The sequence below is a fragment of the Lampetra planeri genome, chromosome 81, assembly GCF_965212315.1.
Source record: "Lampetra planeri chromosome 81, kcLamPlan1.2.h2, whole genome shotgun sequence".
NCBI classification, from domain to species: Eukaryota; Metazoa; Chordata; class Hyperoartia; order Petromyzontiformes; family Petromyzontidae; genus Lampetra; species Lampetra planeri.
Window position 1 is genome coordinate 1,942,845 of NC_136185.1, and position 53,615 is coordinate 1,996,459.

Consider the following 53,615-nt stretch of genomic DNA (forward strand, 5'->3'; position numbering starts at 1 on the left):
GATCCCTGTCAGCCCGCACCAAAGTGTGAGCCACCGATAAATCAAGACCCCCGACAGCCTTGTTAGAAGGACCCAAAAGCATACTCTGTTCCGAAGCCTCCCTCACCCATGGTTTCCGCAACCGGAGGGGAATCAACATCTGTGAACCCGGGGGCACTTGCACGGTCTGTGTCGCCACCGCTTGTATCGTAGCGCACGCCGTCCGAATGTCAGTAGGGCTCGTCAAAAATGAAATCCGGCGACCCGAAGGCAGTTCAATGCATCGTTGATCGATAAGAATTTTAATAGGCATTTTAGCCAAAAAATCAGTGCCCAAAAGACACGGAACTGCCAAAGAAGACGAAACGAAAACGGGTCCCGACAATTTGATATCTCCAATGCAAATGGACGCCCTAACCTGACCGATAATGCCCAACGATCCCCCATTAGCGGCGTAAAATGGCACATCCACTGGAAGCAGCGGACGACATTGGACTGGAAGAATATTATAAATGAGGTCCGATATAATAGTTGCCGATGCCCCCGTGTCCACTAACACCCTAATCTCGACCCCATCAATAGATCCCGTAACAACGGACGAACCCGCCGAAGCAGCCACAATTCTATGCCCCAATTCCGCCCATTCAATGTCTCCCTGGTCCCGGCCGAACCCCCCTCGCCGAACCGAATCCCCGAACCTTAACCGGCCCTCCTCCGCCGCAACGCGGCGTCCCATGTGTGCCGAATAAACAGGCCGAGCGTGTGAGGTGCCGCGACTTGCCGGGGAATGTAGAGATGACTTGGGCTCTCGGTCGTCGTCCAGCCGAGCTCCCATGGCGCGCTGGCGCGGAGCGCGGCACCCGGACGCCACGTGGCCCCGGAGGCCGCAGTTATAGCACGTGACGAGGGTCGGAGTAGATCTTGGTTGCTCCGACTTTCGGCCCGATCGCAGAGGCGACCGGGCCCCCGGCCTCCAGTCCCCTGGTCGTCCCGTGGCGAACGCCTCCTCTCGTGGGCTGACGACTTGGGGTTCGGTGACCACCGAACCCGGGGCTGCGACGACAGCAACGTTGCAACCAACGCCTTGTTTCCGTTGTAGGGCCTCGTGCGCTTGAATACTCGTGGCGACTCTCAAAGAAGAAATATCAATCTCGTCAGCTGTGTTGATAGGGACCCCCAGGTCCTGCGCCAACTTAAGCAGCTGCTCCAAAACCATCGCGTCTTGACCCTCCTCGTCCATCCGAGGGAACGCAGCATCAGCAAGAGCCAGCAACGCCGTGCGATAGGCCAGCGCGGTCTCCGTGGCCGCTTTCCGTCTTGCGTAGAAATGATGGCGGCACCCCGAGGGAGGTCCGTAGACCCTGGCCAACAAACCCAGCGCATCCTTCAGCGTGGAGCGGTCCGACTTCCGTGCCGACCTGAAGGCCGCGAGCGCGTCGTCGTCCAGCATGGCGGGCAACGCCCGCAGCGCCGTAGCATCGGACCACGCTGACATCTCTTGATGCGCCAAAAACCTTCGCTGAAATTGGCCCCAGTCTCCGCCTTCCGCCTTGAAGGCTGACAACGTGGGCAGACGCTGCTGAAAAATGAAGTCATCCGCCTCGTGGTTCCTCTACGCCTCTCCGTCGGTGTGTAAGATGGCGGCTCCAGCGGCAGACGTAAAATGGCGGACCCCCTCGCGCGCTGATGACGTCGATGCGCGCGCTTGGGAACCCACCACCACGTGGCGCTCGCCGTTCCCGCCAAAAGTAGGCCCAGGCGCCATGGCGGGAATCCCCCATTCGTTTTGGCGGGAATCTGCGGGGCGACTTTGTAAAATGTCCCCCACCGTCCCCGCTCCTCCCGACGAGCTGATCTCCGCCAAGATGGACGCGGCGGCGAGCAGCAGCTCCGCCAGTCGGGAGTGCGCCTCACGAAGCACGGCCACGGTCTCCGGTCGCTCGCCCGGCGCCGTCGACGGATCCTGTAGCGTGGGCAAGTCGTCCTCCCCGAGTCGTCCAGGTTTTCCTCGCGGTCAATCCCGTGGGTCCTACGGGTCTTCCTTGTCTCCATGCTTGGAAGCCCGTTTCACTTCTGACGCCAGATGAAGTATTGGAAAATGACGGCAGGAAACTCCTTGACGGGAACACACTTCTTTTATTAAATCTTGACTTGTAACGATACAACGCGTGGCCTCTCTTCTTCACAATGCGGTCACCATACAACGGTACAACTCGTGACCTCTTCTCTCCGCCCTACGCTTCTCTTGACTCTCGTAGATTCTGTGCTGCTGACTCTCTGTGCCTCGTGTAGACTCCGCGCCTCGGCTACACTCTTCTCTCGTCTCGTGTAGACTCTGCGCCTCTGCTACACTCTTCACTCGTCGCGTGTAGACCTTACGCCTCTGCTACACTCTTTACTCGTCTCGTGTAGACTTTACATCTCTCTCTGGCTACACCGTATGCATACTCGGCTCGTGTAGACCTTTCTCTCTCTCTGGCTACACCGTATGCATACTCGGCTCGTGTAGACCTTTCTCTCTCTCTGGCCACACACTATACATCGCTCAGCTCGTGTAGACCTTTCTCTCTCTCTCTGGCTACACACTATACATTACTCAGCTCGTGTAGACCTTTCTCTCTCTCTGGCTACACACTTATACCTTACTCTCCTCTACTCTCCATTACTCTCCTCTCCGGGCTCTATCTCTGCACCTTCGTCTTCATTCTTAGATGGTTCCACTTCTGCCCTCTACTCCTCTGTGCATCACCTTATATATCTCTTCCTCCCGGGAGACGGAGCGGATGCGGACCTCAACGTCGGCACCGCTCCTCAGTTACCCAATCACCACGCGCTATCTCTATGATCCGTTTTCCCCCCAGCGCGTGTTTCCACTCCCCGACCAATCACACCGCGCTGCCCCCCGATCACTCCCTCTCAGCGCATCACCGGCACACAGCCACTCAGCAGCACTACCCCCACCCGCGCACTGACGCCTGCTCCTCCCCGTCAGCGCGCGTCACCACACACACACCCGTACATACGCGCTGGCACACAACGTATACACCCAGCGCGTATCACCACTACACAGGGATCAAAAGCAGGGACAAATGGTCAGACTGGCCCAGGTGTGGTAGTGGTCTAGCCCTGTAGCCTCGTTTGATGTTGGTGTAGACCTTGTCCAGAATCTTAGTTCCCCTAGTAGCACACTTAACATGCTGGTGGAATTTAGGGAGTGCTGCCTTTAAGTCTGCATGGTTGAAATCCCCTGCTATAATCAGCACAGCGTCAGGATACTTGCTCTGCTGAATGCTAATGCTGCCATGTAAAAGTCCAATAGCTGAGTTAGCATTAGCATCCGGTGGGATGTAAACAGCAGTTATCATGACCACAGTAAACTCTCTTGGGAGGTAAATCGGCCTGCATTTAACAGTCACATACTCCAGATCTGGGGAGCAGTGGCTGTCTACAGTCACAGTGTTAGTACACCAGCTCTTATTCACGTACACACAGAGCCCCCCTCCTCTGCTCTTACCGGAGTCTACTGTTCTGTCCTGGCGCTGTGCTGTGTAGCCTGCGAGCTCAATAGCAGAGTCCGGGATGGATGAATGAAGCCAGGTTTCTGTGAAAAGCAGAATGCAGCTGTCCTTCACTACGTTGTTCGCTGTAGTCTGTAGCCTCAATTCATCCATTTTGTTCACGATGGATCTGGCGTTCGTGAGAAATAGGCTGGGTAGCGGTGGTTTGAGTGGCTGCCTCCGTAGCCTGGCTAGCGCACCGGCCCTGCAGCCTCGCCTCTGTCTTCTCTCTCTACGCCGCCTTTGCCTCCTCCCCGCTGGGATGATAATCCACGGAGAGCCGGGCCTCCTCACTAACTCCACTGGAATCTTGTGAAGACGGAGAAACTCGCTTGTAACACTCCGATCGTAACATAGTCCGATCTTAAGGAGATCGTGCCGGCTAAAGGTGTTACTCGCCCGACAAAATGAACACAAAACAAGACATAACGCGAACATAAACAACCATACAAGGCCCCGACCGGGTAGACACTGAGCTGCTGCAACTGTGTGCGCCGCCATGATGATGATGTATAGACATCACAAATGGGGGCAGTTTGGGAATTTTGGGTCGAGTACTCGCAACGATACAAGTCGGGGAGGTGTGCGTAACTGGATACATTTTGGTTTCATCTGTTCTGGCTGTACCTTGTCTGTTAGGCACGGATTTTTTGCAAAAGATGCCAATTCAGATTTCCATTGAGAGGGGACGATTGGAATTGCCATCAGGGAAGTGCCTAAAATTTTTGGGAACTCCGTCTAAATTTGCCCGTGTCAATGCTGTGGTTCAGGCAGTGGTTAGCGTTCCACCTGCGACGCAGATGCTTGTGCCGTTAAGATTGAAAAAAGGGCTGTCGGTAGGTGACTTGGGGGATGGCATTCTGTTGTCGCCCTCAAATTCCGTGATTCGAATGCCCTCTTTGGTGGGTGCTCTTACGATGGTACCGGCGACGGTCGAACCGTTCATTCAGATTGTAAACACGGGGCACGAGCCGGTCGTTATTCAAGAGGGGACTACGTTGGCGCACGCATCGGCCGCGCGGGGTTCGGAAGGAGATGCGTGTTTGGCAGCTGGGGGTGGTGACACGCTGCCACGGGCGGAGGATGAACCGAGCTGGTTTCGCGATTTGTATGAAGGCAACGACGATTTGACAACCGAGCAGCGGACGCGGTTAAGGGAGTTGCTTTGGGAATTCAAGGACGTTTTTAGTTCAGGGAAGTTTGATGTCAGTAGCACGACCTTATTGCGACATCACATTGATACTAGGGATGCGCCACCTATTTGATTGAATCCTCACCGTGTGAGCCCGCTGGAGAAGGATTGTATTCGGAAAACGGTTGACGAGATGTTGCAACAGGATATCGTCTCCCCTTCGTCCAGCCCATGGGGAGCTCCGATTCTATTGGTTAAAAAACGAGATGGTTCTCTGCGATTTTGTGTGGATTACCGAAAATTGAACAAGGTTTCAGTGGCGGATGCATACCCGCTCCCGCGCATTGACCACTCATTGGACGCATTGTCCGGTGCAAAGTTTTTTTCCACTTTGGATCTCTTGTCTGGCTTTTGGCAATTGCCTTTGGACGAGGAATCTAAACCAAAGACGGCCTTCCGCACGCCGCAAGGGTTGTTCCAATTTAATGTACTACCGATGGGGCTGCACTCCGCGCCAGCCACCTTTCAAAGATTGATGGAACTTGTTTTGTCTGGATTGCAGTGGGAGTCATGTTTGATATACCTTGACGATGTCATTGTGTTCAGTAAGGATTTTGATGGACATTTGCAGCGGTTACGGGCTGTGTTTGGCAGGGTACGGGACGACAATTTGAAATTTAAACCCCAAAAATGCCATTTGTTGAGAACGTCTGTTAAATATTTGGGGCATGTGGTCAGTGAAACGGGGGTCGCCACAGACCCGGAGAAAACCAGTTGTGTACGTGCGTGGCCAGTGCCTAAGACAGTGTCGGAAGTACGTAGCTTCGTGGGATTTGCGTCATACTACCGTCGATTTGTTAAAAATTTTGCCACAATTGCGAGGCCGCTGCACACACTGACTGCTGAGGGTAAGAAGTTTCTGTGGGGTGACGAGGAACAGCATTCGTTTGAAACGCTCCGGGATGCTTTGGTGGACGCACCGCCGCTCGGTTACCCAAATTTTGCGGAAATGTTTATTTTGGACACCGATGCCCGTGATACGGACATCGGCGCTGTATTGTCGCAAACGATTGACGGAGTTGAAAGGGTCGTCGCGTATGGCAGCCGTGTACTGTCCCCAGCAGAGCAAAGGTATTGTGTAACATGCAGGGAATTGTTGGCGATTGTACACTTTGTGCAGCTATATTGACCATACTTATACGGGCGACAATTTTTGGTCCGCACCGACCACGCGGCACTACAGTACTCCTTGCGGATCGACCAACCCTCGGGCCAAATGGCCCGCTGGCTTGAGGTCCTGCAGGGATACTCATTCATGGTCCAGCACAGGAAAGGTACGCGTCACGTTAGCGCGGATGCTCTGGCCCGATTGCCTCAGTCATCGGCCTTGTGTAGATGTACCGAGGGATCGCTGCGCTGCGGGCCGCCGCTGCAGGTCATTCTGGCCATGGCCGCTGCAGCCGAATCAGACCGGGTTGACAAAGCACCGGCTAAAGAGCCTGGGTTGCTGGGATTGTCTCGGGATCGTTGGGCGCGCTTGCAAGTTGACGATCCTTCGCTTACCAAAATGAGGCTTCGGGCCTCTCGTTCTAAACAGTCGGATGATCGGGCCTTTCTTCGACTCGTTGACGACCTCCTGGTCAGATGGGATGTCGTCTTGCAGAAGTTTTGTATTGTGGTACCACTATGTTTGAGGGGAGAACTTATTCGCGACACGCACGAGCGATTGATGCACTTGGGGGAGAAGAAAACGGCTTTGACTCTGAGTAACGATTTCTATTGGCCGGGATTGCAGAATGATGTTCATTTGTACGTTAAGTCTTGTCACGAGTGCGCACGGCGGAAGGCGCCGGCACAGCCATATCGGGTACCATTGCAGTCGATACGTGTTTCACGGGTGAACGAGATTGTAGCCCTCGATATTCTGGGACCGTTCCCCATTACCCCGCGGGGTCACAAATACTTGCTTGTGGGGGTCGAGTACCTCACTCGGTGGCCTATGGCATGGCCGCTAGCGGACCAATCGGCAGGATCGATCGTGGAGGCCTTCCTGCAGGGTTATGTTTTTGACAAAGGTGCCCCGGAGCACCTGCTTACGGACCAGGGAAAAAAATTTTGTCCCGCCTATTGAAGGAAGTGTGTGACGCATTGGGTACAAGGAAAATTCGGACATCCCCATACCACCTGCAAACCGACGGGATGGTCGAACGTCTTCATCGAACATTGACGTCTATGTTGTGCCAACAGGTTAATTCGACTCAGACAGATTGGGATTTACATGTCCCGGCAGCTTTGGCCGCTTATAGATTAGCCCCACACGCTTCAACAGGGTATTCACCCTTCTATTTGATGTATGGTCGTGAACCAGAAGCCCCGGCCCTGGTCAGGCTGGGGGTGAAATCTAAGGGAAAGTCGCCAACGGTGCCTGTCCCCATGCGTGAGGCATTGGATCGGTTGAAAGAGGCCAGGGAGGCCTCGCTGGGAATTACGGCACGAAGGCAGGCTGCTAATGAGCGCCTGCACGGTACACAGCCTCCACGGGAACCATGGCAGGTGGGCGACAAGGCCTGGTTACATTGTCCAATGGTGCCGGTAGACACATCACCGAAATTTCATCGGCCCTGACAGGGGCCCGTTGAGATTGTGGAAGTCCGTCGGGATCAGAGTGTAAGAATTCGATACGGTCGCCGATTGTGACACATTCACCCGTCACGCTTGAAGAGATATGTGGTACCTTATGATGCGTCATCTCCCATCCCGGAACGGCCTGTATTGGATGTGTCCGACGAGCGTGATGTGCGACGATGGAAGGACGCACCTCAGCAGTCTTCCCCCCGTGTGTCTGCAGGATCGCTATTTTTGAATCAGGGGACACCCCGGGACACACGAGACCACGTTGGGGTCTCATCGAGGAATGGCCAGGGTAATGGAGATGGACGCACGTTTCGGGCAGGACGCTGCCCCGCACCCATGGACAGAGATACCCGGGCCCCTGTTCAGTCGAGTCGGGGTGACGGACCGGCCGCGGGAACCCGCTTGAGAAGATTTTCTTAAAACTGTGGGAGTCGAGGATTGTGTAGATTTTGTTGTGTGTTGTGGTTTCCGCGTGACGCATCGTGTTTAGCCGGGACGGCTAACTTTTTCAACAGGGGGGGGGGGGGTGATATACGACTTGAAATATGACGCGCCACGCGTTCTGTTGTTCTGTTGCTATGCAAGCGAGCGGTGTACAGTGGGGTGTATCTGAGGACGGGGTTGTTGTTGTCGGGCGTGAGGGAGACGTCGTTAAGATGGGCGACAGGTGTTATGGGTAACCGAGGATGCAGGCCGGTGATTAGTTAGGAGGGTGAGTAGTTAATGACCGGCGCCGCTCTGGCGGGAATAACAAGGCCACGTGAGGCTGGGGGCCTGGGGGCGAGTGACGAAGCGGGGGGGTGAGATAATTGATTGGGACTGATTGGTGTGGGGATAAGAGGATAGCGTAACGGAGAGACGGGAGTCTTGATTGGGATTGGAGCTGGAGCGGTTGGTGCCAGGGAGAGAGACGAAGCAGCAGTGAGTAGAGAAGATACGATAACGGTAGCGGTGGATAGAGATAGGATGGAGTACGGTAACAGTGGATAGAGATAGGATAGAGTACGGTAACAGTGGATAGAGATAGGATAGAGTACGGTAACAGTGGATAGAGATAGGATAGAGTACGGTAACAGTGGATAGAGATAGGACAGAGTACGGTAGCAGTGGAGAGAGAGAACGCAGAGTGCGGTAGCAGTGGTAGCACTGCATCGGAGGAATACAGAACAGGGTAGCAGCGGAGTAACGGACCTTGGGAGAGCAGGAGAGCGAACGGAGAGACATAGAGTGTCGTTGATGGCAGATAGTATAGCAGAGCGAACAAGGAGACACGGAGCGGTGATGAGGAGAAGGTGTGAACTCTAAAGTGTGAATAAACGGAACGAGAAAGACAACCGGAGTACGATTCCTACACATAAAATCCGTGATCTGGTCCCTTCTGTAAAAGATGTGGTTCCAGACATACAGTACCCTGGCATCTACAAACTAAGTTGCCTCTGTGGTAGCAGTTACATTGGAGAAACGAAACGACATGTCTCGGACCGCATCCGTGAACATAAAGCAGACTTGAAACACGGTAGAATGAACACCTCAGCCGTGGCAGACCATTGTTATAATTCAGTGGGCTCACATGACATTGACTTCTCCAAGACGGAGGCTCTCTGAAGGCCATCCGGCTACCATGAGAGATTCGTTCACGAGGCCATCCACATATATAAACACAGAGACCATTTCAACCAAGAAGATGGACTCTGGCTCAGCAATCATTGGAAGAACGTGATAAACCATTTCGGGTCTTAACTGATTGTGTTCACGTTTTCTCCTCACGAAATGGAGTCTTTGCTCTGCTGCAAGTCTCCTGCTATCACTCTCCCATTGACATATTTCGTTGCTTCCTCTTGGTACCTTTCACGTGACGATCAATGAGATCGTGTATAGCAGATTGTATAATAATAATAAATAGTATAACAGTGTAATGTCTAATATAATGTATAAGGTAATATCGTAATTGTATAGTCAATATACAGCAGTGTGGTATACAGTAGGGTGTGTAGAATAATACATAGTGTAATATTACAATGTATAGTCTAAGGTGGTGTATAGTAACGCAGTGTATAATTCAATGTTGGGTTTGTCTATGGCAGTGTATAGTACGGGGTATATCCGTGTGATGTAAGAAAAAAGTTTAGCTGGAGGCATATTATTGTGTTTTTTGCGACGTAGAAGTGTAATGTATGACTTACTGTTATTAGCTCAGCTTATTGGAGAGTATATTGACTATATTGATTACATTGATGTATTTTATAATTTAGTTTTTATCGGTTCACTATATGGTAGTCATTATATAGTGTAGCGTATACCCAGTTACTTAATGTTAATAGCCCAGCTTATTGGAAAGTATATTAAGCACATTGACTATATTGAGGTATATTTCGATTTAAAGCTTTCGTGACTGCAGGGATTCATTTTCTTGGTTCTTTCGGTAAAGTCATGTAGAATGGAAACAATAAAATAAAATTAAACATAATAAAATAATATGAAGCTACCCATACGAATAATAAAGAATATAATATAAAATAATATAATATAAAATAATATAATATAAAAATCTATTTTATTATATTATTATGTTTTTTATTATTATTTTATTATTTCCATTCTACGTGACTTTACCGAAAGAACCAAGAAGATATATTGATGTAGTTTATATTTTAGTTTTTTCACACAGGTGTATTATATGGTAGTAGGGTATTTGCAGTTGTTTAGAAACTCCTCCTTCTTTGTTGCCCACACAATGCACGCGCTTGATACCCCCCGCCCCTCTACCCTCCGCCCCTCCCCATCTTCCCCCCCGCCCATCTTCCCCCCGCCCCTCTACACCCCCGCCCCTCTGCCCCCCCGCCCCACTCATCCCCCGCCCCTCACTCTGAGCCCGTCTCGCGCTCGATGACGTCACGAGACGACCCCTGAACCAGGAAGTGACGCTGGTGAGTCGTCTTCGTGGGTCTCTGAGCAGAGGTGTTGACATCGTATTTGTTGTGGTGGTTGTGTTGTGGTGGTTGTGTTGTGGTGGTTGTGGTGGTCGTGGTTGTGGTGATTGTGTTGTTGTGGTCGTAGTTGTGGTGGTCGTGGTTGTGGTGATTGTGTTGTTGTGGTCGTAGTTGTGGTGGTCGTAGTTGTGGTGGTTGTAGTTGTTGTGGTCGTAGTTGTGGTGGTCGTAGTTGTGGTGGTCCTAGTTGTTGTGGTCGTAGTTATGGTGGTTATGTTGTGGTGGTCGTAGTTGTGGTGGTCGTGGTTGTTGTGGTGGTGGTTGTGGTGGTCGTAGTTGTGGTGGTCGTAGTTTTGGTGGTGGTTGTGGTGTTCGTAGTTGTGGTGGTCATAGTTGTGGTTGTTGTGGTGGTTGTCGTGGTCGTAGTTTTTGTGGTAGTTGTGGTGGTGGTGGTTGTAGTTGTGGTGGTCCTAGTTGTTGTGGTCGTAGTTGTGGTGGTCGTAGTTGTGGTGGTCATAGTTGTGGTGGTCGTAGTTGTGGTGGTCGTAGTTGTGGTGGTGGTCGTAGTTGTTGTGGTTGTGGTGGTTGTGGTGGTTGTTGTGGTGGTGGTTGTGGTGGTGCTGGTTGTGGTGGTGGTGGTTGTAGTGGTTGTGGTGGTTGTGGTGGTCGTAGTTGTGGTGGTCGTAATTTTGGTGGTCGTAATTTTGGTGGTCGTAGTTTTGGTGGTGGTTGTGGTGGTTGTAGTTGTGGTTGTCGTGGTGGTCGTAGTTGTCGTGGTCGAAGTTGTGGTTGTTGTTTTGGTTGTGGTTTTAGTGCTCGTAGTAGTGGTGGTTGCTGCAAGGACGGATCAAGGTTTTTATAGGCCATAAGTGATAACTTTCAACAGCTGCTACTGCTGCCCACGTTACTACCGTCGCTGCGTTCGATCTCGCATAGATTGAAGCAGGCTGCTTTATGTGAGGAGCTCGCAAATCCTTGAAAGATCTGGACAGTCCCATCGGTGAACTCCTCCAACAGGCGAGGCTGCGTCGGCTGGGTCATGTGCCCCGTATGCCCAGCCACTGCATGCCCAAGCAGCTTTTGTTAAGTTATATACAGGAGCCTAAACGGGTGTGTCATGGGCTAAAGATGAGATGATATTATACAGGACGATGTATGAGTGATGTGATACAGGATGATGTGGAGCTGAGTGAATTTGCTCACGACTGGTACCAGCGGTGTCAAGATCAGCCTCTGGAGGAGGAGGAGACTCGTGAAGGACGCTACTGGACAGTTGAAGGCAGTCGCCCTCCAGCAACAACGGAGGGCAGAGGAGCGACGCTCTCTACAAATGAGAGGATCGCCGGGTGGCTAAAACACATCGAACTGGCACAGTAGAGGACACAGGTGATGCATCTGCCAATTATCTCAGTCAACCCATTGTTCTGGGTCTGTCTTGTGACCAGCCAGTAGGCGTTCAACAATTCACATGGCCTTAAAGTGCACAGTGCCTGGCACAAGCACGTGGTGATGTCACAACAGTGTCAAATAGGTTATTGTTGTGTGTATGTGTATATATGTTTTGTGTGTAATATGTATGTATAGCTACTGGGTGTACTGCATGTGAACGATGCCCGGGTGCAGTCGAGGGATGGCTCCTTATTGGTCAACCATATTAGGGGCCGTCCATAAATGACGTCACGCGATTTTGGCCGAATTTTTGACCCCCCTCGTCACATAGCGTCACAAAAAGTCAGACCCCCCTCAAATATGACGTCCCCCAAAACAATATTTCCATTTAAAAAAAAACATGCTTCAAATCACTTTTAACTATTGTCACTGTAGTGCGTATTTAATGTGGCGCTGCACTCTGATGTTGTAGGAGAAAACATTTATTAAAAAGGAGCCGTTGGAAAGCTGAAATTTCGCGTAAATTTTCTCATAAAATGTACTTGAAAATATTAAACTTTAAATAAAACTGCCAATATTCAGAATATATTGAAATTATATTATAATAGAACGAAGCAAAATGGAGAGTACAATTATAACAATCACATATTCATTCCGCAGAATGAAAGCCCTGGTAGAATCATTAAAATATATATTTTTAATAACAATCTGTTGGGTTGGGTGTTTCATTTAGTTTAGTTTCATTTATTAGGTATAACCCTGTGAGCTATGGGTGCAACCGCAACAAAACAAAAACATGAACAAGAAACATCTTAAAGTGACTATATGCAACAGAAAAATCCTGGAAAAAAATGCAAAGTCTTCAAGAAAAAACACCGTATTTCAACGCCGTGTGCAAAAATCCCAGTGGGATGCAAGTCAAACAATAACCATAAGACAATTTAGATTAAAGTTATCAGCCTAACTCTGTGCTACAACAAACAAACATGGCTTAACCAAAACGTTTTCAAAATCACCAAAATAAAGCTATAAAAACAATGTAACAGTAATCATAGGAACTCAATCAAATTTAACAATAAACGATATACATAACATGTACGACCAAACTTTGCAGCCATAGTTTGCTGCATGAGTCACTCCATAACAGCAGGAGTATCAGTAGCAGAATCAAAAAATTCAATACACCTTTACAGATCAACACACTATAATCAAAACTCAAGATCATACTTTGTAGCGGTTATCCGGAATGATACATTTGATTTCAGGCTATTCTGAATAGCAGTGGCAGCTAGGGATGTACATCTCCTCCAGAGCAGTTTTGAGTGAAGATCTCACAGGTAGTGATCCAAGTTGCAATTTATTGGCGATAGCATTCCAGACCCTGGGGGCATCAATGGAAAAGGCCCTTCCTCCAGTATTTGTACGGCAATAAGGAATGTGAAGCTGGTAAATGAGCAAAGACCTTAGGTCACATTTGTTCTTCGAAACAGTGAGGAGATCCAGCAGGTAGTCCGCTTATTTTTTTGTAAGTACATCGTGAATAATACTACGTGTGCGTGTATAATCTGTATATATTGTGTGTAATGTGTGCATCTCATGTCCCCTGGGTGTACTGTGTGTCAGTATGTAACGCGTGTGTATATTGTGTAAGGTGTAGATGTGTATAATGTGGAGGTGTTCTATAATGTGTATCATGTATATTGGTTATGTATATTTTGTGTGTAATGTGTAGGTTGAATGACATGAAGCAGAGACTCAAGACAGCCCAGTGGTAGAAGGAATCAATGCGAGCAGTGTCCATACGACATGAGCCACACTGGACACATTAATTTCAACCACAAATTACACATGGCAAAGAAGACCTTCAAGTGTACTATATGCGAGAAGGTATTTCGACGTTTACCACTACTTAGAACTCACCAGAGACAACACACAGGAGAGAAGCCCTTTAAGTGCACTGTCTGTGGTAAAGCGTTTCCACGGTCAGGATCTCTTAACGCTCACCAGAAAACACACACAGGGGAAAAACCTTTCAAATGCACTGTTTGTGGAAAGGCATTTGCAACTTCAGGAAATTTGTTTCAACATCAAAAAACACACTCAAGTGATAAGCCCTTCAAGTGCACTTTGTGTGAGAAGACATTTAGACAGTCATCACAGCTCCAAATTCACCAGATAACACACACTGGCGAGAAGCCCTTCAAGTGCACTGTTTGTGGTAAAGCGTTTACACAGTCAGGATATCTTAACATTCACCAGAAAACACACACAGGTGAGAAGCCCTTCAAGTGCACTGTGTGTGGTAAAGCGTTTACATGTTCAGGATCTCTTAACATTCACCAGAGACAACACACAGGCGAGAAGCCCTTCAAGTGCACTGTGTGTGGTAAAGCATTTACACGCTCAAGATGTCTTACCATTCACCAGAGACAACACACAGGCGAGAAGCCCTTCAAGTGCACTTTGTGTGAGAAGACATTTAGACAGTTATCACATCTCCAAATTCACCAGATGACACACACTGGCGAGAGGCCCTTCAAGTGCACTGTTTGTGGTAAATCGTTTACACGGTCTGGATATCTTAACATTCACCAGAGAAAACACACAGGTGAGAAGCCCTTCAAGTGCACTGTGTGTGGGAAGTTATTCACACGGTTAGACGGCCGAAATAGGCATGAGAAGATCCATGTGGAGAAGGAGGTGGAATCGAGCCCATCTCGCATGAAACAAGACCCAAAAGACAACCCGAGTTTAGCAACGTGGCCAGCAGTGAAGGTTGAATGGGAAGAAGTGAAGGGGGAATGTGAAGAGGTGAAGGTGGAATGTGAAAATGTGAAGATGGAATGTGAAGAAGTGAAGGTGGAATGTGAAGATGAAGACTCAACTCCAGGCCCTGACCTCCAGTTGAATGGAGGCAGCGTTAAGCAGGAGGAGCATTCGGACTCTGAGGGAGGGCGAGGCGACCCCCAGGAGGTTGTGGATGTGGAGGTGTGGGTGGAGTTTTTGGCGGAGGGATCGTGCATTCGTTAGTGTGCTGTCTTACGAGCGCAGGAACCCGAGTTTGATTCCCGTTCACGGTCGACATCGGTGACAATTATCTGAATTGGTCCTGGGCCTCCCCTAGGTCAACTCAGCCTCAAATGAGTACCTGGTGTGGTGCCTAAACACCACTGGGAAGATAAAGGCGGACGGGCATGGTTCTGACCACCCACCCCCTCGTGTACCGTGCCGGCCTTCATCGGTGCTCGCTGCCACACTTGTCTTTAAAGTCTGTTCAGGCTCTCAAGGGGCAAATTTATCTTCAAAGTTTTTGGACAAAGCAGAGTAAGAGGGCCCAGCACGTTTGAAGTGGGGTCTGGAAAGGTCTGAAAGAATTCCCAATGAGGTCACCTTATTTACAGGCATCTCATTACAACAATACGTGCAGCTTTTAGCGTCATCCACTCAGAGGTTACCTTTCATTTAACGTAGCTACCCCAAAGCCTTGGGAACCACCTAAGAAGTTTCGTCTCTTGGAATCTCCATCCGGCCATCTCTCATTCAAACTGACTCTCTTTTAAAATCACCAACGTTTAAGTGTGAATGCTATTTTACAACGTAATTACTATTATTACATTTCTTTGTTTTATCTGAAATTGGGTGGAATGCTTTGATGTTACTTACTGGCCCGAGTCGCCCTTAAAACAAATCTCTGCTCAATGGGGTTTGCTCGGAAAATATACTTCTGGTTCTTCGGATTCTGTAAATCTGATGGCATTGAAAACATTATTTAGCATTATGAACGAATGATTACCCATCAACCGATTGTGAGTCTCGATGTAACAAGTTGCGTGTATCGGGGTCACGTATAGAATATGGGATGTCTGGACAGATCAATTGTGTGGTATGAATATGAGCAATGCCCTTGTATTCATGTGACTGCAGATGTTTGTGCGACACGAACTGTCAGCTTAGAAGTGTAGGTACCATCTTCCTCTCGATAACAATTCGTAGTTTTCTTTAAAATAAGGAACCTAATGGGACCTGTCTCGACCTCGCTGTGCATTTCTCTGCACCACTTCGTCTAATAACACAAAACAAGGATAAACGTCAAAACTCCGATGCGTTTAATTAACTTTTTTGTTAACACGCTTTCATGAAATGTACTAAAAAGTAATAAATACATATTTTCTGTTCAAGTACTTTGCATTATATATGTTTCATGTACTCTTGTTGTAACTGACTAAATGAAAGCGTGGGGCGCGCGTACTATTTTTTGAGCAAATATGTCTGTATTCACAATGGAAAGTAAGTGTTCATATCTTGTTAATATGTTGTAATTTAAATATTTCGATTTAAAGCTTTCGTGACTGCAGGGTTTCATATTCTTGGTTCTTCCGGTAAAGTCACGTAGAAGGGAAATAATAAAATAATACAAATTAAACATTAAATTCTCACGACGTTAAGACCACAACGCAAGCAGCCGTCCTCAGATGAAGAACAGATCTGTCGGAAAGACAGCGTCCTAATGAACACTGCTTAGCTTGGCAGTGTATTTTAAGCTGGGTGGGAGGAGCAGAGCACCTTGACAAAGGAGTTTACATATCAACAGGAATTTAGCGTGTTGATGACATGCAGATTTGGGGTTAGTCACTCCTTGTGGATTGTGTAGGCGGTGGGGGGGTCTCAGTCATATTATGCGAGTGTATTATGTAGGACTAGCGGTAAGTACCCGGCTTTGCTCGGGCGAAACAGACAGACACACATCTACTTACATACATCGACCCACACCCATAGAAACACATCGACTTAGACGCACACACACACATATGGTTAAACCCAGGATGGATCGTAGGCAGGCCAGCCTAAATTTTTCTTACCGGCGAAGATGTTCCATTAGGGGGGTCCAAGTTTCACAAGAGAAGGAAGGGAATGACCGTGGGCGAAAAGACCTGGAGCTTCGTGCGGAGTGAGAGAGCAGGTAGCTTCCACACAGTGTTACACAGCCCGTGAAAATATAATGCCGCACGACTGATTCGGAGTGAGACCTCTGCTGTGAAACCGGAGCCAGTCATGAGCACACTGGGCAGGTATGGGAAACTCTCCACTCTCTGCACAACTGCCCAATCACCAATTGTGAGTTGTGGGGGTGGATTGTACGATGGTACAAAATACCCAGGCAGGTGCTTAGGTTTGGTGGGGCTGATGGTAAGGCCCCACCTCTTAGTGGCAAGCTCCAGGTTCAGCAGCAGCGCGTCCAACTCGTCCTTTGAGTGAGCATCAATTAGCAGATCATGGGCATACATAACGTGGTTGACCAATAGGGAGCCATCCCTTGACCACAGCCGGGCATAAATCAGCCTCCCATTGTATCTGTACCAAATGGGAATTTTTCTGGTACAGCCATTGAAGGCTTGACGAACTACGTGGTCCAAATATATGTAAAATAATGTGGGAGGCAGAGGACATCCCGGTCGCACCCCAAGGTATAGAGGGAATGGCTCTGACTCACGGCCACGTAGTTTGAAGCAGGGCCGCTCACCATCATGAAGGTCCTCAAAGAGCGTGGGCAGTGGGTCAGGGACTCTGAAAGCACGAACAACAACCCAGAGCCCAGGCCTACTGATGGTATCATAGGCCTTGACCAGGTGAATAAAGTACACACATGGACTAACACGCACACATGGACCTACAGACACGCAAATAAATGTACTTACACTGACTAACATGGAGGCACGCACACACAGCGACTTTAGACACACACACATGGAGTTACACAGACACATCGACTTATACACACACATACATGGACTCGCACACACATAGACATTCACTTTAGATACACACACATGGAGTTACACACATATCAATGTACACACAGACATACGTGACCTCACACACACATTGACACAATCAACAACAACCGCCATTCGCCACTAAGTGGCGGTGATATCACCACGACGCTTGTGCCAGGCCATGTGCACCTTGAGGCCACGTGAAGTGTCGAACGCCCGCTGGCAGGAGGTCACGGGGCAGACCCAGGTGCCACGGGTCGACTGACTAAGATGACCGAGATGATTGGCTGATGCACCACCTGTGCCCCCTACTGTTCCAACTTGCTGTGCTTTAGCCATCCGGCGCTCCGCTCGTTGTGAGCGTCTCTCCTCCGCCCTCCGTTGTTGCTGGAGGGCAACTGCCTCCAACTGCCCATTAGCGTCCTTCACGAGCCTCCTCCACAGAGGCCGATTTTGACACCGCTGGTACCAGTCATCGGCAAGTCCACTCAGCTCCACGTCCTCCTGTACCACATCACTCCATCTCTTCTCTAGCCCATGCCGTGCCCGTTTAGCCCCCTCGATCCGGCCGAACAAAAGCTGTTTCGGCATGCGGTGACTGGGCATGCAGGCTACATGACCCAGCCAATGCAGCCTTGCCTGCCAGAGGAGCTCACCGATGGGACTTTGCCCAGATCTTTCAAGGATGTGTGAGCTCCTCACACAATCTAGCCTGGTTAAACCCAGGATGGATCGTAGGCCGGCCAGCCTAAATGTTTCCAACCGGCGAAGATGCTCAATTATGGGGGTCCACGTTTCACAAGCGTAGAGAAGGGAGGGAATGACTGTGGCCGAGAAGACTTGAAACTTCGTGCAGAGCGCAGACTATGTAGCTTCCACACCGCGTTACACAACCGATGAAAAGATATTGCTGCTCAACTGATTCGGAGTGAGACCTCTGCTGTTAAACTGGAGCCGATCATAAGCAAACTACCCAGGTATGGGAAACTCTCCATTCTCTCCACAACTTCCCCATCACCGATTTGGAGTTGTGGGGGTGGAGTGTCCAATGGTACAAAATATCCAGGCAGGTGCTTAGGTTTGGTGGGGCTGATGGTAAGGCCCCACCTCTTAGTGGCTCGCTCCAGTCTCAGCAGCAGCGTCTCCAACTCCTTCTCTGAATGAGCAGCTATTACCAAATCATCGGCATACATAACGTGGTTGACCAATAGGGAGCCATCCCTTTGTAATAAAGGACTCTCTCTCAGATGTCAATCTCTGTTGTCCTTTATTGGGTTCGTAGAAGCTCGTTACCACGGCGTCCTCGCTCAGGCCCGCGTCTCTCCCGACGATCTCTCCACAGCCACTCGGTTGCTCCGATATGCAGTCTCCCTGCTGCTCCACCTTGCAGCCACACCGCTGCTCCGCTCTCTAGCTTCACTGCTGCCCCGTATACAGCTAGCCTCCCACAGCCGCTAGCTCTCTGCGTCTGACACCGATGGCTGACGGTGTCGACGTCTCCCACCGCGTGGTGACCGCGCCACTCTCTCCGTCCTGCCCAGCGTGGCCTCCTCCTGTTTCACTCCTTCTCAACTCCCCCTTCCCCTTCCGGTTCTCCCCCTAAATCCTCTCTCCCACGTGACCCTAACTCCTCCCTCTCCCCACGTGACCCAGACTCCGCCCCCCCTCAATCCTTGCTCGCATTACACGACCCCCCCTCTGATGAAAACCCAGCCGTCCCCGGCTGCAATAAATATAATAAAATAATGCGAGCAACATTTTAACCATCTGGCATCACTGGACAATGGAAAATATAACAACGATAACAAGAACAACAAGAACAATAACAATCAACGAAAGGGATTTGGAACGCGTGCGGGTCGCCGGCCCGTCACAAACGGGCGGCGGTCCCCCCACAGACCGAGAACGCGACGGGGTTTTAAGATCGACGGGAGTAGAACCGCCCGCCGCTGTTGGAGGCCCGTCAACACCAAGGTCCCGTTCCCCAGAGAGACCCAAGTCCGGGGTCTCTGGCAACCGTGTCTGTGGTGGGGTTGGAGGGGCAGCGGGGTCAAGTGACCCCGTCGCTGTGGTAGGCCCACCCAGAGCAGGATTCGCCACATCCGCCTGCGTCACGGCTGGTTCGTCTGTAGAAGGCACGACAGGCGCGCTTGCAGAGTCAACAGGCAAGGGCAGAGGTGCGTCGGGTGCAACAGACACCGGCAAGGCAACATCAGGGGATGACGCATCCGTCCGTGGGGCCACGTAGGGCTTCAACCTAGACGTATGGACGTACCAGCGCCGCGATCCGAACCGAACCCGCGCGGACTGTGGGTTAGGGACTTCAATAAGCTTAACCGGCCCCTGCCATGGTTTCTGAAGCTTAGGGGAGGTCCCCGGCCGCACCTGCGGGCAGTGCAGCCAGGCCATGTCCCCCACTCGCCAGGGGCATGTACCGGACGAGCGCCGGGCGCAACGCTCGTTTCGCGCCTGAGTCTTGACAGTAGCCAATCGGGCCCCCTCCCGTGCCTCGGCGACGCGTCGAACAGTGTCCTGAATGTACTCGAGGAGAGGTTTAACAGGACCCTTCGCCCCCGTACCCAGCTGTACTTCCACCGGCGGCACATTCTCGCGGCCGTACATTAGAAAAAATGGAGAATACCCTGTGGACGCATGAGGCGTCATTTGATACACGGAGAGTACCCCAGGTATATGCAAGTCCCAATCAGCTTGTTTCTCGTCAACCGTGTGACATAGCATGGCCGACAGCATCCGATTAAGCCGTTCCACCATGCCATCTGTCTGCAGGTGGTAAGGAGATGTACGAACCTTCTTGGTTCCCAGAGCAGCGCACACTTCCGCCAACAATTTAGAATAAAAATTTCGCCCCTGATCCGTGAGTAGCCTCTCCGGCGCCCCTTTGTCCAGCACATATGCAAACAGGAAGGCGTCCGTGATAGACGCCGCCGACTGGTCGGGTAAGGGCCAAGCCATCGGCCAACGAGAAAGATATTCCACCCCGACCAGCAAAAATGTATTACCCCTAGCGGATGGCGGGAAAGGTCCCAAAATGTCCAGCGCCACCAACTCGGTGATTCGAGACACCTGTATAGACTGCACCGGCGGCACATAAGGGTTTTTAGGTGGCTTCCGCTGGGCACACTCGGGACACACCCGAATGTGTCCGACGACATCCGGCGTCATGCCGTGCCAGAAGTAGTCTCGCTGCAATGTTAACAAAGTCTTCTGCACCCCGAGATGTAATAAAGTGTTGCCGTGCAGAGTCCGAATCAATTCGTACCGTAACGACGACGGTACTACCAGACACCAGCGGTCATGCAATCCCTCCCTCCACATGAGCAACCCATCCCGGAGAGCGGCCCCCGGCGTCCCACCGGACAGCAATCTCCCCGCTCCCTTCGCAGCCCGACTCCGTAAAGCCCCCAACGAGTCGTCAAGCAATTGTTCGCGAATCCATACCGAGTGCGGCAGGTTCAGAACCCCATCGGCCGGTCCTGGGCACACCGGAGCTCCAGGCACCTCGACAGCTGACACGACAGGCCGAGGGGGTAGCTAAACCGGCGTACACCTATTCGTACCCGACGCGCAAGCGCAAGGGGACCCCTGCGGTAATCTGGAGAGCGCGTCCACATTCACGTGACGCGACCCCTTCCGATATTGTATGTCGAAGGAAAATTCCTGCAGGGTCTCCAACCATCGTGCCAGTTGGCCAGATGGTTGGTCAACTCTCAGGGCATATTGCAGAGCCGCATGGTCCGTGCGCACAATAAACGAACGGCCGTAAAAATACGGCCGATATTGGCGGAGAAAATAAACAATAGCCAATAGTTCGCGGCGAGTAACGCGGTAGCGGGTTTCTGCCGGGGACAGTACACGGCTACCGTAGGCTACCACGCGTTCCACGCCGCCCTTGGACTGTGACAGAACGGCCCCGATCCCAGTGTCACTAGCGTCTGTATCCAGAATAAAAGGTCGATCAAAATCCGGATAGTCCAATGTGGGCGCCGTCGCCAACCGATCGCGTAGGCCCTGAAACGCCGCTTCCTCCGGCGGACCCCAACTGAACCTCCGACCCTTTCCCGTAAGGAGGTGCAAGGGCCTAGCGATCACAGCAAAGTTCGGAACGAACCTGCGATAATATGAGGCGAACCCAAGGAAGCGACGTACGTCCCCAACCGAGGCCGGGGTCGGCCAGTTGTGGACGCACGCCATCTTCTCCGGGTCCGTGGCCACCCCGTCCGCACTGACTATATGTCCCAAATAACGCACGGATCGTTGCAGTAGGTGACACTTTTTCGGTTTGAATTTTAAATTGGCGGAGCGCATCCTAGCAAAAACCGTCTCCAATCTCTGCAAATGTTCGTCAAATGTGCGGCTAAATACGATGACATCGTCTAAATAAATCAAACATGTCTCCCACTGCAGACCTGTTAACACCAGCTCCATCAACCGCTGAAAAGTGGCGGGGGCCGCATTCAAGCCCATCGGAAGGCAATTAAACTGAAACAGTCCCTGCGGCGTACGGAAAGCCGTCTTTTCCCTCGAGGACTCGTCGAGGGGAAGCTGCCAGAATCCCGAGGAGAGATCCAGTGTTGAAAAAAACTTCGCCCCAGACAAGGCATCGAGGGAATCGTCCATACGCGGCAAGGGGTACGCGTCTGCGACGGACACCTTGTTCAATTTCCGAAAATCGACGCAAAATCGCAGTTTCCCATCCTTCTTCTTCACAAGGACTACCGGCGCGCCCCATGGACTGTTAGACGGGGATATTATGTCAGCGGCCAGCATATCCTCCACTGCACCGCGAACCTGATCCCGCTCCGTCGGGCTCAACCGATGCGAGTTCAACCGAATCGGAGCGGCATCCCCCGTATCAATGTGGTGGGAAAGCAAGGAGGTGCGTCCCAAGTCAAAATCATCCGAGCTGAACACGTCGGAATAACTTAGCAACAGCGCGCGAAGCACGGACCATTGTTCTCCGGTCAGGGATGAATTCTCCCCGCATAACTCGGCAACCCAACGATCATCCTGCCCCGTAGGCCCCGAAACCCCCCCTACCATGTCCCGGCGGGCCCGGTTGTCATGGGCCGTGAACGCGGTCGTGGCGTGAGCCAAAACCGTTCCGGCCGGGACACTGCCATTCTCTGCACTCCCATTTAGCACCTGTAAGAACGGGGGCTGGCCCGGCCGGACAATCGTTTGTGCCCCAACCAGCGCTGAGCCGCCCGTTATAGCCGTGGACGGTGATAACAAAACCCCCGCCGCTCCCTCAATGCCAGGTACTGGCTTCCGATATCTCAACGGGATAAGCATCTGCGAACCAGGTGGAATGTCAACAGATACCTCGGACAGCGCCTGTACCTGGCAAACAGGGGCAGGCCGGCCCCATGGCGACGGTAAGAACAAAATTTTCCGCCCCCCTGGTAATTCAATGCAATTTTGATCAACCCTTATTTGAATGGGCATTTTTGCCAGGAAATCAGTCCCCAACAAACAGGGTACCGCGAGGGACCTAGAGATCAAAACGGTCCCTGAAGCCGACACCCCCCCAATCGATATGTTGGCGTCCACCTGGCCCACAATGCCCATATTTCCCCCGTTTGCCGCTATGCATGAATCATAAACCGCTCGCACTCTCCCTGGCGGAATGCCCAAAAGATGGAAAATTACATCCGAAATAATGGTCGCCGATGCACCGGAGTCCACCAAAATACGCACCTCAACCCCCTGAATAGAACCCGGTACCGTGGACGACCCCGTAGCGGCCGCAACTACCCTCCGCGCCAATCGGCGCCATTGCGTCAGCGAGCGACACGGGTCAATCGGAGGCACCTCGTTGTTAACGATACACGGAGCGCGCGGCGATGGTGATGCATGAGGTGACAGGCCTTGCCGGGTGTCTGATGCGCACCGACTTGCCTGTCCTGGCTGGTCTTTTCACGCGACGTCCGTGGTCGAGGCCTCCTGCTGGGGCGGCCCCGGGATGCGAGCCCAACAGTCCCTGGCGAAGTGGCCCTTACGGCCGCAGCGGAAACACTCCACGTCGTTTCGGCGCGCGGCACCCCCTCTGTCCCGACGCTCCCGCGCCGGCGGGAAGGACCTCGGCCCCGTTCCCCCCCGAGCAGGCCACTGGGCGGAGGCAGCCGTCAACTCCTGCGGACCCTTGTCGTCAGGAACGTAGACCGCCTTCTTAGGATCCCACCGCGTAGCACCGCCTTCAATGATGGGGCCCCCCGTCCAAGCTGATACCTGTTTCCAGCGTCGGAGATTAAATTGAGCGTCCAAGCACTTAGCCGCAGCACGGGACGTCAACTTATCATGGCTGCACACCGGCATGGGGATCCCCAGGTCTCTAGACAATTCCAGCATCTTGCCCAACACAAGGGGCTCCAACAAATCCGGCTCCGTTTCGGGGTATGCTGCCATCGCCAGTTCCAGAACTGCGCCTCTGAAAGCCACTGGCGAATCATCAGTCACCCGTTGCCGCTGAACAAATCTACGATGGGCATCGTCCGGAGGCTCATACGCATCCGCCATTTCCTCGAAGACACCCTGCAGCGTCCTCTTCATGTCGGCCTTGATGGAGCGGAAAAACCGGACGGACTCGTCGTCGAGAAGTGTTGGTAGGACTTCCAGGGCCTCCGCGTTCGTCCATTTGGCGGAGCGTATGGCCGCTTGAAAACGGCAGGCGAATGCGCTCCAATCGCCGCCGATGGAGAATTCTTTGACCGTTGTTAAATGACGGCTGCGGGTCCTTGCTCTGCCGTTCTCCGCCGATGGTGACTAACGCGGCAGCGACAAGATGGCGTCACTCCGCAACGTGTGTAAGATGGCGGCTTCCCGCGGCGGACGGCGCAAGATGGCGGCTTCCCGCGGCGGAGGGCGCAAGATGGCGGCTTCCCGCCGTTCCTCCTCGGCCACGCCCAAGATGGCATCTTCGTGCCGCGTGGTCGAGAGGGCTGATGGCCCGCTGTTCCCCGCCGGGCCTCCCCAAAGTCGTCGCCGGCATCACAAGGTCGCACAACTGCGCCAACACCGTCTTCAGCGCCTCCAGTTGGGCCGCCACCTGTCGCCATCCGTCTTCAGCGTTCAGTCGCGCGGATGGGCCCACCGAGGCGGCCACGTCCTGCACACACGGACCCCCGCTCGTCCCAGCGTCGCTTTCCTCCTCCATCGTCGGTAGCGCCACCGCTGGAGGGAGGTCGTCGTCAGAAGATGCTGCAGAAGATGGTGCAGGGACGTTCTTCCTCCTGAGCTGTTTTGACATGCCGTTTCACTTCTGACACCAATGTAATGAAGGACTCTCTCTCAGATGTCGATCTCCGTTGTCCTTTATTGGGTTCGTAGAATCTCGTTACCACGGCATCCTCGCTCAGGTCCGCGTCTCTCCCGACGATCTCTCCACAGCCACTCGGTTGCTCCGATATGCAGTCTCCCTGCTGCTCCACCTTGCAGCCACACCGCTGCTCCGCTCTCTAGCTTCACTGCTGCCCCGTATACAGCTAGCCTCCCACAGCCGCTAGCTCTCTGCGTCTGACACCGATGGCTGACGGTGTCGACGTCTCCCACTGCGTGGCGACCGCCCCACTCTCTCCGTCCTGCCCAGCGTGGCCTCCTCCTGTTTCATTCCGTCTCAATTCCCCCTTCCCCTTCCGGTTCTCCCCCTAAATCCTCTCTCCCACGTGACCCTAACTCCTCCCTCTCCCCACGTGACCCAGACTCCGCCCCCCCAAATCCTTGCTCGCATTACACCTTGATCGCACCCGGGCATCGATCAGCCTCCCATTATATCTGTACCAAATGGAGATTCCCCCGGTACAGCTATTGAAGGCTTCACGAACTACGTGGTCAAAATAGATGTTAAATAATGTGAGAGCCAGAGGACATCCCTGTCGCACCCCAAGGTGTACAGGGAAATGCTCTGACTCCCGGCCACGTAGTTTAACCCAGGCCCGCTCACCATCATGAGGGTCCTTAATGATCGTGAGCAGAGGGTTAGACACTCCGAAAGCATGAAGAACAACCGAGAGCCCAGGCCTACTGATGGTATCATAGGCCTTGACCAGGTCAATAAAACAGAGATGTAGGTCTTGTTGAAATTCTCTACACTTCTGCTGTAGCAGACGGACATAAAATATGGCATCTGTGCAGGACTGCCCTTTCCTGTAACCGCATTGGGGCTCCGCAAGCCTCTCCTCAGCGTGCCTAGCAAGGCGATGTTGAATAATCCTTGCCAGGACCTTACCCGGCACACTGAGGAGTGAGGTGCCCCTGTAGCCACTGAGGCAGACTCCATCTCCTCAGCAACCCGCGACCACCACCTATACTTGCAGCGCCTTACGACTCTCTGAACCTCCGAGCGAAGGCTGTGGTAAGCCTCCTCATTCTCTGACGTCGAGTGCTGTAGCCGATGAGAGTGGGCCTGTCGCTTTTTCTCAACTATCCTGAATACCTCTGTCAGCCAGGATCTCTGGGGAGGTCTGGACCACGTACCCAAAGCAGCCATTGTAGCTGCATGAGTCACAGTCCTAAACCTCGCCCATTTACCCTCGACATCAGGAAGAGTGGGGGACGATGCCAACCCCAGCTGCAAGCGATTATGAAATTCTCGCTTGCAACTTTCATCAGCTAACTGAGACCAGGCCATTTTAGGTTGGAATGGGGTCCTGGGTGTACACCCACCACCAGAGTGGAAGAATGGCAGGCGCATCTTACAGATGGGCAGATCAGCTCCACGATAGGTCCTGGTGTCAAGGACATGGGCTCGCATCCACTGGTCCATCACTATGTAGTCCAGCAGATGTTCTTGCTGGGACCCAGCATGCATCACTGATGTTGTCTGGATAAGCTGATGCCGGAACAGCATGTTGGTAATTACCAGCCCATGGGCTGCACAAAAATCTAGCAGCCTCCTACCGTTGTTATTGAGCTGATCTGGCCAATGCCTTCCAATCACTCCAGACCAGGTGCCAGCATCATGACCAACTCGGGCATTGAAGTCACCCAACAAGATGACTCTGTCCCGAGTGACCACTTTAGCCAAGCACCTGTGACAGGAGATCTTAGAAGGCATCCGACTAATCGGCTTTGCCTGCATCCCTCCATGGATGTTCGTTTTCGGTGGGGGCATAAGTAACCACGACCACCACTCCTCGCCTCCGGTTGATGGGAAGGCGAGCGCAAAGTAGCCTGGGGCTTAAAGCTTCTCACACCTCACCGCCACGCTCCCACGCCCCCTTAATTATTTTGTTCAGAAGAAGAGCCACACCCTGTTGTTTGGCAGTCTCCTGCCCCGAGTAGAGGACTGCTCACCCCTCATGGTGGCAGGAGCCAGACCCGGTCCACCGGACCTCCTGAATGCCACAGAGATCCAGGCGGTAACGGTCCAGCTCCCGACAAAGGAGTGGCAGCCTCTCCTCCTTAGTGAGCGTTCGAACATTCCACGTGGCCATCCGTAGTGGCTTTTCGTTTCTGGAGGAGCCTCAAGGGTGAAGATTCAATCTCCTGGCTCCGCCAATTGGGGTTTGGCCGGGAGACGTCATAGACGTCTGTCCCACCGGGGCTTCCGGCACAAGCTTATTAGTTACATATTTATGTTTAATTCGTAGTTTCGTGGTAATGAATTGAAGGTGGAGGGGTTACCAGCCCCTCGCACCCGTCCAGAGCCCCCGTTTAGCCACTGTGGTGGTCACAGACGCCATGAGGGGAGAGGCCAATGGGCATTGGCCCTCCACCCACAGCACTGTCCACGACAGGGTTGCCCCACGAGGAGGTAGGGGGTTGTTTTGCCGGACCCAAACACATATGTACTTACACACACACACATTTCGACTAAGACACACATGGACTTGTGTGTGTAAGACACACATGGACTTACACACACACACACATGGACCCACACACACACATCGACGTGCACAGCAATCCCCAATGATGGCACAGCTATCAGCCTCGAAGCAGTACGTATCAGTAAATAGCATGACGTGACCAATGGAAACAATGGAAATGCATAGAAGAAATAAGCTGAAATAAGTGTAAATTAAAGAGCAGCAGTACGCACAGGTAAGTTGAGAAGCAGGCTACAGTCTTGATTATAGACTGGCAGGTCGCCGACTCAATGACATAAGCATTGCTACAGTTGACATTAAAAGCTGAAAATACGGGCAGCAGCTGAAAAAGCAAGATACAGTCGACATGAAAGGCAGGCAGTACACTGAGTGTGGTAAAGAAGCAGGCACCAGATTAGAGACTGGCATATACTCATAATGGCCAAAAGGCAAACTAGCAGTAATAGAGTGCCAGTGCACTGGCGTTAATTAATGAGCAGGCAGCGGTCCACAGCACAGACTGGCAGTACACCATCGCAGCGTAAAAAATAGACAGCAAAAAAAGGGAATATTTAGCAATCTACTAATGAAAAATAAGTTTTCTGCACACAAACATTATTATTGTAATCTTTGCCAACGTATTTATTTGATAATAGTGTAGGGGATCTGCGAGCCACCCTCACGCACACGCACCACGCAAACATGGCGTCACCCGGACCAAGGCGTGCCAGACGGGAGTGTCTATTGGAGATGCGTTAAAGGGCACTGTGGGACGGGTGTTCGAGGTGGGTTGTGGAACGAGTGTAGCTGTGCATTGGTGAATTAAAGAAGTGCTTCAAACCATTATCGACTCCTCTTCAATAGTAAACAATGAACCTGAGTTATCTGCACACAAACATTATGAATGTAATATTTGCCAACGTAGTTGTTTAGTAATAGTGTAGGGGTCTTACGGAAGAAATATGTGTCGAGCTGATATGTATGGGATCCAACGGGAAACTAGCACAGTGGGCGGGGCTACGTCAGTGCACGGGCAGGTGCCCTCTACGACGTCCGCGCTTCGGACGTTACGATCCCCCGGGGCCCCACCCCTCAGGGAGGGGGATGTATAAAAGGGGAATGTATCGGGGGGCTAGGGAGAGTTGGGTTAGCTAAGAAGAGAAGACGGAAGACGTCCGAGACAGAGCCCTGGTCTCCCCCTGCTACGCCGTCCTTGTCAGGACCGCGCAGGCTCGAGCCAGTGGCGTGGTGCCAGAGCCAGTGTTGGTCTGGACTCTGAGTACCGGGCCCGACTGACCAGTGTCGGGCCAAGATAGCCTCCCCTAGTCCACGAGAGGAGGACTCTGAGGCAGGCTAGGGTTAGCTAGGAGGTGTGTCCTCAGAAAGACGGGTGAGGGGGCCGATACCCCCTCAAGTGTGTATGTCACGACGGTTGTTGTAATAAACCTCAGTGTGCCTCAACCCCGGGTGTCGACCTGTATTCGACGGTACTACATCTGGCGTCAGAAGTAAACAACAACGAACATGGACACGCGCCGAACAGCTCGGGCCGGGGTGCAGGAGGCGGAGGACACCGCGGGAAGTGCGGTACCAGAGACGGCTGATGGGGCCAACGAGCAGCCGGGACCGAATGCGTCCTTACCGGGGCATCGGGAGGAAGGGGAGTTGCTGTCCGACGGGCTGCGGCTGGCGCACGCGAGGTTGGCGGAGCTGCTATACGCTGCTGCCGCCACACTCGAGACCATCACTCGGCTGGGGGCTGCTGGACCACCGCGAGGCGAGGACAGCCGACGGCCGTTGCACCTTCCCGCCATTTCTACCGACGGCACTTTTGAAAGTCCCGCCATCGCCGCAGCAGCTGCCGAGGGCGTGGCCAACCTCAACTTGGGGTCCGACATCGACTCCGCTGGAGCTGCCGCGTCACCGCCTTCGGACGAAGCGTCACTATCTGCGCGACAGGCGATTACAGCTGCCGTTCGTGCTGACGCTCGGCCGAATCGCGGGGACATCAAAGTGCGGCCCTCCACGGCGGTCGCGGCACTACACCAAAGGCTACCCCCGCTGAAGGAGTTCGTGGCTGAGGAGGGCGACTGGGGGGGATTTCAGCGGCGCTTCCTCGCGCATCAAGAGATGGCGGGGTGGTCAGACGACGAAGCCCTCTGCGCACTACCGGCGCTCCTTGACGGCGACGCCCTCGCCGCTCTTACGTCCGCATCGAGGGACAAGCGCTCTACTCTTCAGATGGCGCTGCAATTGCTGGCTGGGGTTTACGGACCCTCGGCGGAGTGTAGGCAGCGATTCTACGACCGCCAGCGGGGTGCGTAGGAGTCGCCCCTCGCCTACCGTACCAGCCTTCTGGCGCTCGCAAAGACGGCCTTCCCTCGTATGGATGACCAAGGCGTCGACGCCATGGTCACCGAGAAGATCCTTCTGCTGGCGGACGACCTGGACGTCGCCATCGTCGCGCAGGAGGACGTGGAGATGGGTTCCCTCCAAGCGGCGCGGCTCCTCCACGCCAACCTCCTGTCGCAGCGAAGGAAGGCCAGCAGGGCAGCTGCCGGCCGTACGGTGGCTGCCGTCACCTCACCGACGGAGGAGGTCTACGCCGCCGACTTCCGACAGCAGCAACGGATGGGAGCGCGGGCGGACCGGGATGGCCCGACCCGCCCCGACCGCCCGTCTTCACCACCTGCGCTCCCGCGCTGCTATAACTGCGGCGTCCGGGGCCACGTCGCCTTGGGGTGCCGTTCCCCTCGACAGCGGGGGACGATGCCTCGCCGGGACGCCGGCCCTCCTCCTCCTCCTCCCAAGCTCCACCGACATGACCCGGCGAGTCGCGGCACCCCACATGTTTGGCCAAAGCACACACCCGTTACACATGTACACACCGCAACGAACGGGGGGCCAACATTGCACACCATGGGGCCAACACGAACCACTATGGGGACCAAATTCGAACCAGCCCAGTGGTCCGTGTTGGCCCATCGCGTTCTAGCTGCGCCGTCGGGCTCGTCGGCCGTAGTAGGGTATATTGACGGGGTCGAAGTGCGTATCCTCGTCGATACAGGTGCGTCGGCAACCATCATTTCGGAACTAATATACAACATTCTCCTTGTCCAAAGTCGTCCCTTGCTACCGGTAAATGTGCCATTCTACACTGCTAACGGGGGCTCACTGGGTATCATGGGGCAGATTCGCGCGCAAATTTCGATCGGTGATATTAAATTGTCCGGCCCTATTTTTGTGTCCTCCTCGCTGGCGGTTCCGTGCCTGCTGGGGACGGATTTCTTGGGCAAAATGCCGATTCGGATCATGATTAATCAGGGTTGCATTGAACTCCCGTCGGGACGGCGGATGGCGTTTTTGCCTTCCCCTACTACGGATCGTTCGGCGCTCGCGACGGTACCCGCGTTTGTAGTTCAGACGGTTCGCGTGCCGCCAGGGGCACAAATGTTGGTACCCCTGAAGCTTCGTAGGCCCTTCGCTAAGGGTGTTGGGGACCAGGGTGTCCTGCTCGGCCCATCTAGGGCTGGGGTTAGCGGGCCGCATTTGATTCCCGCTCAGACCATTGTAAGGGGGGACGGGGACCCCTTCATCGCGGTCCTCAATGTGGGGTCGCAGGCCGTGGTAATTCCCCAGGGGACCGTGCTTGCTCACGCAACGCCGGTGCCCTGTGAGGAGTCTGTCGCAAATCACGTGCATGCTGCCACTCTGCCGACTCCACATTCGGACACCGATGAAGGGTGGCTTGAGGCGCTTTGTGCGGGATCGACGGACCTGTCGGATGTAGAGCGTCAAAAACTTAGGACACTATTGCGCGAATTCGCCGATGTGTTTAGTCAAAACAAATTCGATCTGGGCTGCACCCATTTGCTGCGTCACCATATTGATACTGGTGACAGCGCGCCCATACGCCAAAATCCCTTCCGGCTGAGTCCCGCCGAGAAGGACCATGTCAAATCGGCTGTTGATGACATGTTAGCCGCCGATATCATTTCTCCCTCTACCAGCCCGTGGGGAGCACCGATCGTTCTGGTAAAGAAACAGGATGGATCGTTGCGGTTTTGCGTCCATTTTCGCCGCCTCAACAAAATTTCCGTTGCTGACGCATACCCGCTTCCCCGTATTGATGAATCACTCGACGCCTTGGCGGGGGCGCGATTCTTCTCCACATTGGATTTGCTTTCGGGATTCTGGCAGCTTCCTCTGGATGATGAATCTAAGCCTAAAACCGCATTCCGTACGCCACATGGTCTCTTCCAATTTAACCGGTTGCCGATGGGATTACACTCGGCGCCGGCGACTTTCCAGCGATTGATGGAATTGGTTTTGGCTGGATTGCAGTGGGATTCGTGTTTAATCTATTTGGACGACGTTATCGTCTTTAGCAGAACATTCGACGAGCATCTCCAGAGGTTGCGGGCCGTTTTCCTCAAAATGCGGGCTGCTAATTTGAAATTTAAACCCCAAAAGTGTCATTTGTTGCGCGAATCGGTACGTTATTTGGGGCACATCGTAGGGCGCTCGGGTATTGCTACCGATCCCGCCAAAACGCAGTGCGTCAGCTCCTGGCCGACTCCCACCTCGGTGGGAGAGGTCAGGAGCTTTGTGGGTTTCGCGTCATACTACCGACGCTTTGTCGTGGACTTTGCCACCATTGCTAAACCCCTGCACGCTTTGACGTCAAAGGGGGTCCGTTTCCATTGGGGACAGGAGGAGGAGGCTGCGTTTCGCTCACTTCGGGACGCTCTGGTTAATGCCCCTCCCCTGGTTTATCCAGATTTTTCAAAACCCTTTGTGCTCGATACTGACGCGAGCAACACAGGTATTGGGGGCGTGCTGTCCCAGGTGGTCGAGGGCGTCGAACGGGTGGTCGCGTACGGTAGCCGAGTGTTGTCTCCAGCGGAGCAACGATATTGTGTCACGCGTCGGGAACTGCTGGCAATTGTCTACTTCATCCAGCAGTACCGGCCGTATCTGTACGGACAGTGTTTCACCGTCCGTACAGACCATGCAGCGCTACAGTACGCCCTGCGAGTCCAACAACCATCGGGACAATTGTCTCGATGGCTGGAGGTTCTCCAGGATTTTGATTTTCAGACCACGTACCGTAAGGGCGTTCGCCACACCAACGCGGACGCCCTGTCACGCATGCCGACCACCCCCGAATGCGCATGTCTCCTGGGGTCGGGTCGGTGCAGGCATCCTGCTGAATTGCCTGTCCCGGTCTTGGCGGCTGCTGATGACGCAGCATCAATGACTAATTCTATCGCACAACAGGGTTCTGATTCCCTGTTGGGGTTGCCTGCTACGGAATGGGGCCGGTTGCAAATGGAAGATACTTCCCTCCTTGCGTTGCGCCGCCGCGTCAGGGACCGGGGGCGGGGGAGGGGTGATGCCGACGCATGGGAAATGCTCGGTGGGTTGTTAATGCATTGGGACGGGAAATCCCATCGCCACCGGCTGGTGGTCCCTTCGGGGTTACGGGGTAGGGTGGTGTGGGCCGCTCACGAGCGCCTCCTCCACCTGGGTACCCAAAAGACCCTGGCCTTGCTCCAACTTGATTTCTTTTGGCCGGGCATGACAAGGGATGTCGGGGATCTATTAGCATCGTGCCCTAGATGTGCGCAGCGCAAACCACCAGCGAAGGAGTCGAACCCGCCCCTGCAATCTATCAGGGTTTCCCGGGTGAACGAACTCGTCGCGCTGGACATTCTAGGACCGTTCCCCGCCACCCCTAGGGGAAATAGGTATTTGCTAACGGGGGTTGAATATTTCACGCGCTGGCCTATGGCCTGGCCCCTGGCCAACCAGTCGGCGGCAGCCATCGTGGAGGCCTTTGTCCAGGGATACGTCCTTGACAAAGGTGCTCCCGAGAGGCTGCTGACCGACCAGGGTAAAAAATTTTCAAGCAAATTGCTCAAACAGGTCTGTGACATCCTTGGCACTAAAAAGATTCGCACCTCTCCATATCACCCACAAACCGACGGGATGGTCGAGCGGTTGCATCGTACCATCACGTCGATGCTGTCGCAGCACGTTTCTGACTCACAGACGGATTGGGATTTGAAAATTCAGGGGGTCCTGTCAGCATACCGGTTGGCCCCCCATACTGCGACGGGATTTTCCCCCTTTTTCCTTATGTATGGCCGCGAACCGGAGCCACCTGTTCAGGCCCAACTGCAGATCCCGGCGCCGCAAGGAAAAACTCAATTGGCCGAACACGTTAAATTCAACCTGGAAAAATTAACGGAGGCTCGGGATGCTGCCATGCAAAATTCTGCCAGGCGGCAGAGGGCTAATGAGCGCCTCAGAATGGGTCGCGCGCATGTAATACAGTGGAAGCCGGGGGACAGGGCATGGTTGCACTGTCCCCAGGTACCGCTCGCGTCCTCCTCTAAACTGCTGCGACCGTGGCGGGGTCCCGTCGAGGTGGTTGAGGTCCTGAGACCTCAGTGCGTGCGCATTCAATGGGGGAGGCGCCGGTGGTTTGTACATCCTGCCAGGCTAAAACCCTTCGTTGCGGTGCGAGATCCCACTACACACGCGCGTGGCCAAGCATGTGGGGGGGCGTCCGACTCAGAGGGGTCTTCTCCGTTGCTCCCGCCTAACGTGCTGCCGGCTGTCCCACCCCCAGGCGCACCGGGAGTGACGGGCTCACGCCCGACGACCCCCGCAGGTGATGCTGAGGGTCTTGCGACGTCGGCAACAGACTCGCTCTGTGATGAACACCTGCCGGCCAACGACCTGCCGGCCGACGACCTGCCGGCCGCGCCTGTCCCGTGTGACGGGCCTGCGGCGAGGACGCGCGCAAAAATGCGCAAACTCTTGTGAAAAAAAGAGAGAAGAAAAAAAAAAAATAATTTTTGCGTCTTTTGTGGCTTCTCTTTCCGGTGTACATTCGCATGTTGTGCTCACGGTGTGGGGCGTCCGTGCTGTGTTCCCGGCACGTGCCGCGCTGCGTTGTACGATTATTGGGTGTGTGTTGTGTGTGTTGTGTGTGTTGTGTGTGTTGTGTGTGTTGTGTGTGTTGTGCGTCTTCTGTGGGGGGCTGGAGGGGGACTCCAGGTAAAGAAACACGTGTATATACGCTCGTCCTACGGTTTTCGTATTTATTCGCGGGGGGGGTTCGTCGGGTTATTTTTTTTTCTTTCTTCCTGTTGTTCTTCTCGTTGCGTTATTGTTGGAAAAAATGAGGCACACGCTGGGGTATCGAGGGCTGAATAAACTTTTATTGTCGATGTTGCAGCCGGGACGGCTGCGAGCTGTACAGGGGGGGGTGATGTAGGGGTCTTACGGAAGAAATATGTGTCGAGCTGATATGTATGGGATCCAACGGGAAACTAGCACAGTGGGCGGGGCTACGTCAGTGCACGGGCAGGTGCCCTCTACGACGTCCGCGCTTCGGACGTTACGATCCCCCGGGGCCCCACCCCTCAGGGAGGGGGATGTATAAAAGGGGAATGTATCGGGGGGCTAGGGAGAGTTGGGTTAGCTAAGAAGAGAAGACGGAAGACGTCCGAGACAGAGCCCTGGTCTCCCCCTGCTACGCCGTCCTTGTCAGGACCGCGCAGGCTCGAGCCAGTGGCGTGGTGCCAGAGCCAGAGCCAGTGTTGGTCTGGACTCTGAGTACCGGGCCCGACTGACCAGTGTCGGGCCAAGATAGCCTCCCCTAGTCCACGAGAGGAGGACTCTGAGGCAGGCTAGGGTTAGCTAGGAGGTGTGTCCTCAGAAAGACGGGTGAGGGGGCCGATACCCCCTCAAGTGTGTATGTCACGACGGTTGTTGTAATAAACCTCAGTGTGCCTCAACCCCGGGTGTCGACCTGTATTCGACGGTACTACAATAGTAAACAATGAAGCGGAGTTGTTATCTGTGTAGAGGTGTTACAGAGGGCTTAACAAACACACTGGGCGTGGTTATGCCCGTACGCTGTGAGGCGCTTACATCGACGTCCGCGCCGTTCAGCCTGGGGGGCTGACACGGAGCTGGGATCCCCCACGGGCCCCACCCCTCAGTGGGGGAGTGGATATATAAGGCGGTGAGCCGGAGGGCTCGGGGTTCAGTGTTCAGCCTTAACCAGTGAAGCAAGAAGACCTGCTAGATAGGCCCTGGGACTCCCATGGCTCGCTGTCCTTCTCAGGACCGACCAGGCCGAGCCAGTGGCGTGGCCCCGAGAGCTCAGAGCCGATGCTCTTGTAAGAGCCGGTCTGGGGACTCTCGGTGCCGTAATCCCAGCTTAACCAGGGCTGGGTTAGCTAGCCTCCCCTAGCCCGGTAGTGGAGGACCTAGGAGTAGGCTAGCTGTGTGATAGAGTGTTGATCTCCCAGTTGTTGTATCCTAACCCTTCTTCCAAACTTGATTTTTATATATTATCATCATTGATATATAATGAATGAAAACACTAAAGCGCAGCAAACTGCAAAACACCAGGTGTTGTAGTAATGAACGGGAGGAGGGCTAAGATGGCAGAATTGCAACCTTGCTTCAGGGATAGATAAGGCCTGAGAAACGGGCATGTCACCCGTGCAAGGGCAGAGACAGTGGGAGAGTCAGCCAGACAGTTAAAGCAAAAAGCCCAACCATCTATGACCTCAGCACATGGGCAAATAATTGGGCAATGAAAGGAGCAGAGGCGCCTTTGTCTGGATCACGGCCACAGAAGGCCGGGGGGGGGTCATCACTGATTGTGTGTTAGGGATTTCGAGCTAATTGGAACACGTGCACACAGGGAGGAGGAACACGCCTTGTTCTCTGCAGCTGAAAGATAAACTCAGCTCAAGGTTGTGAACACAGGAGAGGGGGCTGATTAACAACCACTGCACGTCTGAACGTGAGGGGGCCTTGTCCTGAAATTAATCACACTCCCAGAGCAGAAGGTTGGATGACCACAGTGAGACGAAAATAAGGGTGTTGCTCTCTCTCTCTCAAGGCTGCAGGCTCAGCTGAACAGCGAGGCTGCGGGGGGGGGTTACCAAAAGTTCGTGTTCGCCTAGTTAAGTCGAAAAGCTCAATTATTCTGTATTGCTATTAAAATAACGTTAAAGTCGGAGTTTAACAACAGGGTAGGCTAAAGTTATTGATACAACTCGACCCGAAGCATAACGGGATAAATCACCACCAGGTCGAAATAAAATACCTAATAAAAGAGCGATGTTAAACCCAGGGTCGGAGAGAAAGGGAGATCCCGGCCGTCTTTGTATCCCCGCAGCGCGGGATATGAGTGTGTACACGCTCGGGGAAACCTCCACTTGAGTCAAGCACCACGATGGGAAATGACAGACCTTAGGTTAAATACAGAATCATAACTGGGAAATGGTAAGGGACAAATGTTAAAACTTTTAATCATTTCTTCATGCGTCAGCGAGGGTCGGGGGGAGTGTGCCCCTCCCTCCAGGTGGTGCAACACGGACAAAGACGCCTATGAGACGATTTGTAACGTCTGTGTTTTGGTTCATGAAGAAGGCCAAACAAGGGATGAATCGCACCCAGACAGAGAGACGACCTCGAGGCAATTTGTAACACCTGATTGTTTGCTCGTGGATTTTATGGAGGGAATATGACCACGGGATATATCGTGGGTGATGCACACAAGGACACACGGACGTACGGACACACACATGAACACACCTACACACGGACAGATCCTGACACAGTAAATCAAAAGAAAACCCCGCCTTGTGGGCAGGACCCGAAGGGATTTTTCGGCATAAAAGAAAGGACTCTGAGCATTGGAAACCAGTTGGACCAGAGGAGTCAACTCATCACGAGGGCGACCAACGGGTCGACTCATGAGCGAGCTCGACCGGAAGGGTTGGCTCGACTCATCAGCCGAGTTCGACCAAGAGGGTCGAACTCACCAGCCGAGCTGCGACTAACGGGTCGGCTCGACTCTTCAGCTTCTGGGACTCAGCCGAGTTCAGCTGGCTCTCGGGGCTCGACTCAAGCAGCTCCCCGTCGCCTCTGCAGGCGGGCAAGACCCGCTTGACAGTTCAACCTGCCGCGTCAGAAGCCCCTGCTGGTAGCCAGGGTCGCGGTCTGGTGACGAGAGGACGACGGTGCGCTGCGAGCGAGCTGCGGGCGCCACCTACCGACCGGGTTCCGAACTACGACAGCGTATCAACAGGCATCCAACCAATTCCCCACGGCGACAGAGGAGCGACTAATACGTATGACGCGCACCGCCCCCTCACTACACGACCACCAGGCGTTGTTTGACATAAAGAACCGACTCCGAACACTGACTATTGAAGACAACTCTTACCACTCAAACCCACTCGAACCCATAAGCCATCCGTGGCTGTGAAGAAAAACTCGAGACCGAGTGATGGCCATCCGTCATTTGTAAGAGTATTATCTTTAATATTTAGTGGACTGTACTCTTAATCGCATAAATTCCCAACAGATCCATCAATACGAATTGATTCTTGGCACCTCCTTCCGCCGAGCCACTCTGTTGTCAGATAACCTGCGATGTATCTGTTGAGATTGGTGCCTTTAAGAATCATAACTGTTTTGATTGTGTTTTATCGCCGTATAATCTTTCAAGTATAATCATTCAGTAACGTTAAGGTTTTCTTAGCATAGTATTTGCATGTTTTAACGACTCTCTCTCACTAACAACCATCGCGTTACGCGGGATCCATGTGCCGTTGTCAAGTGAAATCAGACAATCGTTGATGATACTGTATTGATGCCGTGTTGACGTTCCGGGATTGAGAGTTCGCATACTATATCATAGTCGAAGTTGAATTAGTAATAAATTGATTAATACAGAAGTGGTTGTGTGATTCTTTCCTGAAGTCTATGCATAAGATCTGCTTCTGCGTTGAGATCTGAACTTGGTGACCTTAATAAACACACTAACACATACTCAGTAAATGTTAAAGCGATAACGGGGCGAACCGGGGACCTAAATAAGCGAGAATGAGACGAACCTAGACAACGAGGCCGAGTTAATCTAAGTTAATCTTGTATACTTACACCACACCTGCATAACTGCATACGATTAATTGCCTTATTCCGATCGATAACCCACCCTCGTCACCGAGGCGGGGTCTGGTTATCATAACGACTTGCATTATCATAATTACACCCACTCGCATAATTACTACAATTACCTCTCGAATTGGCATAATTAAATGTGCGTAATTACATGGATTAAAGTATTTCCGGATAATTACACCTTTGGCCAAATTTCGATTGATTATTATTATTTTCACTGAATACTCATAACCCACATATACAACATAATAATTTCACCCACGCACGCATACAACACATCAAAATTTTCACACCCCACATATACAACATAATGGGGGCTCTTGTCCGGGATTTCCCGCAGACAGTTTATGCATGAATTCAGGAACGAATCACTGTTGTGTTAATCAAAGTGGTGTGAACTAACGTTGCCTTGTGATTGTAAACGGGCGTAAAACAAAACAAAACGCGCTCTGAAGGGAAATACCAGAGTAGCAGAGTATAACAAAGACAGCTGGGCTGAAATTATTTGCTCGAGTTGAACTGACGCATCCTGTGATACAATTGTGTATAAGTGCTCTGAAAAGGAATGTCTAGAGTAACTTCCGCCACTTGAGATGATAGGATTAAGAATAATTTTTGAATGGGTGACGGGGTACGGGGAGCTCGTATTAAAACGTACCGACCAATCTGTTACAAAGCAGTACAGTCAGAGAGACATATGGGGAGGGAGCTGTATCGATAACACGAACACACCTCGGGGGAAACTAATTGACTGGATAAAATGTAACAAAGGCGAACACGATGCAAAAACTACAGGAAAGGCAGGACAGGACTCATTCCTCCTCACACAGGCATACAGACAGGGATGGTGGAATAAAGGGAAATTTGGAAAGGAAACGGGAGATAAATCGTCTCTAATAAACGAGGAAAAATGTCCTCACACCATTGTAAGGGAGGAGAAATCAGGGCTCGCGACACCAGCGGAGCTCACAGACGTGGATCCACAGAATAAATGTGGAAGTAACATTAAATCACACTCATTCGAGAGAAGGGAGGGAGAGATACATATGCAAACAAAAACATGTGAGATTGACAACTTCACAGATAGAGGGAAGCAAAATGTTAAAGTAAAGTTGATAGGACGTGCTCCGCTAAGGGCAGAGGCAAAAACTGAAAGGAAATGGCAACACGAGCGACACGGCACTGGGCACGCACACAGAAAGTGCACACCGCTTAATCACGCCCCACACAGAACAGATAAAAGTGACAGATTGCCTGATGATAACTTGTTTGATGATGACGCTGACGGCAATCAACTTTCGGAATACCTATACACCAGTAAAACCCTTAAATTGATGGACAAGGCTCTAGTCAGAATTCCCGATTTTGACCCCCACAATAAGACTATGGATATTCACACACATATCGCGACAGTGGAAGAGGAGGCAATGATTAGAGGGTTGATGAGACGGGATGAAAAAGCGAGTTTGTTGAAACGAAGCTTAAATAAAGATTCTATTCCATCGGTAAAGTCACTACCACACAAGGTTAGAAATGATTTTAAACAACTGAGCCTGGCAGTGATTCGGAAGTTTGGGGAATATTCGACACTCACTGAGGGGTTTTATGCTGTAAAATCGATGACCCAGGGCATGGACCAAGATCCACGTGACTACCTCGTGCAATTTAAAAGAGCGTATTACGCAGGCAATGTGAATCAATACCACGAAGGAGATAAAATGTTCAAAACTATGTTTTTTGAATCCTTGAGCCCAGAGATTACAGAAAGGGTGAGAATGGTTGTGAATCCAGAAACCGCATCATTACGCCGCATAGAGAGCAAGGCGTACATGGCATGGTTATACAGAGCTAAGAATCATAATTCGGATCCAGAACACAGGGAGAGGGATAAAGAACCCAGCCTCTCAGAGAGGAATAAAAATCACCGAGCAGTCCCACAATGCAGGACGGAGCAAGGGCGCACGCACACATGGCAAAATAACCCAGAGAGAGGTTGGCACGAGAATGAGAGCGGCATAAAGCCGAACATTCAGAGGAATCGCAGGGGGGGGAGGTTCGGAACAGAACCATATCAACACCCCATCCCACGACACACGCAAGGTTCAAATTACGCACAGAGATGGCGAGATAACCACCTAGCGGGGAGGTGTTACACAGACCGCGGAGGTATGGATGCGAACATTCAGAGTAATCGCAGGATGGGAGGTCAAACACAATCGATCCAATTCCGACCAATTCCTCCACCGGCTATACCAGGAGGGAATAGAGGAATAACACAGAATGCGGTCCAAAGACTTGATGAACTACCCATAGTGAGCGCGAGCGAGCGGCCAACACGCGCCCCACCCGCCGAGGTATTAAACCCGAAACTCAATGAGAAATACAGGCAGGCTGCAGGTGACAGGGCGGGCAGAAACGTGGACAGTACTACCGTAAATGACGCGCGGATCGAATACAAGGACAGGGTTGCATTGAAGCGTGATCGGACAGTACAAAAACCGACAGCAGGGACACGCCCTGAGGAGCGCAGGCATGAGCCTTTGAATGGAAAATATCCAAGGGAAACCAAAATTTATGTGGATCGGAGTGCTAAAATGGAGACGAATGTCCATGACGTATCGGGAATGGTGTTGGAATCCAACACACTCGTAAAAACAAAGAGGGCAACATTACGAGGGACAGAATTAAATCGACACACTGACTCGGCAAATGTGCATGTAATCGCAGAGAGAGCGAATGCCAGTGAGGACGGAGTACAGAAGTTGGTTGTGTGCGCGAATTCTGATTATGTGCAGCACAATTTTACACCCCACACTCCCACGACGCGAGAGAGTGAGAGGGGAAATTACAAAAACGAACCGGAAAACCGTGATCGAAGGATCAAAGTGATAAGTGGTAAACCAGACACTCGGAACTTGGTAAAAAGATTGCCAGGATGTAACAGGAGGGAATTAACGCAAAAATGCGTTCGAAACCGCTACATAGCGTTTCCCAGGATTTAACAAAAACAAAAAAAAATTAATATCCGTCGGAGTTATGAGGGATGAGAACCATGTAACTGGTGATACCGATGTTAACGTGGTGTTTTATTTTTTTTTGCTTATTTCAAAAGTAACCATGTTACGATTGTGATACATAGGCGCGCGTCGTAAGAAATAACCGCCGAGAGTGAGGGCGGCTTATAGATTCATAACACAAGAAAAGGGGCATTTACGTGGTTTGAAAATTCGCCAGTGGCCAAATCGACCCCTGATAATTTTCAAACGGGCGGATTGTTGTGTCTATTTTTTTTAATTAAGAACAATTCAAAAAAATATATAATAATTTTTTTAAATTTATATATATACCTTTTTTTAATTAATTAATGAAAACAACTCACTTCTCCTCACAAGAACACCAGGAATCCATGAAACATGGAGGGCGGTTAAAGTGTTGAGAGTTCGGTCACAAAGAGGTCATGGACATCCAAATGGACAAAAGATGTATGGACTAGCCTCCCAAGACATCTAGAGATACAGACAAGGGCAGAATAATAACGGTTGAAACTTCGCGTTTTTTTAACGGTTTCCTTACCGAAAAGTAGAAACTTAACAAAGATAATTAACCAACAAACAATAATTTTTTATTATTATATGTTTCCTACCTACACGACCTTCCAAAAAAAATAAAAATAAAAACTAAAGAGTACGAATTCCAGAAAGCTTAAGTGGAAACATAATAACGCTTAACCTTAGGACATAAAAAAAATTAACTCAGAATAAACACCAATCTCTGGGGAACTAAACTAATGGGCATATCACACTACGATAATATGTAACATGTTTTCCAGGAAATGGCAGCCCTCCTGCTCACGCTCCTGCTAACGTACCTTGCCAAGCTAGAAGGGAGCCAAGGCCTGATGATGCCACCCAAGAATAACCGTAGAAACTATATTTTTAACGATATCTCCTATAACACGTAGTCAATAGAATAATTTCTCCCTTCCTTATCGTGTTACCTTCCTTTAAAAAAATTTTCTTCCTCCTCTTGTCACATATAACCATGTTAAGTTGTGACACGTACGCGCGCGTTGTAAGGAAATAGCAGCAAAACTTGAGGACAATTGATGGTTCATGATGGAAGAAGGGTATACATTTTTTTAAAAATAACCCGCGGCCATTTGACCACTGGCCATTTTTAAAAGGGCGGAATGTTGTATCCTAACCCTTCTTCCAAACTTGATTTTTATATATTATCATCATTGATATATAATGAATGAAAACACTAAAGCGCAGCAAACTGCAAAACACCAGGTGTTGTAGTAATGAACGGGAGGAGGGCTAAGATGGCAGAATTGCAACCTTGCTTCAGGGATAGATAAGGCCTGAGAAACGGGCATGTCACCCGTGCAAGGGCAGAGACAGTGGGAGAGTCAGCCAGACAGTTAAAGCAAAAAGCCCAACCATCTATGACCTCAGCACATGGGCAAATAATTGGGCAATGAAAGGAGCAGAGGCGCCTTTGTCTGGATCACGGCCACAGAAGGCCGGGGGGGGGTCATCACTGATTGTGTGTTAGGGATTTCGAGCTAATTGGAACACGTGCACACAGGGAGGAGGAACACGCCTTGTTCTCTGCAGCTGAAAGATAAACTCAGCTCAAGGTTGTGAACACAGGAGAGGGGGCTGATTAACAACCACTGCACGTCTGAACGTGAGGGGGCCTTGTCCTGAAATTAATCACACTCCCAGAGCAGAAGGTTGGATGACCACAGTGAGACGAAAATAAGGGTGTTGCTCTCTCTCTCTCAAGGCTGCAGGCTCAGCTGAACAGCGAGGCTGCGGGGGGGGGGTTACCAAAAGTTCGTGTTCGCCTAGTTAAGTCGAAAAGCTCAATTATTCTGTATTGCTATTAAAATAACGTTAAAGTCGGAGTTTAACAACAGGGTAGGCTAAAGTTATTGATACAACTCGACCCGAAGCATAACGGGATAAATCACCACCAGGTCGAAATAAAATACCTAATAAAAGAGCGATGTTAAACCCAGGGTCGGAGAGAAAGGGAGATCCCGGCCGTCTTTGTATCCCCGCAGCGCGGGATATGAGTGTGTACACGCTCGGGGAAACCTCCACTTGAGTCAAGCACCACGATGGGAAATGACAGACCTTAGGTTAAATACAGAATCATAACTGGGAAATGGTAAGGGACAAATGTTAAAACTTTTAATCATTTCTTCATGCGTCAGCGAGGGTCGGGGGGAGTGTGCCCCTCCCTCCAGGTGGTGCAACACGGACAAAGACGCCTATGAGACGATTTGTAACGTCTGTGTTTTGGTTCATGAAGAAGGCCAAACAAGGGATGAATCGCACCCAGACAGAGAGACGACCTCGAGGCAATTTGTAACACCTGATTGTTTGCTCGTGGATTTTATGGAGGGAATATGACCACGGGATATATCGTGGGTGATGCACACAAGGACACACGGACGTACGGACACACACATGAACACACCTACACACGGACAGATCCTGACACAGTAAATCAAAAGAAAACCCCGCCTTGTGGGCAGGACCCGAAGGGATTTTTCGGCATAAAAGAAAGGACTCTGAGCATTGGAAACCAGTTGGACCAGAGGAGTCAACTCATCACGAGGGCGACCAACGGGTCGACTCATGAGCGAGCTCGACCGGAAGGGTTGGCTCGACTCATCAGCCGAGTTCGACCAAGAGGGTCGAACTCACCAGCCGAGCTGCGACTAACGGGTCGGCTCGACTCTTCAGCTTCTGGGACTCAGCCGAGTTCAGCTGGCTCTCGGGGCTCGACTCAAGCAGCTCCCCGTCGCCTCTGCAGGCGGGCAAGACCCGCTTGACAGTTCAACCTGCCGCGTCAGAAGCCCCTGCTGGTAGCCAGGGTCGCGGTCTGGTGACGAGAGGACGACGGTGCGCTGCGAGCGAGCTGCGGGCGCCACCTACCGACCGGGTTCCGAACTACGACAGCGTATCAACAGGCATCCAACCAATTCCCCACGGCGACAGAGGAGCGACTAATACGTATGACGCGCACCGCCCCCTCACTACACGACCACCAGGCGTTGTTTGACATAAAGAACCGACTCCGAACACTGACTATTGAAGACAACTCTTACCACTCAAACCCACTCGAACCCATAAGCCATCCGTGGCTGTGAAGAAAAACTCGAGACCGAGTGATGGCCATCCGTCATTTGTAAGAGTATTACCTTTAATATTTAGTGGACTGTACTCTTAATCGCATAAATTCCCAACAGATCCATCAATACGAATTGATTCTTGGCACCTCCTTCCGCCGAGCCACTCTGTTGTCAGATAACCTGCGATGTATCTGTTGAGATTGGTGCCTTTAAGAATCATAACTGTTTTGATTGTGTTTTATCGCCGTATAATCTTTCAAGTATAATCATTCAGTAACGTTAAGGTTTTCTTAGCATAGTATTTGCATGTTTTAACGACTCTCTCTCACTAACAACCATCGCGTTACGCGGGATCCATGTGCCGTTGTCAAGTGAAATCAGACAATCGTTGATGATACTGTATTGATGCCGTGTTGACGTTCCGGGATTGAGAGTTCGCATACTATATCATAGTCGAAGTTGAATTAGTAATAAATTGATTAATACAGAAGTGGTTGTGTGATTCTTTCCTGAAGTCTATGCATAAGATCTGCTTCTGCGTTGAGATCTGAACTTGGTGACCTTAATAAACACACTAACACATACTCAGTAAATGTTAAAGCGATAACGGGGCGAACCGGGGACCTAAATAAGCGAGAATGAGACGAACCTAGACAACGAGGCCGAGTTAATCTAAGTTAATCTTGTATACTTACACCACACCTGCATAACTGCATACGATTAATTGCCTTATTCCGATCGATAACCCACCCTCGTCACCGAGGCGGGGTCTGGTTATCATAACGACTTGCATTATCATAATTACACCCACTCGCATAATTACTACAATTACCTCTCGAATTGGCATAATTAAATGTGCGTAATTACATGGATTAAAGTATTTCCGGATAATTACACCTTTGGCCAAATTTCGATTGATTATTATTATTTTCACTGAATACTCATAACCCACATATACAACATAATAATTTCACCCACGCACGCATACAACACATCAAAATTTTCACACCCCACATATACAACACAGTTATACGGGTGAAGGGGTCGATACCCCTTCAAGTGTTGTACATCTCGGCCTGTTATGTACTTTGTGCTTAAGTGTGCCTCCAACTACGTCGTCCAAGTCTCCTGGAACCTACTACAACTGGCGTCAGAAGTGGTCTTCTAAGGATGGATACAAGACGGACGGCTCGTACCAAGGAACCTGGGGAAAGAGGAAACCTCGGCTGACTCAGAGCCCGAGATTGCGGAGGGCGAATCCGAGCAACTGGGGCCGAGTCCACCCACACCGCAATGGCAGGACGGGTGGGGACCGTCGGCTGATGGGCTACGACTGGCTCACTCCCGCCTGGCAGAGCTACTCTACGCGGCAGCCGCCACGTTGGAGGAAATCACTCGCCTGGGGGCTGGAGGAGCGGCGCGGGGCGACGACGGACGACACGTGGCACCGGTTCCCGCCATTTCTACGGGCCTGGAAGTCGGATTTGCCACCATCAGTACAGTGGGTGCTGAAGGCGGGGCCGGGCTACGTCAGGCGACCGACTCTCGCCAACCAGGAACCGCCACGTCATCAATGGCGGCCGGCGTGTCACCCGAAGAGCGACCGCCGATGGCACCCGCCATTCCCGCCAAAACTGTGCGGAGTGGCGGGAACGACGGGGCGCGATCTCCGACTGTGGACGCCGCATTACAGCAGCGATTACCACCTCTCAAAGAGTTCGTGGGGGAAGACGGTGACTGGGGAGGCTTCCGAAGACGCTTCCTCGCTCACCAACAAATGGCACAATGGACTGATGACGAAGCGCTACGCGTGCTACCAGCGATGCTCGACAGTGACGCCCTCGCTACCCTCACCTTGGCGCCAAGAGCGAAGCGCACCACTCTGCAAATGGCGCTTCAACTCCTGTCTGCAGTCTATGGACCACCTTCGGACTGCAGGCAACTGTTCTACGATCGCCAGCGGGGCGCCAAGGAATCGCCTTTGGCATACCGCACAGCTCTCCTGGCCCTAGCGAAGGCGGCTTTCCCTCGGATGGACGAGGAAGGGGTGCATGCCATGGTGGCGGAGAAGATACTGCTGTTGGCGGACGATTTGGACATTGTCGTCTTGGCGCAAGACGACACGGAGATGTGTTCCCTTCGGGCCGCGCGGCACATCCACGCTAACTTGCTGTCCCAGCGTCGCAAGGCCAGCAAGGCGGTGGCCGGGCATGCCGTGGCTGCGGCCACCCTCCCATCGGAAGAGGTCTGCGCTGTGGATCGCCCGATGGAGTGGAGAGCCGGGGGACGACCGGCTCGGGACGGACCGAGCCGCCAGGATCAGCCCAAGCCGTCTGGGGCGCTCACGCGCTGCTACAACTGTGGCCTCCGGGGCCATGTGGCTTCGGGATGCCGGGCTCCCCGACAGCGAGGAGCGACGCCTCGGCCGGACGTCGCGCCTCTACCCAAGCCTCACCAGCAAACTCCGGCGAGTCGTGGCACCCCACATGTTTGGCCTACGCACACACCTGTGACACACTCACGCACTGCAACGAACGGAGGTCGGAAATTGCATGTCGTCGCGCCGAACCATACCGCAGTGGGGAGTGCGTTTCAACCGGGCCAGTGGTCCGAGTTGGCCCATCGTGTTGTTGCCACGTCGTCGGGGTCGTCGGTCGTTGTGGGGCATATTGATGGGGTTGAGGTGCGGGTCTTAATTGATACGGGGGCATCGGCAACTATTGTGTCCGATTTGATTTATAACATTCTCCCCGTTCAAAGCCGCCCTTTGCTCCCCGTTGATGTTCTGTGCTACGCTGCTAACGGGGGCTCGTTGGGCATTATCGGACAGATCCGCGCGCAAATTTGTATTGGGGACATCAAACTATCCGGCCCCATATTGGTCTCCTCCTCGCTGGCGGTTTCGTGCCTGTTGGGGACGGATTTCTTGGCCAAAATGCCGATCCGCATCTTGGTCGACCAGGGTTGCATCAAACTCCCGTTGGGCCGGCGTATGATGTTTTTGTCCTCCACCGCTACTGTCCGTACGGCATTTGCGACGGTACAGGCGCTGGTGACGAGGACGGTACGCGTACCGCCGGGAGCTCAGATGCTCGTGCCTCTTAGGCTGCGGCGACCATTTGCCCAGGGTGTTGGGGATCGGGGGGTTCTGTTGGGGCCATCTAGGGCCGGGGTCAACGGACCCGATTTGATAGCGGCCCAGACCATTGTGAAAGGGGACGGGGACCCCTTCATTGTGGTCCTCAATGTGGGATCGCGAACGGCTGTGGTTCCTCAAGGGACCATGCTCGCGCATGCGACGCCGGTGCCCTGTGAGGAACCGGTCATTGGTCAGGTGAGCGCCGCTCCGCCGGCGCGACCGCATTCGGACCGTGATGAGGGATGGCTGGATGCGCTTTGCGCGGGATCATCGGACCTGTCCGACTCACAGCGTGAGAGGCTTCGAATCCTCCTGCGCGAGTTTTCGGACGTTTTTAGTCAAAACAAATACGATATTGGGTGTACTAAACTGCTGCGACACCATATTGACACGGGTGACAGCGCGCCAATCCGCCAAAATCCTTTTCGGTTGAGTCCCGCCGAAAGGATCATGTCAAATCGGCCGTGGACGACATGCTAGCTGCGGATATTATATCTCCTTCCACCAGCCCTTGGGGAGCGCCGATCGTCTTGGTTAAGAAACACGATGGCTCATTGCGTTTTTGTGTCGATTTTCGTCGGCTGAACAAGATTTCTGTGGCCGACGCATACCCGCTCCCTCGGATGGATGAATCGCTTGATGCCCTGGCAGGGGCGCGGTTCTTCTCCACATTAGATTTGTTGTCCGGGTTCTGGCAGCTCCCTCTCGATGATGATTCTAAACCAAAGACTGCTTTCCATACGCCGCACGGCCTTTTCCAATTTAACCGTTTACCGATGGGGCTACATTTAGCGCCGGCAACTTTCCAGCGATTGATGGAATTGGTCCTGGCTGGGTTGCAATGGGATTCATGTTTGATTTACTTAGACGATTTCATCGTCTTTAGTAAAACATTCGATGAACACCTCCAGAGGTTGCGTGCTGTTTTTCTCAAAATGCAGGCTGCTAATTTGAAATTCAAGCCCCAGAAGTGTTTTTTGCTCCGCGATACGGTGCGGTATTTGGGTCACATTGTCGGCCGTTCGGGTATTGCCACAGATCCCGCCAAAACGCAATGTGTCAGCTCCTGGCCGAAGCCCACCTCGGTGGGGGAGGTCAGGAGTTTCATTGGATTCGTGTCGTATTACCGTCGGTTTGTCGCTGATTTCGCCACGATTGCCAAACCCTTACATGCCTTGACATCCAAGGGGGTCAAGTTTCATTGGGGTCAGGAGGAGGAGGCTGCTTTTCGCTCCCTCCGGGACGCCCTGGTGGGGGCTCCGCCATTAAGTTACCCTGATTTTACAAAACCCTTCTTGCTCGATACGGACGCAAGCAACACGGGCATTGGGGGCGTGCTTTCGCAGGTTGTTGGGGGCGTAGAGCATGTGGTTGCGTACGGCAGTCGGGTGTTGTCTCCGGCGGAACAGAGGCACTGTGTTACCCGTCGGGAACTATTGGCGATCGTTTACTTCATTCAGCAATATCGCCCGTATCTGTACGGTCAACGTTTCACCGTCTGCACAGATCACGCGGCGCTGCAGTACGCCTTGTGGGTTCAACAGCCATCGGGACAATTGTCTCGATGGTTGGAGATTCTCCAGGATTTTGATTTTCAAACTACTTATCGTAAGGGCGTTCGCCACACGAACGCAGACGCTCTGTCGCGTTTTCCGCCCACCTCCGAGTGCGCTTGCCTCCTGGGTTCGGGGTGTTGTAGACCTCCGAATATGATATCTGATCCGGTCCTTGCGGCCGCCGCTGATGCGCCTTCGGTTGCCGGTCCTTTTGAGCACGAAGGGAGGGATTCTCTGCTGGGGTTGTCTGTCACAGAGTGGGGGCGCCACCAAATGGAGGACACCTCCCTCCTCGCTTTGCGCCGTCGCATCGGGGGAGTTGGTCGGGGGGGGGGGGGAAATGTCGACTCATGGGGGTTATTTCAAGGTCTTTTGATGCATTGGGACGGGAGATCCCGCCGCCACCGGCTGGTGGTGCCTTCCGCATTGAGGGGTAGAGTGGTGTGGGCTGCGCACGAGCGACTCCTTCACCTGGGGACTCACAAAACCCTTGCCATGCTCCAGCTGGATTTTTCTTGGCCAGGCATAGAAAAGGACGTGGAAGATCTTTTAGGGTCGTGTACTCAGTGTGCGCAACGGAAGCCACCAGCGCGGGGGTCCAACCCACCATTGCAGTCTATCAAAGTTTCCCGGGTTAACGAGCTCGTTGCGCTTGATATTATGGGCCCGTTCCCCGCTACACCTATGGGAAATAGATACTTATTGACCGGGGTGGAATATTTTACGCGATGGCCTATGGCCTGGCCCCTCGCCAACCAGTCTGCAGCAGCCATCGCGGAGGCCTTTGTCCAGGGCTACGTCCTCGACAAGGGTGCTCCGGAGCGGCTGCTGACCGACCAGGGTAAAACATTTTTGGGTAAACTTCTACACGAAGTCTGCGAGCTCCTGGGAATGAAAAAAATTCGTACCTCCCCATATCATCCGCTAACTGACGGGATGGTGGAGTGTCTGCATCGGACTATCACGTCCATGCTGTCCCAACAAGTCTCTGAATGGCAGACCGAGTGGGACCTTCATATTCCGGGGGTTTTGGCGGCATACACAATGGCTCCGCATGCGGCGACCAGATTTTCGCCCTTTTTCCTAATGTATGGCCGCGAGGCTAGCCCACCTGTCGCGACCCAGCTGTAAATCTCCGCGCCGCATGCTAAATCTAAATTGACCGACCATGTCAAATTCAACATCGCTAAATTGACAGAGGTGCGGGAGGCGGCCGTCCAGAATTCAGAACTTCGCCAGAAGGCGAATGAGAGGCTCAGGCTGGGTCGGGCGCATGTGCTCCAGTGGAAACCGGGTGACAAGGCGTGGTTGCACTGTCCCTAAATACCACTGGCGACCTCGTCTAAGCTGGTGCGGCCGTGGCGGGGGCCCGTGGAAGTGGTGCAGGTCTTGCGGCCGCAATGTGTGCGTATCCGGTGGGGGAAGCGTCGGTGGTTCGTGCACCCCTCCAGGCTGAAACCGTTCGTTGCGCCCCATGTTCCTTACACACACGCGCGTGGCCAAACATGTGAGGGGTCCACCGACTCCCGGAGTCCGACTTCGCTGCTTTCGCCTAACTTACCACCAACTGTTCCACCTCCAGGTGCACCGGGATTGACGTGCTCACGACCGCCAACCCCTCCCGGGGGGGTCGGGGGTCGCTCCGCAGCGAAGCCTGACTTTCTCGCACCCGGACTGTTGACACCCACCACTGGGCCGACCGGGGTTGCCCCGTGTGACGGCCCCGCTGCAAGAACGCGCGCCAAAACGCGCAGACTTTTGTGAGGTCGGCCGCTAGTGCGGCCCTTGCGGGGGGGGTGGTCCTGGACTTTGTATATATGTTGCGTTTTTACGGGGTTCGGTATTTATTCGGGGGGGGGGGTGCGTCGGGTTATTTTTCTCTTTCTTGTTGTTATTGTTCATTGTTTACGCGAGGCACACACGGATTTGGGGGGGATGCATCTTTATTGTAATTTTGTTGCAGCCGGGACGGCTGCGGGCTGTACAGGGGGGGGGTGATGTAGAGGTGTTACAGAGGGCTTAACAAACACACTGGGCGTGGTTAGGCCCGTACGCTGAGAGGCGCTTACATCGACGTCCGCGCCGTTCAGCCTGGGGGGCTGACACGGAGCTGGGATCCCCCACGGGCCCCACCCCTCAGTGGGGGAGTGGATATATAAGGCGGTGAGCCGGAGGGCTCGGGGTTCAGTGTTCAGCCTTAACCAGTGAAGCAAGAAGACCTGCTAGATAGGCCCTGGGACTCCCATGGCTCGCTGTCCTTCTCAGGACCGACCAGGCCGAGCCAGTGGCGTGGCCCCGAGAGCTCAGAGCCGATGCTCTTGTAAGAGCCGGTCTGGGGACTCTCGGTGCCGTAATCCCAGCTTAACCAGGGCTGGGTTAGCTAGCCTCCCCTAGCCCGGTAGTGGAGGACCTAGGAGTAGGCTAGCTGTGTGATAGAGTGTTGATCTCCCAGTTATACGGGTGAAGGGGCCGATACCCCTTCAAGTGTTGTACATCTCGGCCTGTTATGTACTTTGTGCTTAATAAATAAGTGTGCCTCCAACTACGTCGTCCAAGTCTCCTGGAACCTACTACATCTGCACGCAAAATTATTATTGTAATGTTTGGCAACTTATTATTTCGATTTAAAGCTTTCGTGACTGCAGGTTATTCATCTTCTTGGTCCTTTCGGTAAAGTCACGTAGAAAGGAAATAATACAATAATAAAACATAATAAAATAAAAATTCTCACGACGTTTCAGCCACAACACAAGCAGCCATCATCAGGTGAAGAAACAGAGCTGTCGGAAAGACAGTGTCCCAATGAACACCGCCAAGCTTGGCAGCGTATATTTAAGCTGGGTCGGGGGGAGGAGAGCGCCTTGACAAATGATTTTACATATCAACTCCGGAATTAAGCATATTGATGGAAAATGCAGATATGGGATTAGTCACTCCTTGTGGATTGTGTAGGTGGTGGGGGGGGGGGTTTCAAATTCATATTATGCTAGTGTATTATGTAGGATTAGTAGTGATAAAGGGAGGGAATTTTTAATCGTAAGAAACTGCAGCAGCCAAACCACCGCGTATCAAGATCGTGCATTGTGTGGGCAACAAAGAAGGAGGAGTTTCTAAAGAACTGCAAATACCCTACTACCATATAATACACCTGTGTGAAAAAACTAAATATAAACTACATCAATATAATCAATGTGCTCAATATACTCTCCAATAAGCTGAGCTATTAACATTAAGTAACTGGGTATACGCTACACAACAAAATTCAAGAACTATTCAACGATGGCAGCTATACAAAAAATAAAAAGAGACCCCACCAACAGCCTCGTCATCAAAACCAACAATCATTTCTGATTCAACCACATTAATTGATCAAACCAAACAGTTCTCGTTGAAACCTTCTGTGGTCAGGCCACCAAGATTATATGGCTTACCAAAAATACATAAAGAAGATACACCCTTTCGTCCAATTGTGTTACTATCAACTCCCCCACCTACAAACTGGTTCGTTTTTTGTCTGAAATCCTGCGGCCTTTCACTGGAAAAACCACCTCTGTGGTACTAAACTCTACCCACCTGGTATCGACAATCAAGGGTATTTCCCTGTCCCCAGACGACCTGCTTGTCAGTTTTGATGTGATTTTCTTATTCACCAAAGTTCCTGTACCTGACACCATCGCAATCATTGAAGACTTGGTTCATCAAGGACTGAATACTGAGGTACCCCCCCTGGTGAGACACTGCATACTTCACCTGGAATGAAACTTTCTACAAACAAATTGAGGGCACCCCAATGGGCTCCCCCTATCTCCGGTTGTAGCCAACGTTTTCATGGAGAAATTTGAGACTGACGCCATCCAGACTGCCTCTCGACGCCCGACCTTATGGAAGAGGGGCGTGGATGACACTTTTGTCATCTGGCCACATGGCCGGCTTGCTCTAGAGTCTAGACCAATTCCTCGACCACATGAATTCCATACACCCAGCCATCAGATTCACCATGGAAGTCGAAAAAGATGGCAAGCTACCCTTTTTGGATGTCCTAATTAAAAGGAGACCTGATGGTTCAATGAGCCACTCTGTCTACAGGAAAGCTACCCATACGGATGCTTACCTAAAACCGAATTTCCACCACCATCCATCCCAGAAGAATTCCCTCATCAAGACTCTACACCATGAAGCCCAATAGATCTCCGACCAGGAACACATTGCCTGTGCACTCAAGCACGTACACCTAGCTCTCAAGGCTAATGGTTACTCCGACTACACAATCCGCAAAGCCATCACTCCAACCATGAAGAAGGATCCTCTTGAGGAGCCTTTCAAAACCATCAACTTACCCTACATTGCGGGGGTCACAAAAAAGACCTCCAAAATCCTGAACAAACACAAGATCCAGGTCCGATTCAACACAGTACATAAAATCCGTGATCTGGTACCTTCTGTAAAAGATGTGGTTCCAGACATACAGTACCTTGGCATCTACAAACTAGGTTGCCTCTGTGGTAGCAGTTACATTGGAGAAACGAAACGACATGTCTTGGACCGCA

At 52.2% G+C, this 53,615-nt stretch overlaps 1 protein-coding gene across 4 annotated transcripts; it reads left to right on the plus strand.

Moving 5' to 3' along the window:
* Positions 1-10,160: 10,160 nt before the first annotated feature.
* Positions 10,161-15,811, plus strand: LOC144738328 (uncharacterized). Of its 4 annotated transcripts, none has more exons than XM_078621359.1 (3): positions 10,161-10,229; positions 11,405-11,617; positions 13,353-15,811. In XM_078621359.1, exon 3 carries the CDS (start codon positions 13,427-13,429, stop codon positions 14,648-14,650), a length of 1,224 nt encoding a protein of 407 aa, XP_078477485.1. In that variant the 5' UTR covers positions 10,161-10,229; positions 11,405-11,617; positions 13,353-13,426; the 3' UTR covers positions 14,651-15,811. The 4 variants fall into 4 exon arrangements, with proteins under 4 accessions (XP_078477485.1, XP_078477487.1, XP_078477488.1 ...); XM_078621361.1 differs by having other exon boundaries at positions 11,447-11,617; XM_078621362.1 differs by having other exon boundaries at positions 10,229-10,260; positions 11,447-11,617.
* Positions 15,812-53,615: the final 37,804 nt, after the last annotated feature.

Coding starts and splice junctions, on each gene's coding strand:
- LOC144738328 (XM_078621359.1), top strand. CDS start 13,427: ATGAGCCACACTGGACACATTAATTTCAACCACAAATTACACATGGCA.